This window comes from Rhinichthys klamathensis, unplaced genomic scaffold (genome assembly GCF_029890125.1).
Source record: "Rhinichthys klamathensis goyatoka isolate OS25496 unplaced genomic scaffold, OSU_Roscu_1.1 h1tg000196l_1, whole genome shotgun sequence".
Classification (NCBI taxonomy): domain Eukaryota; kingdom Metazoa; phylum Chordata; class Actinopteri; order Cypriniformes; family Leuciscidae; genus Rhinichthys; species Rhinichthys klamathensis.
The window spans coordinates 5,848,842-5,920,930 of NW_026606722.1; the positions used below are offsets into that span (position 1 = coordinate 5,848,842).

Below are 72,089 nucleotides of genomic sequence, written 5' to 3' on the forward strand. Positions count from 1 at the left end.
TTTGTCCACAAACCTTACACACAATGGCATCAGCTGTACATTATGGAATGTCACCTCATCGGCCATGACTAGATCTGTGCAATTTTACCGCATCCACAATCTGGGCCTGAATCATTCACTTTCCTATCACATCAATTATCTGATTTTGGGTTGGCGGTGAAAGGTAGGGGGCATTTCTGAGCTTTGGCCGTTCCATTAAATATCATTAAACATCTCCTTCTCCTGACCTCCACGACAGGGTGTTTGTCCCCCTGACCTTCCCTGAGCTGTTGCATATCACCTTGATCTTCCCTGAGGTGTTGCATAACAGTGCTTGCATTCTCTGTGTTAATTAGTTTAGGATCTGTCCAACAGTCCGGGCTAATACGTTATTAGATAGAACTGTTATACATAGAAAGTAGATAGTATATGAAAAGTTATTAGCGTATGCCGTGTGGTTGATGTCCAGTGTTGCTAGCTGAGCAGAAATACATAATCATGTTTGGCTTGCGTTGAATTTCCTCCTTAGCATAACATTTGAGAGGTCCATCACTGTTTTCCATGTTCGTAGAGTTTGTGGATTAAATATATAGGCTATATACGAATAGGCTATAAAATATTTTTATTCTATTTTTATACTATATATTTATCTATTAACTGTTGTTGACAGTGTCACCTTCTATCCTTTAGGCTACTAACTAAGTGATTGATGTGATCTTAATTTCGTTGTTTAGAGACATGCGATGACAATAAAACTATCAAATCAAATCAAATAATCTTCCCCATACTCACTATTTGGTTGTAGTACCTCCCAAAATAAAAACTGTAAACAATTTTAATAATTTAAACACTTTGAAATGTTATTTAACAACTGAAACTTGTATACACACATTGTTCATGACTCAAAAATATGCATTACATCAGTTTTGAAAAGATTTTTTTTAAAACACCTTTTTTGAAGCTTTATTTGTCAATGACCCAAACACTCACAAACTCACAGACACAATTTGATTCACGACATGTATGTACTCAACTACATACTCATGACATCATTTACATCCTCACATTATCAGTAAATCAGAGTGAAATAAACTCATAACAGAGAATTAATTAATAAAGGATAACATGAAATGCATTAAATATCTTCAATCGCTTCAGTCTGGTCACATACCGTCTGACCTAAAAACGGCTATAATCATACCATTACTCAAGAAACCAAGCCTTGATCCTCAACCTCTTGCTAATTATAGGCCCATATCCAACCTGACATTTCTTTATAAGGTTTTGTAGAAAGTAGTTGCCAGGCTCCTTTAGGACCACCTCAAACACAACAAGATCTTTGAAAAGTCTTCCTTCTGTCCTGTCCACAGCACGGAAGCCTTAGTGAGAGTTTCAAATGACCTGCTAATGACAGCAAATGCTGGTTCACCATCACTCCTTGTCCTCCTGGACCTTTCTGCAGCGTTCGACACCGTTGACCATGGTATACTTCTTAAACGACTGTATCACTCTATTGGACTTAATAAATCCCTCTTGCACTGGTTTGAGTCATACCTCACAAACAGATCTGAATTTGTGGCCATGGGAAGCTCAAGGTCCCGTTCACATGTGGTTGGTTGCGGTGTACCACAGGGCTCAGTTCTTGGACCTACACAATTAAACATGAAAACTGACACTCATTCATCATCATCATCGTCATTATCAACAACTCTACCTACACTCACTGCCTGTCCAGTAGAGATAAGGGTGTGGATGAATCACAACTTTCTCCAGCTGAACAGCTCAAAGACAGAAGCCATCCTCATTGATTCCCTTCATCAGACCAGATCATCCACCATAACCTGTATTACATTCTCTGGCCAGGACATTCCCCTATCACCATTAGTCACCAATCTCTGCGTCAGGTTTGACCCACACTTAACCTTTGAGGCCCACATTAAATATCTCTGCAAAACATCTTTTCATCACCTCAGGAATATAGCCAGACTTCCTCCCACACTCACTGATGCTGATAAACCTCGAGACTGGACTATTTTAAATGGTAAACGGACTGCATTTATATAGCGCTTTCACAGACCCAATGGCCACCAAATAGCCTTACATATTGCCTCACATTCACCCATTCATACACCGACGGCGGTGTCAGCCATGCAAGGCGACATCCAGCTCGTCGGGAGCAGCTGGGGTTAGATGTCTAGCTCATGGACACCTCGACACTTGGTCAGGTGGTACCGGGGATTGAACCACCAACCTTCCGGTTTGTAGACAACCTACATGAACCACTTAGCCACTGCCACCCCATTTTAAGGCTCGTCTCATTGGAATCCCTGGCAAGCAGTGCCACTAGTCCGGCGTTTTTCCTCTTTGTCGCCATCTCTGTTCGAAATCTGCAATTGCAGTCGTTCGCGGAATTAACAACTTTACGTGAGTTGTACTTCAACACCCTCGACACGGCACAGCGCAGAGGAACACAATGTTTGAGGAGACTGTGAGGCTGTCAATCACCGCGTCGGTGTGGATACTGGCATTCAGTGTCACGAATTGCGTGGAAGCAAAGGCGGTAGTCGGATCTAAATGCAGCAGTAGACTTTAATAATACAGACAAGACACTCGTGGTACGTAAATACATTCATTCAATAACTGACCAAGACAGGGCAGAAACACAGGGCTTAAATAATCAGAGACAAACGAGCAGACAGGATAACAAGGGGGCGTGGATAACAAGAAACACCTGGGATAACTAATGACAAGACACTAATGACACTAAACATGACAGGACACAAGACCCACATTATGACATAACCCCCCCCCCCTTAAGGGCGGCTCCTGACGCCCAACAAAACCAAAAAAAACCCCCAAAAAGTTCAGGAGGGCGGTGAAGCACAGGCGGTCTTGGGGGAGGGATGGAGGGCCAGGCCCATGCAGGGGAACGGGACCAGGACCAAGGCAAGGCGGGCCTGGGCCGCAAAGCGTGGGCGGACCAGACTGGGCCGGTGACCAGGGCGGAGCCGGACGAGGCGAAGGCCAGGGCGGAGCAGGACGAGGCGAAGGCCAGGGCGGAGCAGGACGAGGCGAAGGCCAGGGCGGAGCAGGACGAGGCGAAGGCCAGGGCGGAGCAGGACGAGGCGAAGGCCAGGGTGGTGAAGCCCCTGCAGACGACCATGGCGGCGCAGCCTTCATGGTCTCTTCACCGGACCCTTGGCCCCCCCCCAAAAAATACTTGGGAAAACCTAGGGGGACAACCTCCGGGCTGGCAACAGGCTCTGGGACAGTCTTATGGAGCTTCATAGACATTGGCCGAGCGAAGAGCAGAGACGGGACCGGCAGGGCGAGGCGCAGAGGCGGGGCCGGCAGGGCGAGGCGCAGAGGCGGGGCCGGCAGGGCGAGGCGTCTGGGAACACCCACCAGAGCCTGGCGAACCAAACGAGTCCTCCTTCTCCTCCTGCGACGGCGAGTCACTGGGCTAGATACTCTCACTTGGCTAAATTCAGCACTTGACTCACTTGACTTGGCACTTGACTCACTCGATTCACTTGATTCACTTGACACGGCACTTGATTCACTTGACTCACTTGATTCACTTGATTCGGCACTCGGCTCACTTGACTCGGCACTCGGCTCACTTGACTCACTTGACTCGGGACTTGACTCACTTGACTCGGCACTCGGCTCGCTTGACTCACTTGACTCGGGACTTGACTCACTTGACTCGGGACTTGACTCGGGACTTGACTCACTTGACTCGGGACTTGACTCACTTGACTCGGGACTTGACTCACTTGACTCGGGACTTGACTCACTTGACTCGGGACTTGACTCACTTGACTCGGGACTTGACTCGTGAACCACGGGTTCGGCTGGGCAGACGTCAGTCGCGGGCTCGGAAGACAGAAACTCAGGCATGTCGGTCTCGGCGGGAAGAAGCTCAGGCATGTCGTGAAAAGCAGGCTCGACTTGGCTCCCGTGAAGCGCGGGTTCGGCTGGACAGACGTGAGTTGCAGGCTTGTGGAGCGCGGTGTCGGCAGGGCTGAAGTGAAGCGCGGGTTCGGCTGGACAGACGTGAGTTGCAGACTTGTGGAGCGCGGTGTCGGCAGTGCGGATGCGGCGAACGGGCTTTCTCAGAGCTCGGTTGGAAACTCTCTTACGTGAACTGTGCTTGGAATTACCTGGAATGGTCTTGATGGAATGCCCTGGTTTGGGAACACAGCTGATCTCCTCAGCGAGTCCTACAGTGAGTGACGAACCTCACACCCACAACGCTCGGTCCAGGAACTGCACAAAAGAGAGGTGTTCCGCGTCTAACAGAAGCATTGCGCCGAGCGTGTCGTCCATCCCACTCCAGAAATTATACTTGAGTGTTTCCTCACTCAAATTTGTCTCATGATAAAACTCTAGGTAAGCCCCCACGTACTCCTCAAGCGACCGTCCATTCTGGTAGAATCCGTCCTCCATCATCATACCTCTTGCTTTACGGTCGGTGGTTCCCGGGTACTAACTGCTAGATCCTGGTGGTCAGTTATTCTGTCACGAATTGCGTGGAAGCAAAGGCGGTAGTCGGATCTAAATGCAGCAGTAGACTTTAATAATACAGACAAGACACTCGTGGTACGTAAATACATTCAACTTAATAACTGACCAAGACAGGGCAGAAACACAGGGCTTAAATAATCAGAGACAAACGAGCAGACAGGATAACAAGGGGGCGTGGATAACAAGAAACACCTGGGATAACTAATGACAAGACACTAATGACACTAAACATGACAGGACACAAGACCCACATTATGACATTCAGAATCACAGATTATTCTTTTTGGAAGTATGACCAACATAATAATTTTCACCAGAAAATGTCATCTGAACTAGTAAGAAACATCCACTTTTGTTCTGGTTCTGACATTTCAGTAAATCGTGCTGATTAAATCTAACAATCGCTTATAAGTTATCATATCACGCAAAACCGTGCAAATTATACTTTGTTCTCAAATTGTTAATGTTCAACGTCAGCATTGCGTGACTACATGTAATGTCCTTCTGATATGGATCCTTGTTTTCGCATGGGTCGGTTGCAGTCTCTTTTTTTCTGTAGCCACTCCGAAGTCCGAACGAAGTCTTTTGCATTTTACAACGGGTGAATCTGTTGTCACTGGTGATTGTCGTTTGAACCTTTCTGGATCCACCATCAAATTGATAAGTTTAATTATATCAAGTGCTGTGAGAAAAGGGTATAAATCTCCACCTCCAACATCCTCACACACAATATAGCCTACGTCACTAGATGTGACGTAATGACGCAAAGACATGCTCGAATCTGCCGCGGAAATCCACCAGTACCACTAGAATTAAAAACATTATTACAAGCTTACCGCTGTGAATCGAGCTAAGGCAAGCAGAGAGTTTTGAACACTGGCTGGTTATGTATTTTCTCAAATATGTATTTTGGATCATTTTTAACCCCAAAAAAGCTACGGACTGCAGCTTTAAAGAACTCCTTACTCCACAGATCTCAGCACGTTCTCTCCGCTCCACAAACACTCATCTACTTCATCCCCCTAGGACTAAGACTCGCACCATTGGGGACAGAGCCTTCTGCACCGCCACTCCTCGCCTGTGGAATGCCCTCCCTGAACATCTGAGGGCTCCACAAACGACTGATGGTTTCAAAAAGGGCCTAAAAACGTACATTTTTAAAAAGTTCTTCAATGTTTAAATTTCTTTCAGTGTTTAAATTGTTGTATTAATTTTAGTCGACAGCTGATTTTAACTTAATTTCTTAATTGCTCTAACTGCTTTATTTTATTTGACCTCTTTAAAATGTAAAGTGCTTTATAAATAAAATGTATTATTATTATTATTAAAATAACTCTACATACTCTGTACTTCACTCATCTCAGCATCACCAGCGTGAACGCTAATTGCAGCACGTTTATGCTAACCATGAGCTCAGAACCGACCATTAACATTAATAGGTTACAGTTTACAGACATAACACTCGCATATGCATCCTAAAACAATTAATATAGTGACCAGTCTTTCTTATACCTCGATTAGAACAATTAAGCGCGAACTCTCTACAACGGTACGCAATGATGCTGTGTACAGGAATTGACAGTACTGTCACGCCTGGTTGCACAAATCGTATGATGCAGGAGAATTACTAGAATAAGTCTTTAATCACAATATTCAAGGAATGCAGGAGAACACAGGAAAACTATAAACAACAACCAAGTAAATCTAAGACAACACAGAATAATGAACGGAGGAAACGAATGTCTTAAATACACAAGGAGTGGTAATGAGCTGAACAGAAACAGGTGCGTAATTAAGGTCACCGTGATTTTGCCAAGACAGACATGTTCCTAGATTGACATTTTACAAATCCACAAACAACATTCCTGTATGAAAAATTTGCCCTTACCTTATCCCTACCCCTAAACCTAACCATACCCATAAGTATCCCTAAAATCAAAGGGAAATGATTTATTCAGAGAATAACACTGATGTAGAAGTACCTAACCCTGGCTGTAAGCCTGACATAACTTTGAAACTTGACATTGGAATGTTGTTCCAGGATCAACAAAGATGTTGTTCCAAGAACATGTTGCACTTAGTGGAATCACATTCACTGCGTAATTAATTAGGAACAATATAAACTATTAGGGAACACATACAGGCAGTCAGGCAAACAGGAAAATCAAAACACCATGATAATAAAACAGAGTCAGTGTCTCGTATTAGAGGTACATTGGATGTGTAGTGTTTGTTTTTCCTGGAGATAATTAAAAGTATATTTACTGTGCATTCTGCTCTTTTTGTATTGTTTGCACGCAGATGTTACAATTGGCTTGATTGAGTATTTTCTTATAGTACTATGAAGCAGGAAGACGAGTGGGATTCATTTGAAGGGCTTCAATTACTGTATACATTGTCATGGGACAGGCTATGTGAGTAAATGGAAGAGTTCTGAGCCCCCCTGTTTAAAGCTTGAATTTGGATGCAGCCTATATTGTATTGACACATATTCTTTTTCTGTATAAATGTACATAAAATGTTTTAACAACATATCAAACATTATAGTAACTGCACATTTAGATTACAGTGCACTGAATAGATGTTTACAAGTAATCACCCTGTCCTTACTATGCAGTTTAAAAGTATAGAGCAAAAATGTTCTATTATTCGTTGCACAATTATTATTATTATCCTTCTTTGAAATTATTTTTAGATAAACATGAAAAAATTAGTTCTTATGCTAGGTCACTCAACATAGCCCCTGAAATTATCTTTTACCTGGGAAAAGTTGTACCACTTTTTTATTATTTAATGGGGTCATCATTTGCAAAAATCGTACAAAGATTTCCAATGCCGTTGTTGTGGTAACCTTAAGACTCCTTGAGAAAGATAGCTGGGTGTTAGCAAAGACCACCGAAACCAGTTCGACTCATATTAATTGCTAAAAACCTATGTGTGATAAGCATCATATTTGGGAAACTGTGTTATGACTGTGCTGTTTTTCCGACACAATTTTATTGTGCATTCTTAACTGTCAATGATTTTGAGAATCACACCCATTGTTGAGACGTAATTTCCCTGTCGAATGATGAGGTATGTTATGAGGTTATGTTGGGAGAGAGGTTGGAACTGTTATCATGTTACCCTTATATGTTCAAGAGGGGGAAATCTTAAGAAGATAAGCTGAAATTCTGATGAAAAAATGTGTACAGGAGTTAGAAATGATTGGGCGGTTGTGGTCTTTGATTTGAATCATGGACGTCTCTTTCATAAGTGAGGGTCAGATTATTATTCTGCATTGGTGCAGCTTTTAATAAAGACAGTTATATTAACTGTTTATTAAAGGGATAGTTCACCCAAAATATAATTACCGGTATGTCAACATGTACTCACCCTCATGCTGTTCACACAAACCTGTATGACTTTCTTTTTTTCTGTGCAACATAAAGGTTTTTTTAAGAAGTGTGGTTTTGTCCATACAATGGAAGTATAGGGTAACCAAAACTGTTTGGTAGTCAGCATTGTTTAAAATATCTTAAATATTTACAGGTTTGGAATGACATGAGGGTGAGTACATTTTCATATTTTGGGTGAAATATCCCCATAAAAAGCCACTTTATCTTCTTGCAAGCAATAACACTAACACTTTAAAGTTCTTTAAAAAACTATTTTGAAGCTATTGGGTCATAGCATGGTTTCACAAGACAGGGCTTCGATCAAGCAAGGAGAAGTTAAATTGGACATTTAAGTAGCTTTTATAAATATGCCTTAGAAAAGAACATTACCGATGTGTATCTTGAGACAAAACAATGGCACTGACATATTTTAAGATAAGCCTGTACAAGTTGCTTTCAGTTAAAACAGCTCAAATATACATTTTACTCTGGGACTAGAGTTAAGCCTTGTCTGTGGAACCATAACATAAATTTAAAGGGCCCTGTGGCGAGCAGGACGAGGCCGATGGCCGTGAGAGAGCGGCGCAAGGCCGGTGGCGTGATTACCGATGAGCGACACCTGCGCGACGCACTGGTCTCGGATCTCTCACGGAGGAGCGGAAGCATAAAAGGAGGAGCCACGACAGTGGAGAACGAGAGAGGAACAGGCCTGATTTTATGTTCTGTTTTGTTTCTGTTTTGTGTGCCAGCAGTCGTCCGTGAGGGGCTGCTGGCTTATACTTTCATTTTGTATTTCAACGCATTCTCACCCCAAGGCGTCACTAAAATGACAATTTTGACCATGCTTCAATATTCGACGCTTTAGGCACCCTTTAGCGTCAGTTACATGACGCGATCCTAGGGCGTCATCTTACTGACGCTTTACCTAAGCGTCAGTTAGATGACGCGGGTAGGTTTAGGTCTGGGGTAGGGTTAGGATTAGATAGCGTCATCTAACTGACGTTAAAGGTAAAGCGTCAGTAAGATGACGCCCTAGGATCGCGTCATGTAACTGACGCTAAAGGGTGCCTAAAGCGTCGAATATTGAAGCATGGTCAAAATGATTCCCAAGGCGTCAGTTTCATGACGCCTAGGGATGAGAATGGGCTGTGTATTTGTGTTATTTTATTTATTAAACTTGTTGAATGTTCGCCGGTTCCCGCCTCCTTCTTCCCAACACAATTGAACAAGCCCCTATTATGGATTTTTAAAAATGACCTTTCATGTAGTGTGTAACATAGCTCTAAGTGAACGAAAACATCCTGCAAAGTTTTAAATCTGAAAGTGAACCGTATATAAAATTATTGTCTTTCAAAAGTAAGAGTCGACTATGAGTCAATGAAATGAATAGTTTTTTTAAACTAGTCATAAGCCGTTTCATTGTGACGTCAAGACGAAACATTAGCATATTGCCCGCCCACTTATGAACACATTGGCAGCTGATTCCTGTGGATAGTGGACAGCATGTCGAGAAGACGCTGTGCTCTACAATGTGAAGGTAAAGCCAGTTTTTTTCACTGCCCAAGGACGAGCATGTGAAGAATCAGTGGTTAAAATGCATCTTTACCATGATATCACAGCAGTATAATCCTAAACTTTTGCTGTGTTCCCTTTATTTTACTGACGACAGAGAACAATACAGGATTCGCAAACTGCTTGCTCTTGAAAGATGGTGTTCAAAATACTTAGTTTTGAGTTTTATATTGTGTAGGTCTCCTGCTAACCGGCTAACTCACGTTATCACTGTCTTACTAATTGATGGCCACTATTACCTAAAACTGGGTCTAATAATGCAGATTGTCTGTCGTTCTCACTACTTTGAGGAAAGATTAAGAATGGAGAAAGATTTGTTTTACCAAAATTTATCTTACATCAGTCATTCACGCTAGAGCTCGGCTAATGCATACATTGCATACTGTATATGCACTGTTATTGATACAGTTCCCACGTTTTCACCGCAATATATTAGAAAAATACTCTGTAAATAAATTAGTACAAGAAAATAATCGGTTTGTTGATGGACATGCACTTGTGAGGAATTACAGTTGCAACATCTCATAATGTACCTCAAACTAAGTAGCGTATCACTGAGAAACGCCCTGCTAGAGTCGTCCTTGCGATGGAGGTTCGGGTTGAATGAATAGTTCTCCAATGTTTCATCATCTGATTCGCGCTCGGATTGATATGGTAAAATCGGCTGTGTTTAGTTTACGGTGTAGGAAGCCTCAGGACACGCAGAGCTGACGTTGTTATGGCAATGGGCGTTTTTGTTTTCGATGCACACGCTGTGCACGGTAAACCAATCACAACAGACTGAGCTGTCTGGCCAATCAGAGCCGAGTAGCTCGCGGAAAGAAAGGATTTTGAGAGATTGATTCATCTGACGAGTCGTTTGAGAATCATTGAAAATGTGGTGATGTGCAAATGTTTATTATGAGGAAATTAAACAGTTTTTTTTACCTTTGATGCATGTAAACCTGTTGTAGAAGACTCTAAAAACAACATTAGGAAACTTTAAAGTAGCATAATATGGGCACTTTAATCCCTGCATAGGTGTCTAATTTGCATATATCTAAGTATAAGCATTTTATATAGTCATTCTAATATTCAGTCAGTCTTTATAAACAAATTCCTGTTAATCTACTCCCAGGGATTTTACTGGTTAAATGAAAGCATTTTCCTCTGTGTGGTGATGATGTGGTGAATAGGTGTTCCCATGAGGTTGTGAGGTTAAACATGCATGAAAGCCATAACATTGTTCACCACTTTCAGAGACACAGACACATGATGTGTAAGTATTATATTAGTAGTGTAAGACATGGGGTTTTGTGTGATTGAGGCCTTCAGAAAAGTTCTGCCCTAGAGCTCAGCCCATAGTCCACTCCAGCCCCAGAGCTCAACCCAGAGTCCACTCCAGGCCCAGAGCTCAATCCAGTGTTCCCTCCAGCCCCAGAACTCAACCCAGAGTCCACTCCAGCCCCAGAGCTCAACCCAGAGTCAACTCAAGCCCCAGAGCTCAACCCAGTGTCCGCTCCAGCCTCAGAGCACAACCCAGAGTCCAATCCAGCCCCAGAGCTCAACCCAGAGTCCACTCAAGCCCCAGAGCTCAACCCAGAGTCCACTACAGCCCCAGAGCTCAACCCAGAGTCCACTCAAGCCCCAGAGCACAACCCAGAGTCCACTCCAGCCACAGAACTCAACCCAGAGTCCACTCAAAAGCCCCAGAGCTCAACCCAGTGTCCGCTCTAGCCTCAGAGCACAACCCAGAGTCCACTCCAGCCCCAGAGCTCAACCCAGAGTCCACTCAAGCCCCAGAGCTCAACCCAGTGTCCGCTCCAGCCTCAGAGCACAACCCAGAGTCCACTCCAGCCCCAGAGCTCAACCCAGAGTCCACTCAAGCCCCAGAGCTCAACCCAGAGTCCACTCCAGCCCCAGAGCTCAACCCAGAGTCCACTCAAGCCCCAGAGCACAACCCAGAGTCCACTCCAGCCACAGAACTCAACCCAGAGTCCACTCAAGCCCCAGAGCTCAACCCAGTGTCCGCTCCAGCCTCAGAGCACAACCCAGTGTCCGCTCCAGCCTCAGAGCTCAACCCAGTGTCCGCTCCAGCCTCAGAGCTCAACCCAGTGTCCGCTCCAGCCCCAGAGCTCAACCCAGTGTCCGCTCCAGCCTCAGAGCTCAACCCAGTGTCCGCTCCAGCCCCAAAGCTCAACCCAGAGTCCACTCCACCCCAGAGCACAACCCAGAGTCCGCTTCAGTCCCAGAGCTCAACCCAGAGTCTGCTTCAGCCCCAGAGCTCAACCCAGAGTCTGCTTCAGCCCCAAAGCTCAACCCAGAGTCTGCTCCAGCCCCAGAGCTCAACCCAGAGTCCGCTCCAGCCCCAGAGCTCAACCCAGTGTCCGCTCCAGCCTCAGAGCTCAATCCAGTGTTACCTCCAGCCCAAGAGCTCAAACCAGAGTCCACTCCAGCCCCGGTAGCTCAACCCAGAGTCTGCTCCGGCCCTAGAGCTCAGCCCATAGTAAAATCCAGCCCCAAAACTCAACCCAGAGTCTGCTCCAACCCCAGAGCTCAAACCAGAGTCCGCTCCACCTCCAGAGCTCAAACCAGAGATCGCTCAATTGCAGCCCCAGAGCTCAACCCAGAGTCCGCTCCAGCCCCAGAGCTCAGCCCAGAGTCCGCTCCAGCCCCAGAGCTCAACCCAGTGTCCGCTCCAGCCCCAGAGCTCAATCCAGTGTTACCTCCAGCCCCAGAGCTCAAACCAGAGTCCACTCCAGCCCTGGAGCTCAACCCAGAGTCCGCTCCGGCCCTAGAGCTCAGCCCATAGTAAAATCCAGCCCCAAAACTCAACCCAGAGTCCGCTCCAGCCCCAGAGCTCAACCCAGAGTCCACTCCGGCCTTAGAGCTCAGCCTATAGTAAAATCCAGCCCCAAAACTCAACCCAGAGTCAGGTCCAACCCCAGAGCTCAAACCAGACTCTGCTCAATTGCAGCCCCAGTGCTCAACTCAGACTCCGCTCCAGGCTCAGAGCTCAACCAAGTGTCCACTCCAGCCCCAGAGCTCAGTCCAGAGTCCACTCCAGCCCCAGAGCTCAGTCCAGAGCCCACTCCAGCCCCAGATCTCAACTCAGACTCCGCTCCAGCGCCGGAGCTCAACCCAGAGTCCACTCCAGCCCCGGAGCTCAACCCAGAGTCCGCTCCGGCCCTAGAGCTCAGCCCATAGTAAAATCCAGCCCCAAAACTCAACCCAGAGTCCGCTCCAGCCCCAGAGCTCAACCCAGAGTCCACTCCGGCCCTAGAGCTCAGCCCATAGTAAAATTCAGCCCCAAAACTCAACCCAGAGTCCGCTCCAGCCCCAGAGCTCAAACCAGAGTCCGCTCCAGCTCCAGAGCTCAACCCAGAGACCGCTCAATTGCAGCCCCAGAGCTCATCTCAGACTCCGCTTCAGGCTCAGAGCTCAACCAAGAGTCCACTCCAGCCCCAGAGCTCAGTCCAGAGTCCACTCCAGCCCCAGATCTCAACTCAGACTCCGCTCCAGCCCCGGAGCTCAACCCAGAGTCCGCTCCAGCCCCAGAGCGCAACCCAGAGTCCACTCCAGCCCCAGAGCGCAACCCAGAGTCCACTCCAGCCCCAGAGCTCAACCCAGAGTCCACTCCAGCCCCAGAGCTCAAACCAGTGTCCGCTCCATTGAGCCCCACCCGAGAAAACATTTATTTTGTGATGAGATTTTCCAACCATTTTCAATTGTTTTACTTTCATGAAAGGTTAGATATTAGTTGTTGTTTTACTTATTTTTTTCTTGTTATTATTTGTTTCATTTTTTTGCTTCATTGCTAATATTTACCAAGGGTGCCAATTATTCAGAAAAGGACTGTAAAAAAATTGTTACATACAACTATATAATCTATATATATATATATATATATATATATATAATGATTAAGATGTGAGCACTTAAGGTAGACTAGATGGTTGCTCCACCTGACATTTTTGGAGTTTAAATAAATAAATGGTAACATGTTTTCAAAAACAAATTTAATGAAAAACAGAAATGCATTTCCAAAAACTTGACAAGTGTTTAAAGTAGATTACTAATCTCAGCCCACATTAATTGACAAAAGCTATTTTTGGTCTTGTTTAATTATTTTTTTGTCTATACACCTGTGTCCAGGTCTCCTTTAAGTACACATTAACAAGAAATTGTAAATACTTAAACAACCTTGTTTAACCAACACAGCCTCTTTGGATTGTTCAGTCCCAAAGAGAATTTAGCATGCATTTGTGTCTGAGCAAAGGGACCCCCTTTTCTGCAACGCCTTTGATAATGGCATGAGCAGAAGCTTCTAAAGGCCATCTGTAATATTACTGGGCCAAATCAGCCCTTTTTTGAGGTCAGAACTTATACAATCTTTAGGAACTCTCCAAGAAAAGGTGCATGTTTTAAGTCTGATGTGGTAAATAAATGGCTTCAGTAGGCTGTCATCTATTTTGCACCTTTGGTCACTTTGGAAAAGTTTTTTTTTCTTTCAAATTAAACTAAGAAACTGACCTCCTTCACAAAGGGCCCTTCCACAAGGCCATTAGTGAAATCTACAGACTAGAGTGCATTTTTGCTGTTTATGATGATGTGATGCTGGGTGGTGAGCCCTAGTGATTCATTTGGAAACTTGAGCTAAATTATGTACCACCTTCAGTTGTTCTTGCACACCCAAGGACTTTATTCATGTAATTACTTAGGTGTTTTCAGTTTTGTTATCAAGGTCACACAGAAAGACAGTAGGCTACAGTATACGTTTTATTTGCCATCAGTACATTATAAAAAAATGGATAATGTACTGGCAGAAAATTACCAGGACATATATATATATATATATATATATATATGTCCTGGTAATTTTCTGCCAGTACTTTATCCATTTTTTTACAGAATAATTTTTTACAGTATTATCCATTTATGTTCTAATATTGTCTCTTAGACTTAGTTTGAAGGAGAGTTTGAGAGAGAGTGGATGAACCGTAGGTGATGATTATCCAGTGGTCACTTCCTGTGGTATTTGCATTTTGTGGGTGTGTGTCTGTGTGATCCCTGTACAAAACAGTTGGAGGAGGTGACAGAGTAGGCCTTGTTTCCACTCACCCTCGTAGTAAGTGGAATATTGAGGTGTAATAGATTTACAAGACAAAAACACAAATAGTACTGCATAACACACAGTTGCATTGGCACATACTAAGAGCAACAGTGAGAAATGTACACTTTATCTCGTGAGTAATTGAATGAATGAGTGACAAAAGCAGGTTTTCATTTTCATTTCTCATCAAAGCTTTTTGACCCCTGTAAACACCATACCTAAACACAGGAAGGAAGCATCAGAAATGAAGAAGCACAGAGTGTACTGCCACAGTTATACTTGCACAAAACAAACCCTTAATCTGTATGTGTGGCTCAGCAACACTGCAATGAAGCAAACCAGAGGGTCTTTGCAGAAATGACGAGGAATAAAACCGCAACCCTGCAAAAGTTGCCTTGTGGTCCATTGAGGATATTCAAAAACAGCTGACTAGAAACTCATTTGAGTTATGTTCATCTATGCAATATAATTCTCTGTTCCTAATTTAGTATATAAAAAACTAGCACTGTTAAGTTGCCCATATGTTTATGAAATACCCAATAAATAAATAAAAATGAAGGAACATTATTTAGATTTTTAAAATAAATATAGCTCTGGAAACTTTCAACCAAAAATCAGCATAATTTACTATGACAACCAACCCACTATAACATGGAAATATTAGTGGGAATGGAAACACCCTACCACACAATATTATTTTTCTCAAAAAATGTGTGAGACATCTTCTCTCGGTTCACAATCAGTGTGAAATCAACAGTTTTTAACAGAAAATCAAAAAAATTTTTTTTACACAATTAAAGGTTTTATTATAGGCATTATTGATCTATTACTCAGTCAATATGACCATTGATCACATTAATAAACAATCAGAGTTTAAGGACAATAAATATTTTTATTTAATCTACCTTCTCCTGATACAGAAGCATATTAGTGTTCATTCAATCTGAAACTCTTCTGCACAACTTTCCAAACGTAATGGCCACAGGTAACTGATACATTCAAAATCAATTATGATTTGACAATAGCAAGCGGACAGATTGCGGTAAGGGTCTCAGGGTTGATTATAGTCCAAAGACCGCTGACCTCTTCATCTGAACTCACAACCATGCCCTTCCTAAGCGCCACTTAGATGTCCTCTATGATCATTGGATCTTGAAGAGGCCAAAATAATTGTTGTGGAAATTTTTGCTGAGCAGATGGGGGTGTGAGACATTGACAAACAGCCAGTCGGACTCCTTGAGTTGCTGAAGTGAGCCTAGATGGCTTCCCGTCATCCATGGCTGGTTTCTCCCCGGCGTACAGAAGCCCTCTGTGTGATCTTCCATGATTATGAGGTTATGGCCGTTTCTCTGCCGACTCATTTTGTGAGCATGGAGGTCTGAGGCCTTGCACGTGCGTGAAAGAAACTCCACTCGGGAGTAAACAAAGTACAAACCGCTCTCGTTAACCTGAAGGCCACCGTTGCTGTACTTGATGCCATGTGTGAAGGCCTCGCCGCGTTTCTCTTCCCACTTCAGAGCGCCAGATGATGCGCTCTGGTCTGCACAGCCTGTTTTAGAAAAAAGTTGCAGGTGACATATTGTTTTTTATAAAAATAAAATGGGTAACACTTTATTTTGATAGTCCACTTTAGACATTCTACTAACTATTAGTAACTTTGAAACTAAATGTCAACTAGCAGTCATTAGAGTATTGAGTAGACTGTTTCTGCTAACTTTATTTTGATGGTCTCCAAAAAGACATTCTACTGACTAAGTAGCTTTGCAACTACGTCAACTTATTCTAATAACACAAACCCTAACCTAACATTCTTCTAATACTCTAGTGAGAGTTAGTTAACATGTAGTTACAAATTAATGAGAGTTAGTTGATATGTAGTTGCAAAGTTAGTAGAATGCATAAAGAGGACTATCGAAATAAAGTGTAAAGAGAGGTTTACTATGAGGACAAATGCATCTCGGAATCCAAATCGTACCTATTAAGTGTGCAGCAGTTTTTTGTTTGTTCTTGTTGAGCTCAGCAGGATTCAGGCCTGTTGAACAATAACGAATGTCATTAGGTCATCGTGTTCACCAGATAAGATTTAGCACAGGATGAAGTTCTGATAAATGCCAACTTGGTCATGCAACTCACCAACTTGTCTCTGTGGAGCGACGCTCTGTATTTGTGTGGGCCTTTCCTGCCATTGAAAAAAAATGGGTCACAAACTGCTCAGTAGTGTCACAGATTTGCATTATTGTGCATTCAAAAGTCATTTGGCTCAAATACATATGGCTAAAGTTAATCGACTCTTAGTTATGAGAAAGAGAAGATGGTGTTAGACTGCTAGTTGAAGTAGAGGATATCCTGTAGCCTCTGACCAGTGACCACAAGTTTTTTCTCTCTCTTGTAATTCTGTCCTACTCAGTCGCGTGATCATGGAAAGGAAACTGAAAAATGATACTCCCATGCACATCAAAGAGATTCAAATGACATAACAAACACATAATGGAGCACTTGGCTGCTTTCGAGGTGTGTCAATAATTTAGGTTTGAAATCTTTATCTCAAAAATTGGGTGTTTCAGTATATATGTGAGCTAGTATACAGTGAAGTATTTGGACACTTTAAAAATCGTGTTAAATTAATATTGCAAAATTCGCAGAACTAATTTCCAGGTGTCCTGGAAACCAGGTGTAATTTATAAAATTAACTATGAACATGATCCACTAACATCTGGTAACCAGAAAGTAACCAAAGATACGATTTTTCTATGTTGAACTGTGCATCTATTGTTTTACAAGGTTGCAATTTTTTGTGAAATGTTGAGCTTGTGCTATATTTCTTGAAATTAAATTAAATTTCATGAATCATTATAGGACATTTAATGTAAAAACATTCATTCATTGTGATGCATCAGTCTACATTTTAGGCCACTGTATTTATATAAAAGGTATTTATATAAACAGACGCACAAATATATATATATATATATATATATATATATATATATATATATATATTAGATAATAAGATGCACTGCCCAGTAGTTTTTACCTGTGTCAGGCGCTCCACTTCAGTCTGTAACCTCAGGATCTGATAGGCTCCCAGTCCCAGGGCTGCAAAAACCAGCAGGAGAATCAAAGTCAGTACCCAGGCCATCCCAGCATTCATCCCTCCCCAGCTCTTTCTCTTCATCTCTGCTCGGGCAGGGGGGAACGTCCAGCAGGGAACCATGGGTGGCTCTGTGCGCCTGGGCATCCGCTGGTGGTAGTACTGATGTTGTTTAGGGTCACCTCTGCCAGAATCCACCATGAACACTGGTTGGGATGGGGGACCGAAGTTATTGCTCATGTTTGCTGAGCTCAGAAGAGTGTGTGAAGGTGTGAGCGACAAGAGAGTATGTCTTGAAAAGGTTGTTGCTGAACATCAGTTTTTAAAAAGGTCCTGCAGTGCGGTTTAGACTTCCCACCCACCTACACACACACACACACACACACAAACACACATTCACACACACAAGCGGTCTATCTATCAAATGCACTCTCCGCCTCTGATTCATTCCTTCATTCTGTCATGCACACTTAGGTATAGGACACTCCTGCACACTCATGTATTCACTATTATAACATTTTTAGTCAATGTATCAGCGTTCGCATGCAATTTGTGGTGAACAAATTTGCATATCTGAAAAAGATATGATGGTGACATCACGGACAGGAAACTATTCGTCTCGAGTCTTCTGTGTACTTGCAGGCAATAACTTCTCTCGTAGTTATTAAAAACCTTTGCAGAGCACAATGAAAGATTTACAATTAAAGATTTACAGTTCACCAATGACAATTCTGTTATGTAGCCTATACACATCCAGCCTTATGTCCTTCCAAACTCAAAGGTTTTATTTTTTCTTCTTTCTGTGGAACACAAAAGGTTCATTTTTGTCTTTTCCACTAAATAACAGTTCAAAACTTTAGCTCATTGTCAAAAATGACAAAAAAGCACAATAGTCCTGCATGATTTGACCACAAATTAGATAATTTGTTCACGAATCCAAATTCAACTCACAGACTCAATCTGGTCACAGGGGTTCTCAAATTAAGTTATCAATGTAAAAAAAAAAGTTGCTGCCTTAAATTTTTAAGTACAATCAACTTGGATGTTTAAGTCATTTCAACTTAAACTACATTAAACTGAGTTTTAAAAACGAGTTAAATTTGTTGAAAACAGTTGAAAATTGGGTAACACTTTACAATACGGGTGCACTAATATGCATTAATTCATGTTTAACTAATGCACAGATAGTCATGAGTTAATGTATGACTCATGAAGAACTAAACCATTAATTAATTATTACTGCATCAGCAACTAATAAAGAGTCTATATGATTAATAGATTAAGTAATACATGAATTGCTAATTCAATGTGTCATTGTGTTAATTCCTTAATAACATATTTTTTTAACTAATAGTGTAAATTACTGTGTTAATTACCACAATTAGTCAAAGCTATGCACATCAACTTCCAGTTGTCTGCTTTAATTAATCATTAGCTAATGATTTGCAAATCTATCATTATGTTATGACTTTACTTGTTGAGGCACATGACTATTATAACTAATTGTCAAGTAATATGTAATTTTGGTTTTGACATCCACACTATTGATTTCAATTTCCCGCCTTCTACAACCGGGATTCACTGCTCCAGATGAACCGCCACATCCAACAGTTCATGGCACAGGAGTGTGTCAGGTTAAGCTTGAGCTCTTGGATTTAAAGGAAAAACACTGAGAATATGTGACCGGGCTCTGCTATTTCATAACACTGTGTCTAGACCGGACAAAGAAACTAGAACCCATTATAATCAGTGATACAACACTGATGCGATACAATGCTACACGACACAACAAAACCCCGACAGTAAACTGATGCCTCACTCTATTTCTGACGTACTTGAGCTCTTGCGCTACTTCTGTTATGAAGGACAAATGGACTTGCAATGGTCTGTCATGTCCAGTGTAGACAGCTGTAATGGTCTCGTCCAGTTTAAACACGGTGTAACAGCGTCAGTATTTCAGATTCTGGTGTGCTGATTTTTGTGTGCGGCCCAACTTACCCATCCTTCAAACACTCTCTGACATTACACTCACTGCATGTGCAACTGCCCCACAGACCTTTAGTGGGGATGACAAAACCCATAACCATAATGACATATTACTTTACAATTAGTTAATAGTCCTGTAAGAGTGCATAGCGTTGACTAACTGTGGTAATTAACACACTATTAGTTAATAAAATAGGTTATTAAGGAATTAATACATGATGACACGTTTAATTAACAGCAATTCATTTATTACTTAATCTATTAATCATATAGACTCTTTATTAGTTGCTGATGCAGTAATCATTAATTAATGGTTTAGTTCTTCATGAGTCATACATTAACTCATGATTATCTGTGCATTAGTTAAGTATGAATTAATGCATATTAGTGCACCCGTATTGTTACCAAAATTGCTTAACTTATTTTGTTGAGTTAAAGCAATGTAAAAACATACAGTATGTTGTCATAACTTATGTTAATAATATAATTTTTTAGAGTTTTATGGTGCTTTTTTCATTTTGGAGCCTAACCAGCCATAATTCATTGAATGGTAAAGACCTTTGTGAAATAAATGGTTTGTTCCATATAAGAATTTGTCATTTTTGGGTGAACTACTGTATGCCTTTCCTGAGTAAAAGTTTGGTTTGATCATTCGAAAAAGCCAAAACCGTGAGATAGCGTTGAATATTCAACTTTTAATGTCTTTTTTCATGAATTCATTCATGCATCCATCTATCCATCCATAAGTGCACTGCAACAAATCAAAACTTGCTTTAATGTAGGTCTCAGGCTCTTCCGTAGGTCAGTGTGGCATGTGATCTGCGTAAGAGGCGAAGGATTGCCTGTGACCTAGAAAGAGTTCTTCAGAAGGGCCACAGATCTTTTTAAAGACCACTAGCATCCTGTCTGCCATCCTGTAATGTACAAAGGTTGACTGAGAATAGAAACCCATTTAGCAGCAAGTCTTCACTGTCAAACCCATCCCTCATTCTCATTGAGTTTCTGAGCTACATCTGATGTGTTATGTGCTATAATCCAGGCGCTTTGCTAATCCTGCTGTTATTATGCATATCTGGAATGTTTGTTTATTTAACAATTAATTTGTCCCACTGCTAGACTAAATATTAAAAATTCTATTAGATATCAAAAATGGTAAAACCCTTAATAGAATTGGTGACAAATGGGCATTTTTTTAATATGTATTGTGAAAAGCAGTAAGGACCCCAAAGGGTACATATGTAAAAAAAAAAATTGAACAGCGGGTGGGACGGAAAGCTCGCTGCCGTGCTCCGGGGTCGAGGAGGGGTGGCTGCCGTCCGAGAGGGAGCGGAGGAGTCGCTCCCGTTCACCGTAGCCTGCTGCCGTCCACCATGATGGAGGCGGAGCAGGGAACAGGGGACTCGCTGTCTCGCTCCAGTCGAGGGCAGCCGACAGCGAGTCCCCTGTCGGCTGGCCTCGACTGGAGGAGCCATCGGAGTGTCGAACCGTCCGGATGTCCAAACGGACGCTGGTCCATCGCATGGCACCGCGAGTGAGAGTCTCTCAGCTGGTTGAGGACCGAGCGGCAGTGTTTCCGGGAACTGGACCAAGATTATTTTTTTCCCTCTCTCCCCTCTCTTGCTCCTCGTGCTTCTGTCTCCCATTCTCTCGCCTCGTCTGCCGCCATGACTCGCCCTGGAGGCTCGAGGGTACTCCCGGCCTACAAGGTTTTTTTTTGGCGAGCAGGACGAGGCCGAGGGCCGTGAGAGAGCAGCGCGAAGCCGGTGGATTGATTGCTGATGAGCGACACCTGCGCGACGCACCGGTCTCACGGAGGAGCGGGAGCAAAAAAGGAGAAGCGATGACAGTGAAGGACGAGAGAGGACCAGGCCTGGATTTTACGTTGTGTTTTGTTTATGTTTTATTGTGTGTGTGCCGCCTTTACTTTCGTTTTGTGTTTGTTTGTTTTATTATTAAAGTGTTTGAATGTTCGCCGGTTCCCACCTCCTCCTTCCCATAAAACAAACCTTGCTACAGTGTTGTACCTTTTCTGCTCATTTCCCCCCCAAATTGTTCCCTTTTCCCACTAAGTCCCTGGATATGTACCTTCTCATTGTTTGCATTTGAGGAGCTGCAGCTGCTGCATCAGCGGAAATTTGCATTAACGTCATGAGCGAAAGCAAAAGTGGATCAAGTTCTGATTTAATCAGACGTTTAAATGAAGATGCCTCAAAAAAACATCAAATGGAATTTTGAGATCATGTCGTACACGATGCGAAAGCCAGTAATCAAAAAATGTACCATAAATGTCGGAAAGTTTTGATGTTTACTAATGGACTTTGTTATTGAATTTGGTGAAACATTTTCTACCCATTTTTGCCACAACAGTTATGTTGAGATGTGTTCAAAATTAATGTTAACTACAATGATAGAAACAGAAAAATATATATAAAAAAACGAATTCAAAATATTTATTTCAGTGGTCCACTTTGAAATAAATATTTTGAATTTGTTTTTCTTTTATTGTTTCGTAATGTTTTGTCGTAATGTTGTAATGTTTTATTTCAGTGGTCCACTTTAGTGCGGTTTTCGTCCAGGCCGTGGAACACAGGACCATCTCTATACCCTCTACAGGGTGCTGGAGGGTTCATGGGAGTTTGCCCAACCAATCCACATGTGCTTTGTGGATTTGGAGAAAGCATTCGACTGTGTCCCTCGCGGCGGCCTGTGGAGGGTGCTCCGGGAGTATGGGGTCCGGGGTCCTTTGCTAAGGGCTGTCCGGTCCCTGTATGACCGAAGCAGGAGCTTGGTTCGCTTTGCCGGCAGCCGAGTGTGAAGCGGCTGGGATGAGAATCAGCACCTCCAAATCCGAGGCCATGGTCCTCAGTCGGAAAAGGGTGGCTTGCCCACTTCAGGTTGGTGGAGAGTCTTGCCTCAAGTGGAGGAGTTTAAGTATCTTGGGGTTTTGTTCAAGAGTGAGGGAAGGATGGAACGGGAGATTGACAGACGGATCGGTGCAGCTTCTGCAGTAATGCGGTCGATGTACCGGTCTGTCGTGGTGAAGAAGGAGCTGAGCTGCAAGGCGAAGCTCTCGATCTACGTTTCAACTCTCACCTATTGTCATGAGCTGTGGCTCATGACCGAAAGGACAAGATCCTGGATACAGGCGTCCGAAATGAGCTTTCTCCGCAGGGTGGCTGGGCGATCTCTTAGAGATAGGGTGAGAAACTCGATCACTAGGGAGGAGCTCAGAGTAGAGCCGCTGCTCCTCCACATCGAGAGGGGTCAGCTGAGGTGGCTCGGGCATCTGTTCCGGATGCCTCCTGGACGCCTTCCCGGGAAGGTGTTCCGGGCGCATCCCACTGGGAGGAGACCCCGGGGAAGACCTGGACACGCTGGAGGATCTTTGTCTCCCGGCTGGCCTGGGAACGCCTCGGTGTTCCCCCGGAAGAGCTGGAGGAAGTGTCTAGGGAAAGGGAAGACTGGGCATCTCTGCTTAGACTGCTGCCCCCGCGACCTGGCCCCAGAGAAGCGGAAGAAGATGGATGGATGGATGGATGGATGGATGGATGGAGTGGTCCACTTTAGACATTAACCATAAGAGCTGGACTTCAAGTCAACTTCAAGCAACTTTGTTGCTTGAAGCAACAAAGTAACTTTGCAACTTCAAGTCAACTACCAGTCATTAGAGTATTAGTAGACTGTCTGCTTAATATCTGCTAACACTTTATTCAGACAGATATTCTACTGACCAAGTAACTTTGCAACTACATGTCAACTTATTCTGCTAACCATCTAACAGTTTACTAATATTCTAATGAGAGTTAGTTGAGAAGGAGTTCCAAAGTTACTTAAAGTGGACCATCAAAATATAATGTAACATTACTTTTAAAAGTAACTTTCCCCAACACTGCTTCTAAGAAACTTTGTGTTTACTTTAGAAACTCATGTGCAAAAGTTTTGAGTTCACTAAATATGGTAAAACTATAGGAAAAACTATGTTGCAATGCTTTTGAGAGTGAATGCAAAAAGTTTGCAAGTGAACACAAACTTTCCAGTTTCTCTGGGGAACGCGAAACTAGAGAGAACACAATGATTCTTGGGGGAAGGCAAATGGTTTGCGAGCAAACGCAAATAAAACATTGAAATATAATATTTTCCCCATTACCATTTACACCACGATTAGTGGCTATGTTAGTAATTAAGTTGAATTGAACTGAAAATGTGCCAAACCCTGAACCATTTAGTTTCAACAATCTATGCAAAACATTTAACTGCATCTAGAGTTTCGCTCGAGTGTTTGTAAACAGTGATGCAGCATAAAATGAGTTTCAGTAAACCCATTCTCACAGGAGCTGCCACATGAAACAGCCAGTTAACGCGTATGATTGTGTTCGAGCGCTTTCGATCTTGCAGCATACATCCTCAGGGGTCTGCATGAGAATGGTGATGCTATGACAGTGAGGTGAACAGTGTGGTTGAAACCAAGCGTGGCAGGAAAAGGCTTCACCTTAACCCCTCACCCTGCACCGTACCCTGTTGCAAGTCATCGGCCGCTATGCCTTCCTGGAAAAATCTGCCTTTTCCGTAAGTTGCTTGGCCTCACTCTCATATAGGTTACCCACTTCTCATGCTATTCATGATAAAGAATGTTAACTTTTTTGCTCTTTTCCCCCCAAATTGTTCCCTCTTCCCAAGTCCCTGTATGTGTAACTTGTCATTGACGGTTTTCATTTGAGGAGCTGCATCAGCAGAAATGTGCTTTACCGTCATGAGCAAAAGCAAAAGTGGATCAAGTTTTGATTCAATCAGACACTTGAGTAAAGATGCCGCAAAAAAAAAAACTTCAAATGGAATTTTGTGATCATGTAGCATACATGATGCGAAAGCCAGTAATTCAAAAATGTACCATAAATGTCGGAAAGGTTTGATGTTTACTAGGGAATTTAGTGAAAGATTTTCCATTATTTTCCCACAACAGTTATTGTGATGTAGCCTATATGTACCACTGCAATGTGTTCATAATTGACGTTAACTACAATGATAGAAACAGACAAATATATTAAAATATGAAGGTAACACTTTATTTCAATGGTCCACTTTAGACATTCTACTAACCATAAGCAACTTTGCAACTACAAGTCAACTACCAGTCATTGGAGTATTAGTAGACTGTCTGCTTAATATCTGCTAGCACTTTATTTTATACTTTATTTTCTCCCCAACAGACATTCTACTGACTATAAGTAACTTTGCAACTACTACATGTCAGCTTATTCTACTAACCCTAACATCTAACAGTCTACTAATACTCTACTAACACTCTAATGAGAGTTAGTTGAGATGTAGTTCCAAAATTACTTAGTAGAATTTCTAAAGTGGACCATCAAAATAGTGTAACCTTGATGAAAACTACTAAAATGACACTGTTCAGTAAATTTTATTTTAATGTTCATTGCTATATGGTTTAGATTTATTCATATTTATTAACATTAAGCTAAATGTAAAAGCAACTATATATAATAAATCTTCTGAATTAAATGAGGGTATAATGGTATAAAAACCACATTTAAATTATTCAATATGCAAGTCATGTCCAGTCATTGCAGGAAATGCTAAACTTATACTGCAAGCAAAGCCTTTTCCAAGACATTTTAATGTCACGAGAAGACAGCTAAAAAATAGTTTATCGTAAATTCCATGGAGGAAATATTTGCTTATTTGATAACTGACGTCAGTGGTAGTTGCATCAGTTTCCTTACTTCACCTCACAGGTATGGGAAACCCTGTCTACTATGCAAGCAAATGTAGCCAAAGGTGCTAGTTGTCACACAATGACACTGAATGAGTAAGAGATCACCACTGCTGCTTAGTGACAACGGTTTGCTCTTGCTCAGTTTCCCAGAAGTGATGACTGCTAAGCAATTCTTGTTGCTGATGTATGAGGGGTTTTGGGGTCGAATCGTGGGCCGCAGCGCAGCGCAGCGCAGCGCAGCGCAAAGCCCTAGTTCTGTTACCAAACTGTAGGAAAAATGGCGTATTTTTATGGTGAACGCAGACATCTTTCTCTGTATCTCTCTGACTCAGCATCCCTGGGTTTAATAGTCTCGCAATCGTTTTAATCAGGCCTGCTGTGGTCGGTGCATGCATTATCAAACCTCATGCCAGACTTCAACATATGTCAATCTGAAACTTTGGGGTTTGTAAAACTATGGCAAATGCTCTCACATAAAGGCTGTTTAATGGTTCTGTGCACTTTCAAGTTCAACTTTTCTTCTTGAGTTGACTTCATGGTGCTTTAATGATTAAGCATTACATTCTCAGTTCTTCAGATCAGTGTTTGTTTTCTGCATTCTTCAAAGCAGCAGAACATGATCGATTTGGTAAAGAACGAGAATAAAATGTCCGCCGTGCAACTTAAAAAAAGGGGTTATGTAGTTATGTCCTATGGAATCGAGCTGTACAAAAATCTTGCGGTTGAAATTGAAACCATCTAGACACCGAAGGAGATGTACTCCTTAGATAATCTTCTGTAAAAAGTAAACAACCCCTCATACTTTCTGTTTAAGTAATGGCATTAAGTAATCACAAACTTCCCATTCAGAATTCTACTCTAACCACACCTCAACCATTTCCTTTCTCTTCTTGAGACTCTAACACTGCTTAACACATTCACAGCTGGAATAAACTAGGTTAAGACAAATATAAACACAGGTGATTTACAGCTTTCAGGTTTCATTTGAAAATGCTTTACTTTCAAGTTTCACTTTCAAGCACCAAATCTGGAAATGTTTAAATGACATTATGAATATCAAATGTTAAATGTCGCCATGTTTTTAACAGACGACAAAATAAAATGACAAAAGAAATGATATAAAAACTACGCATGTTTCATCATCAAATGAGCGTGATGAAATTTCACTGAGCTATACTTCCTCGTCAGAGGACGACGAGTAGCAGCCGAGTCCCAGTAAATGCTCGGTTTTTGTCTCAGCATTGGAAGGCCACCGTGTTCCTTCTTTTGCTGCTGCCTGTGCTAGCGGGAGGCTGTGGAGGTTGGGCAGGCCGGAGAGCAGCACTCGTGTCAGTGTGCCGGTGTCCTGCTGCTGCCCGGCGAGAGCCACCCGCGAACCTGCCACTGCCACCGCGAGCCGGGCCCGATCGAAGCACAGCGGGAGGTCCTGGGCCGGGGGATCAAAGGCTTGGGTGGTAACAGGAGCTGACGGGGTGGGAAGCTCTTGCATATTAGTGAGAGATGTGTGGTTTCCTGCTGCTTCGGGGTTGGTGTCCTCATTAACACCCCTTTCTCCTCTGCTCGGGCCCTGGAGGCACGGCTTTTTGGCTAAGAAAAAGAAGACAGAATAATGACTACATTTACATCCAGTTCAAATCTATATTCAGGTTGAGATTTTATTCTGGAGTTTACATGATCCACAGCTACTGGAATATTCCTGTGTAAATATAATCAGCGAATACACTATACACTTTTCTTTTCCTGCCATTGTCTTGTGAAAATATTGGAGATGCTCTTTATTATGATCAATTTTAGTCATTTAATTCACTCTTTATCAGTTTAGTTCTTTCAACAGCACGAAAGATTTTTACAAATAGCAAAATGCAAGTCATTATATTTATTTAAATACCTACTGCTAAAAAACTCACCTTTACCATACTTTTCATAGCTACATTTTTCACAACTGTCTATGACTGTTACCACCCAGAATGCCCTCTGTTTAATTACGTCTGATTAATACAAGCATATGCCAGCTGTCTCATTCAGATTTCTATCAACCATATTAGCTTAATCTGTATGGCAATCAGATGATTGTGTATACATAATCAGAATATTAGCAAGTTCTTGTTCATGTACATGAAGCCAATAATATGAATAAACTCCGTTGACCCTAAATGTAACATTAGTATCAGTTTTCTTGATGCATATTACTTTATTTATCTTGGTGCATTGTTATTTTTGTGCACGTCTTTGTTTGTGCATGCTGATTTATTACACAGAATATGTCAAACTAAAGATAAAATACCCCAAATTAGTAAAATTAATGCTAAAAATGCAGTTTAGACTAAACTTTAGTAAATGTTTATTTTTATAAAAAGAAAATATCTGAGTAGTTCTAAATATCTTAAACAAAATGGTGGCTGCAAAGAAGACTGTTTTTAATGGAATATTACAGTTTCGGTACACACATTAGGCCAAATCCACAATATTTGTGTTGATAAATATATAGATTGATATATTGCTGATTACCACAAAAATCGATTTCTACTAGTTCCTTAAAAAAATGGGGCCAATCCATCTTTCTTCAGCAAGCAGATGCGCAAACTGCCACAAATTAAATTCAACATTCACCGTCACATCCTGAAGGCTGTGTCATTTTCAAATAGCGTGGGAATTAAAGATCAAATTTATATTCGTTTTGTGGAGACAAAAGAGGCCAAGTGTAAATGAAACCGGATGAAATCAGATAGCTATCTGATCAGTAAAAAACCCATTAAGTTTGAATGTTGAAATAAGATAACTGTTTCACAAGACTAGTAATTTGAAAGCATGAACTGACAGGTGTGTTGATGGCTTGGCTCCTGCCTCCTCTTGGTGTATGCTCGAGGTTCCCAAGGCTTGTGTTTGCAGGAAGGGTCTATGGAGCGCAGTTTCTTCAGGTAGCGCTTGTATTCTCTCTCGAGTTCTTCAATATGGAGACGGAACTCGTCTATCTTCCTCTCTGGGTAGTGAGATAACTGCGACTGCTGCAAAATACAAGAGCAAAGATGTTGACTTCCAGGCTTTTCAGATCGCAACTGTTTTTAGTTATCAACAAATCAAGGATCATATTCTTTCTAAACCAAATGTGAAACACTTGTGATCAAACATACCATATCTTTAATCTCTTTGGTTTGTACATGAGTCATGACATTGCAAAGTTTGTGCACCCAGCAAGCAATAGCAATCATTTCAGCATCTTGGTTAACTATAGACACGATATAGTCCGGCTATTAGTAGTAACCCACTTCTAGCCAGAGTAACCTTGAATTTGGTCGTTTTTGCCAAAATAACTTGCAAGATGTATGATATTCCATCATGTAAGCAACGTAAACAGAGATTACAAGGTGTTTTTATCATTTCTTTGACATTTTCTATGGTTAGACATCTATTAGATGTTCACTGACAGCCCAAATTTGATCTTGTTTTAGCCTAGACGTCAGGGCTGTGTTTGGACGGCTATTAGATGTCTTTTAAACGCAAAAATTGCTTCCTGAGCAAGATCAGTATCAAAAACTGAGGTTGTCAGTCCGTCTCCCTCTCATCTTGCACAATGTGAACGCAGGCAGGTCAGTGAGTCAGCCCAGCTCAAATGATATGATTTATATTAACCTTGATAAGAAGTTTATTATCAAAACTCATCAAGCATGTTACATTTTTTTACTGGTACTGCTCAATTACAAATCAATCTATCTAGATCTAGATCAATCAATCTTGAACAGTTTGTTACAGGATGTTTTCTAAAGTGACAGGAAAGAAAAGGGCTCTTATCTCAAAGTGGGCATCTAACCCCCAAGAAGTCATGTTGCCACTGTTGCCTTGGCTTTTGGCTTGCTTAGTGGGGACATTTAATATTCAATAATATTATTGATCTGCCTTACTTACGGTGGACGTTGACACAATTTTCTTTTAGAAACAAACTTTGTTATATTATTTTCATGTTATCACTGTGAAGCTGCTTTGATACAATCTGTATTGTAAAAAGCGCTATATAAATAAAGGTGACTTGACCCCGAGACAGCAAATAAGGAAAAGACACAAGACTAGAAGATGAATATGAGTCCACTGACACTGTCCTGAGACATTAGAGCAGAGGGAAATAGTTGAGCCCTCAGGGAAAGAGGAGAGACCAGGCATAAAGACCAAAGCCCAGAGAAAAGCTGTATCCAAATTCCTTGTGTGTGTACACATACTTACTTGACATTTGGGAATAAATCTAAATCTAATTCTGATAATAGTATCTACAATCAAATTTATATTTCATTAATAATTATTCATGGATAATTGATCATTATTTAATTGTTGTTATTAATGTAAAGCACATTCTGTACACGATGTTACAGTTGTTGAGAGTTGCAATGCTACCTCTGAAATAAAGCTACACAATTTAATTTTATATATATATATATATATATATATATATATATATATATATATATATATATATATATATAAACGACCACTTTATTAGGTACACCTGTTCAATTGCTTTAATGCAAAAATCTAATCAGCCAATCACATGGCAGCAACTCACTGCATTTAGGCATGTAGACATGGTCAAATCAGTGTGATGCAGTAATGAATGTTTCCAGCACCTTGTTGAACCTATGCCATGAAGGCATAGTTCATAGACATAGTTCTATACAATCTGTTGTGTGTTCAGAGATGCTCTTCTGCAGACCTTGGTTGTAACCATTCTCCTCTGACCTCTGGCTTCAACAAGGCATTTTCACCCACAGAACTGCTGCTCACTGGATAGTTTCTCTTTTACGGACCATTCTCTGTAAACCCTAGAGATGGTTGTGTGTGAAAATCCCAGTAGATCAGCAGATTGTGCAATACTCGGACAACCAAGTCACTAAAATCACCTTTCTTTCCCATTCTGATCACCATGACCATAAATGCATTGAGTTTCTGCCATGTGATTGGCTGATGAGACATTTTCGTTAACAAGCAGTTGAACAGAGGAACCTAATAAAGTGGCGTGTGTGTGTGTGTGTGTGTGTGTGTGTGTGTGTGTGTTAGTTAGTGTCCGATATAAGGTATTATTCGCCGATAGATGGTATCATGGTAGTACTATCTTGCTACTTTTCACCATAGACTGTAAAAAAAGCTTTTCACGTGTTGACAGTATGATCAGTACCTGCAGATAGTACTCTATCTCCTTCTTAATGCTCGGCATCCACTTCGTCACTGCTGCCACTGAATTTAACGTTGCCTGCATGACAAAAGGTCCATCAAAAAGGTAAGGTTGTTATTTATGCATTGCTACTCATTGAAATTATAAGAGATGCATTACAACGAAATAAATTTCTCACAAGCTTTGGCCGTGACACGTTGACATCTTTAATGCGACCCTCTGGAAATAAAAACACAGATCTGACAATGTGCTAACGAATGTGAGAACACAGAAGCAACACGAACATTTATAGCGATGGCATTTTCCGTCGTTTCACATTAGGGTGAATTTACATGGTTAAATAAACCATGAACGCGTCTCATACCTTCTCTCTCTTTCTGGAGCCACAGTCGATTCAGTCTTCCAAACTGCTTCTCTTCGTTTCTTGCCATTCCTGCAGCATTTCCGTCAACACGGAGTCACGTGACAAGAGTGGACATACGGTCACATGACTTGTGACCTTGGTTTCAAACTCCGCCAATCCTTTAATCCCACATAATGTAAAAAGTATTATGTTTACATCAGTTGTTGTCGTCACAAGAACCGTTTGAGTAACTGTAAGCTTTTGAGTCAAACGTCCAAATAGACAAACGTGTGTTTTCTCTGAAAGTGGCGTTTGGATGGTCTTTCAACAAAACCATCTTAAAGTTTTGTGGATTCTTTTTTTCTAGGCATTATTAATGGGATTAATGTCATGATTAATGTTCAGTAGCTTTTTGTTGGCAAGATTTTAATCTTTTAATTAGTTACAGAAATTGACTTTGAAAAATAGATATACCCTGAGAAATATACATTAGAGTGAAAAGTGTGACAACTAGCCCATATTTACATAAGCTTTTCCACAGTATTGTGCGTTATACAACCTAAAAAAAATCGCTTTTTTTTACCATATAGTCTACTGTAGGTGTTTTTACATGTGAAGGTTCCCAAATGCATGATTTGAGTGACACCTATTGATGAAACTGTGGATTGCTTTATCATGCAACATTAAAGTCATCATGAAATCAAAATGGACACTTCTTGTTTTTATGGAATTTGCAGTATAAATTAAAAAAAATATTTATCCAAGCACATTATTATTTTTTTAAACGCACTTGCCCTCGTAATCTTTAATCAAAATAACTCCCTCCCTCTTGGATCTCTTCTTTTCTCTGATGACGTGTTTACTGACATGAGAGTGGGACAACCTGTCACTCATATGACATCACAGCAATAGCAAACCACAACCAATCAACTCCCAATAGACAAAATCAAATAAAAATTCTTGTTCTAAATGTAATGTTTGTAAAATTATACAAAATGATTGCAAAAAGAGTGAAAGCTGCTAGCTGGTTGGGGTGACAGTCACTGATTCATAATACAGCTTAGCAAACATTTCTGCCAAACATATTTTATGATGATACAGTTTTCTTCTTCTAATTATTATTATTATTATTTCACAAGGAACATCTTCTTCTTTAGCAGGGTAGTTATGTTCTGGTGAGCCGGTGTGTCCTCTAACACTGCCACCTGCAGGGCCGTTTTCTTCACTTTATTAGTTGCCTGAAGGTTGGCTCGTTCTCCATTTGTCCAGTTTATTAGTCTCTGTACTGTTTCCACATGCCCGTCACGGCAAGCGCAGTGCAGTGGTGTGTCTTTATTGTTATCCAGGGAGTTGATCTTGGCACCGTTCTTCAGCAGAAGGCCCACCAGCGGCTCATGGCCATGTTCTGCCGCTAAATGCAGAGGAGTCCTTCTCCACACGTTCCTATCATCCACGTTCATGCTCTTACCAGATGCGAGAAGAACGCCGGCTGCTCTTTCCTTTCCGCTTCGAGCTGCGTAATGCAGTGGAGAGCAGCCATCCATGTCCTTAGCTCCGACTTTGGCTTTACCGGCCAGCAGCGCCGAAACGGCCTTGGTGTGTCCCTGCATGGCAGCCAGGTGCAGTGGGGTCTTTTTCTCTTTTTCAGAGGCGTTGGGATCGGCCCCAGCAGCGAGCAGTAGCTCTATGACGCCCGCCTCCCCGTGTGCTGCTGCCCAATGCAGGGCTGTTCTCCCCTGTTTGTCTTTGACATAGAGGTCAGCCTTGGCCTCCAGCAGCTGGGCGACCGCTTCAGTGTGACCGCTCTGGCTCGCGAGGTGCAGGGGAGTGAGTCCGTCCTGGGTGATAGAGTTAATCTGAGCCCCCACACGCAACAACAGCGCCATCAACGCTGGCTGGTTATGTGATGCACTTAGATGGAGAGGGGTCTGATCTTTGGGGCCACTGATGTTGGGGTCTGTGCCCTTATCCAACAATATCTGGATTAGAACAGAAGAGTTCAGATTTATTATCAAAATAAATATCTTATAATGTACTTTAGTGACCCAAAGAGCAGCTTTGATTATTGCTGTAGATTATTAAATTTCGGATTTCCAAGTTGTTCCAAACCTTTGAGTTTCTTTTTTCTGTCGAACACAAAAGAAGATTTTTTTTGTTTGTTTTAAAGAATGTTGGTAACCAGACAGTTGATGTTAGCCATTGACCTCCATGTTTTTTTTTCCTACAATGGAAGTCAATGACTACCATCAACTGTCTGGTTACCAACATTCTTTTATGTTCAACAGAAGAAAGAAACTCATACAGGTTTGGAACAACATATGGGTAAGTAAGTGATGACAGCATTTTCATTTTTGGGTGAACTATCCCTTTAAGGACCATTTCATTAGTCAAATTCTCTACTTCAGGGTTTTTCAAATTTTGATGTCCAGGACTCCAGATATAATGGTCCCCTTGCAAGGGACCCAAAAAAGTGTGTGTGTGTAATTGTCTAAAAAAGAAATAAATTATTTATTGATGTATTTATTTAAATACTCAGACTACTTGTTTATGATTTAAAATCGAGGATTTAGAGATGTTATTTAATGATTTAATGATTTATTTCTTCTTTTAAAACTAGGGCTGTCAGTAGAATAAAATGATCATAATTGGTGCTAGATTAGTCAGTGACTGATTCCAAATTACATGACAAAAACAAAGTTAGTAAGGTATAGATTACAAATTTTAGGTCATATATTCGGACTTTTTAGGTTACTTTTGACCCAACTTGTTCATCACATTGATTTGAGTGGACGGTCTACATTTACCGAACACAGAGCGTGCTTTTTAAAACCACAAAACAGTCTCTGAAAAACTTCTTTTTTTTCTATCACATTTTGGTCATAAATTAGGTATCATCAGGATTTAGGGATGTAGAATATGGTCATGCAAAATAAGGCATTATTATGTGCTGCTTAATAAGTACTAATAAACAGCCAATATCCTATGCAAGCTAATAAGCAACAAGTTAATAGTGAGAATTGGACCCTAAACTTAAGCGTTGCCAGTAGCCTACTGGCATTAATGGTCTGTGTGTGCAATTCAAACCTGGAAGACCTTCTGAACGTAGACTATATCAGCTGTAGACTTTTATAGAAAGGCAAATTTAGAATATAACAATGAAGTGGAATCAATGAGTAATTTACTTCCATTGTGAGCATTACATGTAATCAAGTAATCAATTAAAAAGTAACTGTAGTCCAATTACGAGTATTTTAAAATGTAATCTAATCTAATTACAAATACTTAAAGGTGCACTATGCAGGAATTCCGTTTTTGTCAAACAGCGACCCCTAGAGTCGCTGTGGAGTACTTATACTGTCGTAAATAGCACTCACGCAGAGATGGCTCGCACTCACGGCCGGATCCCCTCCCCCTGTACACCGGTACCTGTTCAGTAGGATGGACGCTGTAACGAGTTGAAATAAGGTGTGGCCCCTTTAAGAGCTGCGCGCGCCCTGTTTAACTGTCGGCAGTCTGTATTGTATGTGCGCCTCGAACACCACAGGTATACGGCGCCGGGTTATTTCTGTTTGATGCTTATTTTATCAGATCTTTTTTGCCGTAAAGCAATTCGTTACATCGCGAGACCTGATATCACGCGACACTTCCTGATGCTGCGGCCGGCGGCCCGCCGGCTCAAAGTTGCAAATGTGTTTTTTCCGCTCACATGCGATTAGGGGGGTGCGAAACAACCACCATTCAACCCGAAAAGAGTAATATAACCATTCCAATGACTCCGAAGCTGTTCGGTTGAGGTAAAAAAACCTGCATAGTTCACCTTTAATTGTTTTAATCCATTTACATAATCCAGATCACATGTAAATTACTAGCGCTGATCATAATTAGTTCCTTGATTTCAGTCTTTAAAAAGCAGAATTAAATGACATATAAAATTAATATAAAACATTTAAGATTATCAATATTGCATTCAAATATTTTGTTAATAAGTATTTGACTTTGACAGCTCTAAAAATACGGGGTTTTTTTGTCCTCTCGATGGCATCCCCTTGTGGACTCCAGGTTGAAAACCCCTGATGAAGCTATATATATATATGTGTGTATGTGTATGTATGTGTGTGTGTGTGTATATTTGTTTAATAAAATGAATTAAAATTTTATTTAAAGGCTAAGCCATTTACCTGTGCTATTTGCATACTGCCACTTTGGATGGCCAGGTGAAGAGCAGAGATCTGGTTTGGCAGTCTCTCATCCAGCCTGGCCTTTTTTGACACCAGCACTTTGAAGGCCTCCACATTCCCCAGCTCCGCGGCTAGAAGCACAGGTGTGTATCCAAGCTCATTGAAACTATTGACATCTGCACCATGATCAATGAGCGCAGCCACGACCCCGTCCAAGTTCCTCCGTACCGCTTTAAAAAGAGCCGAGTTCATCTCATTCTGAGACATGGACATCTGGACATACCGCAAAAACAGAGACAACAGAGACTTTCTGTTCAGCTCAAAGGCAGCATCCACGATCACAGAGTCCACTTGGGCTCCGGCCTTTAACAGCACAGCGGCGGCTTTCTCGTTTCCGTGGCGGACGGCGTGATAGAGAGCCGTCTTCCTTTGACCATCTCGGGTATCTACTAAAGCGCCGTTTCTCAGAAGAACCTCTGCCAGTTTTGCCTCATCCTCAATGGCCGCCATGTGCAGAACAGTTGTCTGATTCTTGAGGCTCTTCTTCTCTTCGAGCACTAGAGCTTTGACCGTACTCTCATGTTGATTTTGAGCAGCCAGATGCAAAGGTGTCTTTGACGTGTGGTCGGTAGCATGGAGGTCGGCCCCGGCCTTCACAAGGGCCAGAGCAACATCAGTATGGCCCCGTTCTGAAGCTCTGTGCAGGGCAGTACGGCCCTTCGTGTCCTTTAAGTTCAGTTTCGCCCCCTGTCTGAGCAGAAAGTACACAACGGCCTCCTTGCCATATTCAGCAGCGAGATGTAGCAGGGTGTCAGAGGACGAGCGAGAACTATTGACATCCAAACCTTTGATAAGCTCCTGGAGGAGATGGAGATCACCTGAGGAGATGGCTCTGAGGATGGCATCATGATCTCCTTCCGATTTGGGGATTTGTTTTTGTTCTATTGAAGACGTAGCCTCGTTCCGTATAGACTTCGGCTGGGTTCTTTCAGGGTTAAGTTCCTTGTTTGATTTTGAGTATTTGACGAGACCTTGTTTGTCTTTCTCCAGCAGATATCCAATCAGCTGTCTCCGTGCGTCTTTAATGTCCTCATTAACCCCACCCACGTAAGTTCTCATGTGCTGGTAAAGGTCAGGCTCCGCTCTTTTCAGACAAGGGTAGAAGAAGATTCGGCAGGCACGTTCTCCTCTCGCGATCAAGACGTTTAACATCCTGGAGTTCTTTTCCTCTTGCGCACTGATGCTGGACATCATGGCTCGGCTGTCGGGTTGAAGAACTCCGTTTGCAATGAGGAGATCCAGCAAATCCTCTGTGTTTGAAATGCCACTGACCAGCTCGCTTTTCTTCATGCGAATGACTTCGATCGCATAGGGATTGGTAAAGCTGGTTGAACCCATGTCAGCCTCTTGATGGTTCAGCGCTCTGAAGGAAAGCAGCGAGCTTCTGTAAACTGATATGTGTGGCCATGACAAAGGAGACCTGCGCCTGAAAGAACCTGATTTTCTACGTCTTTATCACTGAGAGAGAAAATCGTCTCTTAGCAACAGTACGAAGTAAACAATAGTAAAAATCAGCATTAGGTTTGGTAACTTTCTGAAATAAAGTGTTAATATAACTATGAAGTAAAAAAAGGCACATTGGTAACCTATTTTGATAACATTGTAACATTTTTGATAAAGTGCACATGGTCTATTTCTCTATTAGGCTACAAGAAACCTGCTGCGTGGATACTGTAACCATGACATGAATTGTCTTTTGTATTTGAGTTTACAACAGTGCCCTTGCAGTTTGATCTTGAATCAGATATTACCCTAAAAAGAAGAGTGCTAATTGTTATTAATGTGCACTTGTAGTGTACTTCAAATTAATGAAATAAAGGCCACTTTACTTAAAGAGAGTACATTTTCACACTTAAAGGGACAGATCACCCAAAAAAGAAAATTCTGTCATCATTTTCTCACCCTGATGTTGTTCCAAACATGTATGAGTTTCTTTCTCCGGTTGAACATAAAATAAGATATTTTGGAGAATGTTGATGGACCCCATTGACTTTCAATTGTATGAGAAAATCAAACTAGGGATCCATCAACTGTTTGGTTACACACATTCTTCAAAATATATTTTAATGTTCAACAGGACAAAGAAACTCATTCAGGTTTGGAACAACATGAGGATGAGAAATTATGACATTTCATTTTTGGGTGAACTATCCCTTTAAGTTCACTGTTTAATTTTTGTTTTAATAATATTTTGTCACATTTTAAAGTAAACTTATTTTGGTTATTCAATATTACATTTGAAGTTCATATTGGTTCATTAACCAAAACTGCAACTTCATCATTAAAATTGTGCAATTACTTTAATGTATGACATACAGGTATCAATAGAAATTATAGTATATTTTATATTTTAGTCCATTAAATGCTTGTCAGTATATTCGGCAGTAGGTACACTCTCCATATTTCAAAGACAATAGAAGTAACTCTGAATTCCATAAAAAGTCGGTCAAGAAAATAACTCTAAACGTTTAGCTAATTGCATTTAATATAAATTGAAACTAAAATACATTTTCATTAATTGTATCTAACGAACGATTAAGTGTCCGAAAATGTTACAATCAGTTTGCAGTTGGGCTAAGTAGCCTATATTCTTTTTCCTATATATTTCTTATTTCCATAACATTTCTGATTAAACTGTCATATTTATAAATGTTATGACACTTTTACTACACATGCTAACGTCAAAAGTTATCGTCAAAAGTTTTTAAAATCAAGCTAAAACTAATTATTATGATGTTGTCATTGACTAATATACTTTTAGGTTTGTTGAACTTCAAATCAGTATGTATTGACCACACAATACTGATTCACATGTTTGTACTGTTAATTACCTACTATAAAAAGGCCACTTTTCAGAGATTCTGCTCATATTTTGTTGATAATAGAATATGTGTTGTGTATTTTAGTAAAGCCCTTGCTTCACTTTGCTTCAATTTGATAATACGCCGGGTTAATGATCAACCCCCTTCTTCCAAAAGAGTGCACTAAAGGTCTGTCACTGTCAGTCTTTGGAGATTTAGTCTGAGGAGTTCCTCTTCCCGTAATACACACCCACTAGTTTAGATGACGTAGATCTTCCGACCGCGCGCTTGCCTTATATGGATAGGTAGGTGCCGGTTTTCCGGTATGATGTCATCGTTTGCCAAGTTTGGGCGGTGAAATAAAGAGGATCTGAAACATGCTAAATATTAATCTGTGTTGGTGACCTGAATACGGAATTAGATTTTATTTATTTATTTTTTGCCTTTTTTTTTGTGTATGGTGACATGGCATGCATAAAAAAATAATTAAAAAAAAATCCCACAAAACAAATATAACGGTGAGATCCATTTGAAGCATTATACCATGTATAGTATAATTATTTAAAGATGTGTGTCTTCTATTGGCGTTTAGTCATGCCGAAGTTAACAGTCTGATCAGACTCCAAGAAACTGGAATCACAAAAGAAACAAGCGGCTGCTTCAGATTGATGAAGTGTAGGCCGAGGGCGCCCTCTGCTGGTGCAAGGAGGTGCGCTGCTGAACACCGCATCATCATGATGGAACAACTTTGGTGATTTCAGACACACAATAACGTGATTAAAGGCATGCATACTTCGTTTGAACGATTTAGTACTGAATTGTTTGAAGATGATTTGTTAATTTCAGCGTTACTGCACCTGACAAACACATTTTAAGTGATCATTGCTGCTTCAATCTTTTAAGTTAAGCCTTTATTGTTTGTAAGAGGTTTTCATTTCACATTTTAATCAGTTCAGAATGCATGCTATAATATTTAATAGGCTACCGTTGAATGACTATTATGGGTGGTTAAATTATTGTAGTTTTTGACAGAACTTTTGGACATCATCAGCTCCATTATTCAATGTGGACATTTCAAAACAGACCAGTCTCTCCCAAAACACGTTTGTTTGTCTTGGTCAACACACACACACACACACACACACACACACACACACGCACACACGAGAAACAGAGACATTGTTTTTCGTTTCACATACTTTATTACAGTTCATAAATATTGATTAGTTTCTGATGTGCTCAGAAAACAAACATAAAAAAATTATATTGTATACTTTACTTACAAATGGTAAACTTAAGTACTCTTGGTTGATCTTATTTACAAATAACAATGAGTGAAACCTCATTAATTAACTTTTTTTCAGAAAAAGAAAAGAAAAGAAACGGCTGAAGTTGGACTAACTCAAAGAAAAAAAGTCAATTCCATTCAGTTTAAGAACAAAAAGTATACAATGTGTAACTCAGAAGTCAGGCAGCTTTTTAGGCAAGAGTTTAGCGGACAGAACTTCTTGCTTGGTGAGCCAGACATGATGAATATCCCTACTCGTGTCCCCTGTTTTACTCCTATAATACTGAGCGCTCCTCGGAAGCGTACAGGTCCATGCACAACCTGCTCGAAGTGAACAAGGATAAGTCTCTTTTCTCGTCAGAAAGTAAAACATGTAACAGAGTGAGTCTCATGCTCTCTGTCGCTGTCTCTGTCGGACCGAGTTGGAGAAGTTTAGCCCTCCTCTAAAGTCCAGTCAGAACATCCTTTTACGGCACGCGGCCGGCCGGACGCTCCCGGTCCCGGTCCCAGCGGGCTAACGCCAGCAGTCGCGCCGGCTCGCAGTTTGTCCCTCGCGTCCATGTAAGTGAACTCAAATGTCCTCCGGTTCTTCTCAGAAGGTCTGCAGCTGCTGCGTCAACATGAGCTGGCAGCCGCTGTTGACGTGGTTCATGACTTTCTGCTTGAGTTGGGCCACTTGATCGCGCAGCATGTTGGCGGTGGACGCGAGCTCGGAGTTCTGCGACTTCAGGTTCTTGACTTTGTCCTCCAGCCGGGAGATCCTCTCCAGTTTCCTCTTCCGGCATTTGGATGCGGCGATTCGGTTCCTCATGCGCTTCCTCTCGGCTTTAATCCGCTCCTGGCTCTCCATGTCAATGGGGGAGAGAGGCGGGGTCTCGCCGGGCATCTCCGGCACCGTCTGGGGCTCCTCTTTCAGCGCCTGGAGCCGCGGGTGCTGGACGGGCAGCGGCGCATTGACGCTGTGCGGCGGCGGCGCGCTCGTGAAGCTCATCGCGGGGTTGGTGGCGGGGTTAAAAGTGTTCAAGTCCGCGTACACCGGCGGATCGGGGCGCATGGACGAGCTGTACACCGCGCCACCTGCTATGGATGCCACGGGTGCCATGCTGTTGTTGATGGTCGTTTGGGGAGCCGAGGTGACGTTGGGCATGTGCTGGTGATGCAGCTCGGCCAGCGCCCTCACGAAGCCCTCCGCGAAGCCCTCCTGCTCGTCGGTCACGTTCTTGGGACACAGAAACTGGGTCGGAGTCGGCGTTGTGGTGATCAGGCCGTTGCTGGACTGGATGATGAGCCTCTCCAACTCCGGCGAGGCCAGTTTGAGCAGCCCCACGTCGGGCGAGGTGAGGATCTCGTTGGCTTTGGCCCTCAGGTGGGGCTTCAGGTTCCCGGCCGGGTCGGTCAGATTCAGCGTCATGTTGTGTTTCAGAGTCTTGTGGTTGTATCCAAAAGCGGCGCTGTCATGCTGAGAGAAAGCGCTGTTTACAGAGTCATCGTAGAAAGTAGTTTCCATCTTGGTAGACATAGAAGAGAAAACGAAACTTTTTCGTTTAAAAACAGTCTGTCAGAAGTTCAGCGAGTGTCCTCGGAGACAAAAGCGAGAAGAGTCGCAAAGTTTAGAGCTCGCTCCGTAAACTCCCCGTCCCGCGAGAAACTTACTGCGTAAAGTTATCGCTCAGTGTCCCGAGCTGTTCTTCTTCTTCGTCTCGCGGATAGAAGCTCTTCCTCCGCCGCGCTGTTCGGGGATGCCGGTGTTTAAACAGCGCGGAGCCCAAAAGTGTTCTTGTTTATGTTAGGTCAAGTGTGTGTTGCCTAGATGTTTCACTGTGGCGAGATCTGTATACTCTGAGCTTCTCCAGCGTGGAGGCAAACCTTATCTGCTACCGCTGCCCCACTAAAAATAGCGATGATGTCATGCGCGCGGTCTCTTATTGGCTGGAGGCGCTTGACTGGGCGGAACGCAGTTTCAGATAAGGCGCGTTGCCTAGACGACCACCCAGAAGATTCTTCTTCTCGCGGTGGCTGATGGGATGAGGTAATGCTATAAGGCGAAGGAGCGGTGCATTGTGGGATTACGTATTGTTTTTGAATATCTGGTTACCCGCTTAGCTGTTTTAGACTGTGGCAGTGGCGGGATACAAAGAAGCCGAGTAATGTATAACGTGTTACTTTTATAACTTCTTCTTAAACTGAGACGTCGTGACGTGAAAGACTAAGAGGCAGTATGAGTGTGTATGTACTGTTTGAGAGTTGGGCAATTTCATTCGTGCGTCTCATAAGACTCCGCCGTCCGTAATAACATGACATGTGAAGTGTTAAACACTGTTCGAGTAAATATGAATTGTTTATATATGTTAGTAAGGTACTCTTTCGTGTGGCGCGAAGAAACAGGGCAACTGTCTGCTGTTTTGTGGCAAAGTGCGTTTGCTCCGTCCGTCAGCCAATGGTTTTGAAAAGGGGCGTGTCTTCTCGTGGAGTGACAGCGTGACAGCGTGCCACAAGGTCCACCGTCCCTAGGGATCCTCTCAAAACTACACACACATGTTAAACGTCACTGTTCAAACCACAACCGCGAAATAATCGAGTTCAACATGACAGTTAAGTACTTTAAGAAGGATTCATGCTAGTCGGGATATTTTAACTCCATTTGCACCAGTCTTACACTTATGTAAAGATGTATTAACACATTTATTTGGATTTAATGTTGAGATGGACGTTTGTAGGTATGCTTCTGTCCAGTTTCCTACCTGTAATTGTTCCCTTAAATAATATGACTCAGATTCTACTGTTTGATGTAGGAATAGCATAAATATAATAAAAAAGTCTGAACAATAGTAGGCCTACATAACATCCATAAGACACGTTTTTCGTGCCCACCAGGACTTGTCGATAGTCTCTGGCACGTTTCACTTTGTTGCGACCATAGACTGTAAAAGGGTTGCGACAGATCAAGTGCTCGTGCACGTAAACATGACATTGCGCGTCACTGATTACAAAATATAGACGTTATACACAGTTAATGCTTTGGCAATACATACAAAGGTTTGTCATGGTAATAAAGCTGTTTGAATTTGAGTTCATACTTGTTCTCTTTAGTTTAACACCATATTTATTTTGTACAATGATCGCTGCAAATTTTCTCAGAATGTATATTGACAAATAAACATCAAACCAGTAAGTTAAGAACCATAAGTTAGTTTTTTAATATATAAATCATTACTTTAGTGAATCTAAGATACACAAATAACATTATTATTACTATTATTAGGTTATTATAATAATAAAAATTATTATTATTACAATACATACATGCATACAAGAATTATCAAATAAAGGCACATTTACTAATTCATACATATCTATTTATTTAATTATTATTTAATATTTTTAAATCCAATATCTCAATTTATACTTCAGTTTTCATTATATGAGTATTTTTTATAGCGAGACAAAATAATTATATAGTCACTTGAGATTTTGGATGGATTATGCAATATTTACTGTCAGTTTAAATGGAATTTCTGTTGGATTTCTATTTCTACAAATCTTTGATAATTTGAAGTGCACAAAGGTCAGACGAGGGCTTTTATTGTAAATTAAAGGTCATGACCAGACTAAAGCATCCTGATCCTCTTTCTGATCACCACAGATGATGCAGGCGGTAGGGGATGTCCAGAGTTACTTACAACAGAGGAACTCATCTGTGTTCTTGAACTTGATAGAAACTTGTTTGGGCAGCACAACCCAGACCAAACATAGAAGATGGCAGCTTGCCAATGAAACCAGTTCCACACACTATGTCTGTTTGCTTCTTTCCTTTTTTAGATTGCCTTGTATTCTCATATCACCTTTCGTACTGGTGTACTTTGTTACTTAAGTGTTACGCAATCCAGGTGTATGTTTCCTTTTTAAATCTCATGTGTCATCTAGAGTTCTAGACTATACTGGCGTTCAGCTTAAAGAGACAGTTTGTCACTATCACCTGCTTCACCTAACATAAACTGTATTCACAGTTATACAATCGCAGTGTAGAGCAGTTATATCTATAGTGTGTGACAGTAACCCTAATATAAATGTTCTTTATGTACATTCTTTATGTATATAAGAGAATGTTTATGCGATTACTAGTTATATCTTTCAGTGTCTGAGCCACCCAGGTAGAGGCTGGTGTGGTATGGACCGTTACCCTTGCACCCATGGAAAAAGCAATTATTTATACATCAGTGTATATACTATAACCTTTAATATGGCTGTTGGGTTAATATCAGGTATCCATGGGCTGTGTTTTCTTTGACACGTGGCCTGTCGTTATTTGCAGTACCTCTGGCCGTCTCAGCAGTGGTCCGTCCGTCTATGAGGAGGGTCTTGTGTAAATATCACCCAGTTACCCGCCTCTGAGACGGGGCCGTATAGTAATTGCCCACCGCCACATGCTGAATTTGTGAAAACCGAACACACTGTACCGGATTCATACAAACATTCACGCATGTTCACTCAGCTGTAATTTGCTGTGTTGTCAAACAGGTTAAAACTTTTTTTATATTATCGTTAAAGGGTGTGTTTGCTTCAGAATCGAAATCAGCCACGTTTTCCATCAACATTAGTAGAACGGGAATGTTTTGTTTTACTATAGAACTTGTAGTTCGTCCTTGTATGACATCCAGTTACGTTCTGTCCTAGGTCACGCCTAGTAAGAAAATAGATCCAAAAGAAGTAGTGTGTATAGTAATTACATGCTTGGTGCATTCTTGAATTCTTTATTTACGCACCTGAAATTCCAGATTTGATATGTATTTTTAGCAATTGTCTTCATTTTGGCGGATCATTTACTTAGAAATATGATGCTCGTAATTATATTTTGATATTTATGCTGTTCATTATTTCAATTAATATTACATGGTGAGTTGGAACACTTGATTGCCATCCAGCATCCAACTATTTTACAACACTTAAGTTATATGATCAACCAGTTATGAAAACATGTTTTTACATTGCTTTAACTCATCAAAATAAGTTAAGCAATTGTCAACCTTTTTTATATTATACAGTTATACAGGATTCAACTCATTTTTAATGTAATTTAAGTTGAAATGACTTAAACATAAAGTTGATTGTACCTAAAAATGTAAGGAAGCCATTTTTTTTTTACAGTGAAGTTGGGAATTTTCTATGAAGCTGTACAATATGAATTGTATGAAAACATTATTGTTTAAAAAAAAAAAAAAAAGCAACCATGAAAGTTCTCCCCTAACCCCATCCTAAACATAAAGTCACTGGGCATAAGCAAATTGTACAAAACTGTACGAATGAAATCGACGAATCATTCATACTAATTGAAATTGTGTACATCACCCGTGCTACTTTTTATGACTCTCTCGTATCACACCGCTTGCTCTGTTTCGGCTCATACCGGGGCCATCTTACATCCCAGTTTTCGACGTTAGTGAAAATGATCTCCGAGAACTTCGGCATAAGCATTAGGTCTACTATAATAGCGTGAGCAGTGTTGCTGCTGTGCATTTGAGTTTGTGAATCATGTTATATCTGAGGCGAGCGGAGCTTGAGGAACAGCTGCCCGGTCATGTCCCCTGCCCTGCTGTACCCTTCTCTGTTTTAATGCCAGTCTGTCCAATCCCTCATAAAAGCCCATTGTGGTCCCAGGCTTGTCACTGTGTGTCTGTAATTAGTGTTCTGTAGTTCATTGCCCTCGAGCCCATGGTTAGAAATCACCAGGGTACTAATGGAGGGCTGGTCAAAGGTCACAGAGTAATCCTGTCGTATCCAAGCCTATTGTCAGGACTCCACAGCCGTCCTAACGGCCGTCTCCTGTCTCCCAGTCAGAGTAAATCAGAGTACTGGCGCTAGCTGGACAGAGAGAAAGAGTACACAGGACAGGTAACCCTGTGGGGGTCATATGTGGAAGAGGCTCTTTTATGGATCACTGCTCAGTAATCACCTCACTACCTAATTTTTAGTGATGCTTGCCTTATTATTGCTCATAATTAGAGTCAGGACTGTGTTATAAATGGAGTTGTGCTACAGACACGAATGATGCGGGGGCCGTTTACATGACACCGTTTTCTACTAAAAAACGGAGAATTTTTAATGCCTTTTGGCCGTTCATTTACACGACAACAGCATTTCGCGAGGCCTGAAAACGCAAACTTTTGAAAACGTGATTCAAAGTGCATTGCCATTATAGTCTCAGTGTAAACAAAAACGCAAATTTGTGAAAACTGTGACGTCATGCGCACGCGTATTATGTGTTCAGTCTATAGGTGCGTAGTGTTTCTTTACAAAGTAACATCGCCAACTACTGGCCTAGCAGCTGTACAGCGTTTTTAATTGTTTCCGTGGATCCCTGTGAACGGAAATCATTTTGACAACATTAGCGTCTGTACATAAAAAAGCAAGGGAAAATCTTTTCCATTTTTAGTACATCATCGTCGTGTAAATATACTCTAAAGTTTGCAGGTTGTTGAATCGAGGTGTTTTATTACTTTAAGACTTGGCAATTTATCACCCATTTTATCATGGTTGAATATCGTATGGAATGGATATACATTTTAGGAGGGACCTGGTGACTTTTATTATAGTTAACTAAAAACTAAATCCATAATTTTTTTTTTAAATTAAATTAATCATTAACAGAAATAAAATAGAATATCAATAACACCCCATTTTTAATCGAATCTAATAGTTCGAGCCAAATCTGAATGCCATTTAAACAAAAAGACTTCACCTTTTTGTTTTTCTTTGTAGAATACTATGTATTTTTAAGTTATAAGAGACTGAGAATCTCAACCAGTTTTGGAAAGCCATTTTTTCACATTGGATTGTTTTGTCGAGCCTCTCCTCCAGTTTTTGTCTTTATCTTACCTCACTCTCATTCAGTTTTTAGTGTTTCATAACACATTCCATTGGGACAAAGGCAGAGATGTTTTGAGATGCTTGTTTGTTCATAACTGAATTTAAACCAACTGAAATATTGATACATCTCATTCATCTATTCATAAACTCCTGTAATTTTGAATTACAGTGCATGAAAGATTGATAAAGAAGGCTGATTGTGAAGGCATGTGGCTTTTCATTCATAACCATTTCCTTAGGAAGAAAAAAATAGAACAAACTGGAACAGGTGGAGAGGGAGATAAGACGAACTCTATACTATACCTCCATGTTCAGTGTTGTTACTTAGGGCTTTAAATGAAGCAACTCCCTGACAACAGAAACCTGCACGCAAAGATGGATCCCTCAGTGGCAAAATAGAAAACATAATCTAATTGATCCATAACATGCATTATGTTTGATGTCACATTTAAATATACTTGCCTTTTTTTTAGTGCTTCTGTTGAGTTTAAGGGTAGCACAGAAAAAATGTAATTTATTGTTCTGCAGGCAGACATGTGGTGGACAGTTGTTGGAAAGTTTGGGATTGATGTACTTGGGGTATTTATTATACTTCTTCACCAGGGGCTGAAAAAATACTCGCGCAGACCCACATCTTAAGTTTACCAGGCATGATCGTGCCCACCACATAGTTGGCAGCAGTGTGAGACACTAATGTGGTTTATGATAACATCTTTCTCTGCCATGTGCGGAAGGCGCTTTTGTGGTTATTTTGTGACGTCCAGATTTCTGTGGTTTCACTGAGGTTGTCTGAGTCCTAAGCTCTGTATTTACACAGTGCCTAATCCAACTTTTATAAAAAAAAAAGTATTTTTTCATGTATTAATGAATATTCATATATTTTATAGTTTTAAAAAAAATATTATATCCTGTGTTCCTTTTCCTTTTAAACAGAGACTGTATATATTTATATATCATATTTTTATAAACTACTTTACAGCATATTAATATTTTAATATTATGTCATGTGGTGCAACCAACATGCAGGGGAAAAAAAACCCATCAGTAAGGCTCTTAAAATATCAGATAATTGAATAATACGATTATATTGTTTTTTCAAAGAAAGGTTAGTTACGGTTGTAAAATGTCATATGATGCAAACCCTCAAAAAGTGAATAATATTAATAATTCATATAATAATTCATTATATCTGTAAAAAAAATCTTTGAAAAAGATATTCCTATTTCCATTTTATTTATGATTAAGGTATGTACTATAAGATGTATTCAAGGTGTAAGGAAATATATTATTACATTTTACATTGTGGTTTCACCAAATGATTAATTCAATTTGATATTTTCTTAATTTTATATATTTTTTTCTTAACAATATAAAACCAACTAACTAAAAATGTGGCACTGTCCTTTAAAATTGATTTCTAAAAGTTTTTCTTTTCTTTTTTGTGGACACTCTTAGTTAACACTTTATTTTAAGGTGACGAAGATACACATTACTACATGTACTTACTGCAGTAATAACAGTAAATTATGCATACTTACAAGTAACTAACCCTAACTGAAACTCTATAGTAAGTACATGTAGTTAATTAATATTACTCAGTACTTATTTGAGTAAGTGCAATGCAACTATGTCACCTTAAAATAAAGTGTAACCCACTCTTATTTGTCATTGACCCTCATATTGGAGAAACGCTTTCTGTTTTTCTCCTCTTGTTCATATTCTTCTCTGCAGCCCAGCTGAACTGAAGTGGGGGTGTGACCCGTGCCATTGTATTTGTGCAGAATATGGACTTTCTTCCTCTTTCTCCTCTTCTTTTTGCCACCTACGCCATCCTGTGTTATTTTTCCTACCAACAGAGACTGTTTATGCTCAGGCTAACTCTGATAAGACAGAATGTTGTGTTTGTCTTTTTAGTCGTTCGGCACTAGCCTTGTATCAATTTCATTATCTGCTCTTGCACACACTCGCGCTCATATACAATCTCTGTATTGCTATCCTTACTACAACTACAGGGCAGGAAATCCGTTGCCTTGAAAACAGTTTTAGTGGAGCTCCATTGTGTTGGTTTGTTCTTTCCAGAAAAGCCAGTGCCCACGTGAGAGGAGTGAACTTCCTGAGTGTTTTCAGTCACACAGCGCGAACGCTCCACCAACTCCCAACAGGTTTTTTGCTCAATAACACAGAACCATCAATGCCAAAAAAGAACATGTATGAGAGAAAACTAGGGCCTAGTCTATGTAGAACCTTTGCCATTGGACCTTTCCATTGGCCAAAAGGTTCTTTATAGTGGAACAGGGTTCTTTAGGTTGAGAAAGTACTTTGTTCACTGAAAGGTTCTTTGGGATGTCCAAAATGGTTCTTCTTTAATGGCATCACTGTGAGATTCATCTTTTGGAACCATTCTTTTTTTAAGTGTGTATGTGTATGTGGTAATCACTTAAGAACTGCCCGGTTTTATATAGAAACAATGACTCTTTTTAGTCAAAGCGAGTAAATTCTCCAGAGAGGGTCTTTGTGGGCCCATGGTCTTGCGCTAAGGGAGATTGCCGCTGGTGTGTGTAGGCTGAGAGGTTGTAGGTTGGAACCTTATGACGCATGGCTCAGTTTCTTTTGCTTGGCCGGGTGTCAGAATGATTACCAATAACACAAAGGCTTTCCCTCCAAGAACTGCTGTTGTTTCAGCTGTTGACGAAGAGGAAAAAAAAAAGGCAGGTTCCTCTACGGGTTGTTTTCTCAACCAGCTGCGTCCTTGTGGACGGTGTGGTTTTTTTCCATTTTTTTTTTCATAGTTTTATCAACAACTCAAAAATAATAACAGGAAAGCAGTTGTAAAAACATCGTACCTGTCTTAATATTCTTTCGCCGTTCCACCTCGTTCGTTTGAATTATGAAATGGTCAGTCGGTGTTATTGGGGAAAGTGACTGCGCTGTGCTTTGCTGAGGTCGTGGCGGGTTTCTTCTTTTCTCTGTAGGTCAGACATAATTAAAGGCACTGCTATGAAGGAGACGGGACAGCTGTTTCTCAGCATGTCTCACAGCACTCCTTTGAGTGCAGAAGGACGTGCCAATCCAGCTCTCTGCTCTCCGCAGCACGTCTCTATCAACAAGTGACAGGAGACGAGGCAGAGACAACATCCTTACGTTTAGACTTCCTTAAATCTGTGACTGTGGTCAAGTTTACTGGCCTGCCAATGTGTGAGCTTGCATTTGTCTACGTATTATTTGACTGAATATTTTGAATGTTTCCTGTGTAAATACTAGGCTGAATCATAAATGCTTTTAGAATCACAAGCGCAATTTTAAACACGGTCACATTTCACAGCATATGAGGGGATGAGGGGATGAGGGGGAGGGGGGTAGAAAGGATATCAAGGATACATATGCATTTTTTTCTCAACTTGGGTCAGAGCTGTAACACACACGTTTTGGTCACTTCTGGGTACAAATTTGTCCACAAAATATAGTAAAGTAGGCACACACACACACACACACACACACGCGCACGCAAGCGCAGACATCGCTACAGGTTCATTAAGCCATGACAAATTGATTGACTTGGGCATAGAGGGCTCAAATGAACAGAAATGAATTAAGCATTAGCACTTCAATTCACCCTCATTCAGTTTGTCAAAGTACTTCCATTGTTTATGCCACATGCGACAAATGTTCCCAGTCGCACAAGGTGACATGTGCCACCTCCACCCAGTTGAAACAAACCTTTGTGCTAACCACGGACGTGACCCTGAACCGATTGTAATGTCCCGGAATGATGGAAAAACCTCGGTTATGCCAAAAGCTGCCCCATTAACAACATAAAGACCAGTATAATAGCATTCCCATTTGAACCCATAGGACTCTTATTTGGCCATTGATTATGTGCTCACATTGTTAGTACTAGATTAGCAATAAATGACTTTTTAATTCGCTCTATATGTTGTTTGCTTTATTTCAGAGTTTGATGATACCCCTGAAGCATAAGCGGCCCTGCCCCGAGTCGTCTGACCCTTTTAAAACAGGCCAATTATAGCGCATTAATGGTGGTGCCATTTTAGAAAGATCTGGAGCAGAATCGCCACATCTAAAGGTCAGTATTACCTCAGTGGAGTGATCCTATTGCTCTGTGAGTTATTTTATCGTGACTTTTTGTGAAGCACTAAAATGAAAATCAAGTGAACCGAGAGTACATTTCTTTTCATAGTTTATAGACCCTGCAGACTTCCCTGCGCTGGTTAAAATATGATCTGACATGCGAAGTGTTTTAAACGCGGCCATGTGTTCCCGATCGTATTTTAGATCTTGAAATGGATTCTTGAGACCTCTACTTTTAATTTTCGACGTCAGTAAGATATTGTAAAAAGCAGATTTAAACGTCAGCTCAGCCTTTTATCTCTGATTCATTGCGGGACATAAAAGGTTGAAATATTATGTCAAATCATTTGGTCATTGGCGTGTGTGTGAATTGCCTGGATGGATGCGCTACAGCTTGTCACCTTCATGTCTCTTTATAGCCACAGACAGGGGTGTTACATTATCAATTTTGTCTGACAGCAGGACTTTTCATCCATCAGCATGCGCCCTTCTCCTTCAGGTCGAAAAAACGCCAATGTGAAACGTCTGCAAGCTGCCGTTCATCTCTGTTTGATGACATGTTGAGAGTTATCTCAGCAGGCTTTTTTAATTAATAAAGCTATAAAACAGACTGTGATTCCCTGAAGTCTCCCCGGAGGCGTGGAGGAGGTGAGCGGGAGTGCGTTTTCGGAGTTTATTAGCGCTGTCGTTAAAACATCTTGATTAATCGAGGCTCAGGTTTACACTGTGGAATTCTGTTTCTCGTTGATTGTTTCGGTTCAGTGACGCCTTCATTGAGCTGTAACTTACGCTGGGAAATGCTTTATGCCCGTCTGAATCTCAAGGAAACGTCAGGGTAATAGACCCGTCACTGTCATACCTGTCAAACACAGCAATTGTTTTCCTAATTAGTATTTTTGTCCTGTAAAAACAATAATTTAATATCCTTAAAGTAAGATTAATTTATTTATTAAAGAAGCAAAAGCTGTAAGATAATCAGATTTATATTTTGAACTAATATTCTGTCATCAATACCCTTATGTCGTTCCAAACCTGTATGACTGACTTTCTTACAAAAGAGGTTTAAAATCTCTATTTCGTCTGTTGGTTTGGACCACATTGACTTTGTGTAGACAAAGGCATTCTTCAAAATATCTTCTTTGGGGAAACACAGTCAAGCAGGTTTGGAACATCACGTTTTAAAGGGTCAGTTCACCCAAAAATTATCGCATAATTTACTCACCCACAAGCCATCCTAGGTGTATTAATATGACTTTCTTCTTTCAGCAAAACACAATCAGAGTTTTATTAAAAAATATCCTGGCTCTTCAAAGCTTTATAATGGGAGTGAATGGTACCTTAGATTTTGAAGCCCAAAAAAGCACATCCATCCATCCATCCATCATAAAAGTAATCCATACGGCTCCAGTGGGTTAATAAAGGCCTCCTGAAGCCATGCGTTTTTGCATAATTCTAACTTTATAAACTGTTATCACTAGCTTACGGTAACAGAAATAATGAAAACTCTTTAAGAATAAACATAATTATTTTCAAAATACTATGCATTTGGGGGTTTTTTCAGCATGGGGATATTCAGTTGATCAAAAGTGACAGTAAAGACTTTTACATTGATGCAAAAAAAAAATCTATTTCAAATAAATGCTGTTCTTTTGAACTTTCAATTCATCAAAGAACTATAAAAAAGTTTCCAAAAAAAAAAAAAAAAGCAGCACAACTGTTTTCAACATTGATAATAATATTAAGCAGGGGCGTAGAATTTAGTAGGGACGCTAGGGACGTGTCCCTACCAATATCCAGTGACAATGATATATCCCTAGCAATAATTTCGATCAAACTTAAAATATATTTATAAATTGATGTCCCCGTCCCCACCAATTTCAAAATCAAACCTACGCCACTGAATTAAGAGATGTTTCTTGAGCATCAAATCAGCATATTAGACTGATTTCTGAAGGATCATGTGACACTGAAGACTGGAGTAATGATGCTGAAAATTCAGCTTTGCATCACAGGAATAAATTACTTTTTAAAATATATTAAAATAGGTTTTATTGTAAAAAAAAAATATATATATATATATATATATTTCACAGTATTTTCAATCAAATAAATACAGCTGTGGTGAGCAGTTGAAAAAAAACATTTCAAAAATCTTACTGACCCCAAACCTTTGAACGCTATAAATAAATAACAGGTTTGCTTGGTGGCCTATATGCCTGTCAGTTACTGCCAAAATAGTGGAAATCTCAGTTTGCATTAGAGGTCTAATCTTTGGATTTCATCATCTTTATTTTTTTATTTTTTATTATTTTTTATGCCATAGATTTATTCCAGAGTGGGTAATGTCTGAGTGTACATGTCTGTATGTTGGTCTGTTATGTGTCTCGCTAATTTCTCTCTCGAAACCGAATGTGTCCACTAGTATTTACGTGAAATCCACCACACCCTTATGTTTGCGGCATGTTAAACTTCAACGGGCCTATTTAAAATGCGCACACACTCAACAGGTTCTTTTGGCCACAATGTGGAGCTTTGTGAGGCTGCCAAACGTTCAAATCCAAATCTGACGACCTCTGCGACTGGCCCCCTTCCAGTTCGTCTGCTTACAGGTGAATGTTCTCTTAACCTGACCTCCTCCCCAGTCCCATTACCTTGTTCTCTTTGGACTAGAGGCCCACTGCGCTGGAAAAGTCCAGCTGAGATCCAGACGCTCATTTGGGCCTAATTCTGACATCTGACAGACTGGCGTCCCCCCTCCTGCCTGTATAATTCAGAGGGCCTGTTTGATTTTTTTTTTTTTAACTGCCAGCCTGTGTCAGAGCCTCTAACAGAGGTGTGTGTGTGTGTGTGTGTGTCTGCTGAAGGAGAATGATCGATAGCTATTAGGCAGCAGCGACTCACTGAGCTCAGATGGGCTGTGCTGTTTGCACAGGTGCCCAACAATGTGTCGCTCTGCGCCAAACCTGTTCCACACCATTTAACCCCGTATGGTGGCAGGCAACTTCGACAGACCCCCACCTCAGAGCGAAAATCTCTCTCTCTCACACTTGTGTGTCTCTGTGTTCGTGTTTCTCAGTTTCGGTGGGAAACATTTACAGGCTTTAAGACGTGAGGGGTAAGTGCATGACCCAAGGAGAGAGTTTCGGTTATATCTCTCTGTGATACAAAAGTGACAATGCACGTCCTCAGTCTGGCGAGCAACCGAGATGGAGAAACCAATAGACATTTGATGAGTAAGAGACTTTCAGGACTGCTTGAAATAGTTTATCATCTACAGTGGGATTTTCCAGAAACCAGTGGCCTAAAAATAGGGTCATTGTTTAGTGTTTTTACTTAAGTCCTCTTTAAAATACCCAACTCTGACCCTTTCACACTTTTTCGATTTCTTGGTTGGTGCACAAGTTCGATTATACGCCCTTCCCCCCTGCCCATCACCCTCATGTTTCTTTTCACATTGTATTTATTTGGCTCCGAATCGTGCTGCGTTTGAGTTTCACCATGGCAGCTGTTTACCACTGTAATGACTCGAGAGGGGAAAGCGCTAGAAATGGAAAGCGTTGTTCACATCATGTTTTTACTCATGTGTTTGTCCCTTTGGTTTTGCTACCAAAACTCACCATGCACAAAACAGCATTTGCCAAAAGATGCAAGTAATGTGAACTAGGCGAAATCCAGCTTGATTGTTTTCACATGAATTGGGAACCAAAATGGAGATCATATAACTGCTTTCTTATCAATTGTGAAATGTATCATATCAACTCCAGAACACCGCTTTCATATTGTTATCGATCTCTTTTTCAAGCAGATCCTCAACCAAGTTTATTAACCCTTAAATGCATGGATGTTTTGCCAATCATTATTACATATTCGGGTCTTTAGCGACCCGGATCTATATCTTAACACGAATGGATCTCTAACTGTCGAGATAATATAAGACTCTCCTGATATTAGAGCAACAATTACAAAAGAATGAAATAAAGCATATTTTGTTACCTTTTAGAACTTGGGAGGGTTCAGTTTGAGCAGATGTTTCATACCATCATCACTGTCCTCGTCAGAGCTCATTTCCAGTATATTCAGCATCTGGCTCATATTCACAATCTCAAACATATACTCTCACAAACAATTCTGACTTTATAACTCACAATTGCTAGTTTTTTTCTCGCAATTCTGACCTTATAAACTCGCAATTGCACGTTATAAAGTCAGAATTGCGAGATATAAACTCGCAATTGCAAGATATATCTCGCAATTCTGACTTTATAACGTGCAATTGCGAGTTTATATCACGCAATTCTGACTTTATATCTCGTAATTCTGAGATAAAATGTCACAATTATCTTTTAAAATGTTTTATTCTGTGGCGGAAACAAGTTTCCATACAAATCTAAACCTAACCGATAGTGTTAATAAAAGCACATGAGAACTCAAACATGCAGCGGGCAAGTTTACTACATTAGAAAAGCCATAATATATGGCCATGAACATAATACAGGCAGAGTCTCTTTGGAACAGCCTGGGTTTAAGTGCCTTCCCCAAGGACACAATGGTGTTAGCTCGTGGATGGTCCCTGATGGGACACACCACCTTTCAGTTACCAGTCATTAGCCTCTAAACGGCAAAAACTGTAGTAATACTCGTCCGCAGTTTGCATTTTTCCCCTCAGACAGCAAGTCTGTGCAAAGCCTTTTTATTTTCATTTAGTTTAATGTTTAGATGTTTCGTTTTGGTGTCTACATTTCCTATGGAAGATAAGTCTTCTTTTTCAACTGCCAAATAATCCATGTTTTTTTAAAGTATAATTTTAAAAGCCTTATTCTTCTTATATTTCTACTACACACTGCTTCTTTTCACAGATGATTATTGGCATTTGAGTGATCAGATATCACAACCATCCACAGTATCCATAACACACACACACACACACACACACACACACACACACACACACACACACACACACACACACACACACACACCGTTTCCCATTTAACGAATCCTGTTGCTTTGTGTCCACTTATGTAATTGATTTTGGTTAGAGGGCTGCTACAAAAGACCACCATCATATCTTACTATGACACTAAGCATTCAATGATTACAGCTAATCATGCCTCTATTCTGTCTAATGTGTACAGCTCTGGTTTGCCTTCGATCTGGTCAAGTACTGATGAATAATTAATGATGTAATTAGCCCAAATGGCTTTGTACAATGTTTGGTCCGTCATCTGCTTTAGATGATGGGTGAATTGACGTGAGTCACATTGAATATAGAGGCAAGATTTAACGGTCTTTTCACCTTTAGCTTTTTACCCTCATTTTTTATTTGCTTTTATTCATGATTACTTTTTAAATATGAAAAGTAGACCTCTATACCAATTCTGGCAATCAGCCAAAGCAGAAAACATGCTTTTAAGAACTTGGGTGAGCATTTGTGGGCACCTCCTGCAATATACCAAGCCGAGTGCATTAAGACACCCTCCACTCCACCCCTCGAGCCACTATCTGATGTTCTCCGGTCTCTGTGGAGCAGAGCTGAGTATTGATCTGTGATCAGATTTCATGCCTGTTTCACTGTATCTGTTTCTAACATACATAAACACGTGCATGCATGGCAACAGAAGAACCTCTCGGATCTACGTTTCTCCCTTTTTATTGTTGTCTCAACCTCTCCATTTCTATTTTTCTTTTTCTTTATTCTTCCCATCTTACTCTTTATAGGTAAAACTAAGCTTATACTAGATATGAGAATCAAATACAGGGTGAATCTTTGCATGTGACAGTTTTAATTATTTATGTTGAAAATTCTACTGGTTGCTCTTTTCCTCCAAAAACGTACCTATAATTCACTGCAGTTTCCAGCTGAAATGAACTCTAGTGGCAGTAAAAAATCAACAACTTTAATTGATTGATAAAGACTTATTTTTACATGGTTCCTTGCACAATATTATGACCTCCAAAACACTTTTACCATATTGTACGTTATGTAAACTAATACATTTTGACATTTGCATAGCATACACTGCAAAAAATGATTTTTGTCTTGTTTCCAGTCCAAATATATATAAATTCTAAAAATCAAAATGCATTTACTAGATGAGTAAAATGCCAGATTTTTCAGGGCAAAAAAAAAATAAAAAATAGGGTGAGTTTTTGCCTAAAACAGGCTAAATGATCTGCCATTGGGGTGAGAAAAATAATCTTGTTTCTGTTTGATTAAGATTGTTTCTTGCCCCATTGGCAGATAACGTTGCTTGTTTTAAGCAAAAACTCACTTCATTTATATTTTTTCCCCCAGATAACAACTTATGGCGTTTACCACTTTAGTAAATGCATCTTGATTTTTGAATTTTTAGATATTTGGACTGGAAAGTAAATATTTTTTTGCAGTGTATCATCATCTCCGTAAGTGTTGCTTTTCAAATAGTAAACTTGCTTGTTAGCTCACCTGGTACAGCATTGTTTTTGTCGACGTGAGTCCCATAAAAACAAGTCACGATAAAAGAAAGCTGAAATGGCACGGTTGCTTCAGAAAATGCATTTTTAACTCGCGTTTGCTTTTGTTAACACTATCGGTTAGGTTTAGGGGTTAATATAGGTGGTATGTTACTTTCAAATGCGAACATTAACCCTTTAACAATCACTGGACATTTAATTTCTCAATTGCTGCAATACTGTACAAAACTCGAGTAATAATACATTTTAAGAATTTCAGATTAATCTGAACGAGTTTCTGCCACTCTTGACATTTCTTTTTGAATGTGTTGTGAAATGTGCAAGAAACAACGTAATATCATTTAGCAGATTTGTCACCACAGGCATGTTTTTCCCCCCAATAAGCCTGAGTTGAATAATCTCCCCCTTCAGTGAGCAGTGAAGCAGTGATCCACTGCAATCAGATCGCTGAGTCAGTGAGTTAAATTCGAGAATCGTATCCGTCTCATTTTTGAACAAATCACATAGAATCATCCAGGGTTTCAACCGATTCGTTAAAAAGATCTGAACAAATAGTTAATAAAGGCTACTTCTCTCATAAATTCGCCAAGATGAACTAGGGCAGATGTCAAGATTTTCAGGGAGTAATACATTTCGATCTGTTCCTCATCCAAAGATATTGTATGACTTCAGAAAATGTTTGAGTATTGCGCACAATTAGTATAGATCACATGATGAAACTGTGTGTTAATTGTCCTTTTTAGTCATTTTTTTTTTTACAAACATGCTCAGCTTTGGCAGGGATATTCTTGCAAAAATGACCTTCTCTGTTCTACAGGGGGAAGAAAGTCACAGCTTTTGGAACAACATCAAGGTGAGTATATGATGTCAGACTTTTATGAGTGAACTGTACCTTTAATTTAGCTTTGTAATATTCTAGCCTGAGATTGTGGTTGATCTTTTCCGTTATTGCAAAGCCATAACAATAATGGTTGACGTGTTGCCCCTGAAGTGATTAGAATGAATTGTATATGATTCAACGGCTTTAGACTCTTTTTCGATGGGTGCGTGTCTGTGCACTGGCCAAAGAGAGAGAGAGAGGGGGGGGGGGGGATTAATAATTGAGTGACGGATGTTTGTTCTGTTCTCTTTACCGTTTCTGGTCACTGGTTTCACCTGAGAGACGTTGTCAATCAACATTTGTCATTGGAGCATGTCATCAGTGAAATCTAAGCAATCGGAAAAAAAAAACCAAGAGAAAAAGAAACAGTGCGAGAAGAGTCCTCCTGACACCTCTCACGTTGTTTGTATGCGGGTAAGAATCTGAGGCAGCAGTTTCAATGTTAAGTCTCATTATCAAACTGCTGGCCTGTGTACTGGTTGCCATGCTGACTGAAACAACAAATATTTTGAGCTATGTAGCACCTTCTAACAAAATTCCAAACTCAAATGATTTGGAAAGTTCCACTGTCTTTCTCTTCAGCCCCTCTTTCTTTCCTCCGCTCCCCCTTCTTTTCTCCTCCTCAGCAGAATAGTGCCTTTGTCTCCTGGAAGTGAACTTGAAAACAGTGTTGAGGTGAGGAGCACACTTTTATTCAACACACAGACACACATACTGGCGGAGGACGTCCCTATAAACACTGAAAGAGTTCTCAGTATTGTACAATGATCTCCTCTCACCTCTTTCTCAGAAGAACAATTCTTTGCTTTGTCTTCCTGTATGTAGGCAACAGGCATAAACAAAAAGATAGACGTATACATTTTTGTATCATGGTAACCACCGCTAAACAAAACACATAGCTACTAGTTGTTTTTACTATTGTACTTTTTTTTTATTAGCCTCTACAGTCTAACACAATTTTATATAAAAATGTATAAAATAAAAGTAATACACTACTGTACAAAAGTCTGTTTTTTTATTTATTTAAATAAAATAATACTTTAATTCAGCAAGGACACATTCAATTGTATATCATTTTACGTTTCTATTGCATATTAATGCTGATCTTTTGAACTTTCTATTCATCAAATAATCCTGTATCATGCTTTCAACATTGATAACAATGATAAATGTTTCTTGAGCATTACGTCATCATATTAGAATGTTTTCTGAAGGATCATGTGACACTGATTGGAGTAATGATGCTGAAAAGTCAGCTTTACCATCACATGAATAAATTGCGTTTGAACATATATTCAAATAGAAAACAAAATAAATGAATAAATTTTCAGAAACCTACTGACATTGTTTGTAGAAGAACCCATATTCATTTTTATAGTGGTGCTTAAACTTTGACTCATAGTTTGTACCATTTCTTTGCCATATTCACATGGCAGATGACATAATTGGAGGGGGAAAAACCAACACAAAACTCTTTTGACTAAGACCAGTAACTAATCTCCCAGAATACATTATCAACATGGCAACCATGCAAAGGATATATGCAGTGCAAAAATAGACCTCCATATGTTAATGAGCATTCAAGGCTGGTCCATGCAGCACAGAAAGACATTAAAAAAAGTGTGCTTATATTCAAACAAACAACTAGATTAACCTTGCAGATTGAAAACTTATTTTGAAGAACAGTGCCTTTAACTGCTGCTACTAAAGCACTATTGCGAGTTGTGAATAATGTAAACATTTTTTTGTGGCTAACTTTCTAGCTATATCATTTAACACATACTAATATTTGACTTCATCAGTGTTGCTATGTGCTGTTGTGTCTTAGAAACCCAGCGGCGACCTGATCTGGATGTGTTCCATCTATTGTGTGTTGCACAGGAGTGATTTTGGCGGGCTTATTGGACATTATGTAACTATTGTCATGCTCAGACATACACAGAAATATGTATACCCACCCTTGCCGTATGAAATTTTGATGTTTAAATATGTCCACATAGTACATTAAACGGAAGCTTACGCTTCACCCAAACCATTTATAGAAACACATTCTAAATATTTATTTGAAAAATGTCTACAGTAAAAGTCAACGGGGTCCAATCCAATATTGGTTTGGACCCCAGTGACTTTCCTTGTTTGGACAGAAAGTTGAAAAATACTTTAAAATATTTTCTTTTGTGTCTCCCAGAAAAAAAACGAGTCATACAGGTTTGGAAGGACGTGAGGGTACGAGTATATGATGACAGAATTGTAATTTTAGGGTGAACTATCCCTTTGAATATATAAGTCTTAAAGCCACAGTACACTGTAAAAAGTGATCGGTTTACTTAATATTTTTAAGGCAATGGGTTTCCTCACTTTTTTAAATTAAGAAAACTTCATGCGTAATTGAAAAAGTTAAGTTATGTGATCACAACCGATCACTTTTTACAGTGTGGCAACAACCGGTTTAATTCTAAGTGTCAGAAAATGGCTGTGGATAAATGAACAACTGTACATGGTCATTATAAGAGTCAATACTAAAACAAACTTGTACACAGTGTATGTGCATGTACAGTATGTGCAGACTGTCCGTCTGCCGTCTGTCTGGTTAATCTGAACACAATAGATAAGGGGCCGAGAGGGACAGGTGTGGCTCTGCAGTGGCCCCTGGCATCACCCTTGGGCATTAAAGGCTTGAGTGTCCATTCAGCTGCAAGACAGGCCGTGTGTTTGGTGATGAACTTGGCATGTGTGTATGTATTTGTTATTCTAAGACTGTATTAAGCGGTGCATTAGTGATGTGATCTGTGCCTCTCTCCGCTCTGATGTCGCTGCGGGCCTCATGCAGCAGGGCTCCACATTAACCACCCTGTCTGCAGCTTGGCACAGCAGTTGGAAATAGAAATTGCCTTGTTGTTGTTGTTGTGTGTGTCTGTATGTGCCTTCAATGTACAGATGATTAAAGACATTTCAGCTTGGACTCTTTCTGGAAGAGAATATGATGTTGAATACAGCATTCAAACTCATGCGGAGGCCCACGTGGAATTAAAGCTTCACATATTTTCTGCATGATTTGAAAATCTTCTATACGTCCTACGTATGTAGATCATTTGATAATGCTTTCGGCATAGGGTTTTGAACTTACAGCTCTGTTTAACACTTTTGATATCTTTTCAGCTGATTTTTGTGTCAAATTGAGTGGGGAAAATGCGTCTGTGGGCTTGCTCATGAGCATATCATTTAATTTATGATCATAGAGCAATGGATCAGAAGTGTTTGTAACAGCCCTTATGAAAAAGTACTTACAATCTTATATACCGGTAGCCTGGTTAAAACCAGACCATTCTCAGTTGTAACTGAGTTATGGTCTGGCAAAGCATCATAGACAAATCATTTCCAGAGAGGCGTCACCAACGGACGTCGCGGATAGACCTAAACCCAATCAGAGCGATGAAGGAGATGACGTATGCAGAGCGGCGGAGAAACATCTCCGAGTGTTGTTCTTTGCTCGGTTTTTAACAAAAAGGAAACGTTCAAATCGCTTAAAACAGACGCGATAGCTGATTCGAACGAGTGATGTTTGACGGCGGCATCCATCTTTGTAATGTAGGCTACAAAATCTGCTTCAAAATCGCAGCGCTGTCGTCATCGTGTAAAGCCCGCCCCAACGTTTCTGATTGGTGCCGCGATTTCGACGGATTGGAAATGGGCTTGAATGAGCTCTTTGCCAGACTAACTTTCAGAGCAAATCTAAATTTGGCGGAAGTTGTCTGGGTCTTCCCAGGCTAATATACCGGTAGATTAGTGCTGTCAAATCGATTAAACGCGATTAATCGCATCTAACATAAAAGTTTGTTTATATAATATGTGTGTGTTTGTGTGTCTGTGTATATATATATATATATATATATATATATATATATATATATATATATAAACTAAACTGCAACCTTATCATTACAAATATGTAATTACAAATATCTGCAAAGTGTCTAATATTGCAAGCACAATAAACCTCACAAGAATAAAAAATGTGCTACTTTCCCATAGGCTGGAGTGAGACCATAGATGTCTCTCAAGCTGTCACTCTTTTTTTGGGTCTCTTAATGTGGCGTGACAGGTCGGATCCCTGTAGTGCCTCAGATCAAGCACGTGCACCAATCATCTCTTCCTCTGCATTAGTTACAACAACACAAAATAAATATGAATGAACATCAGAAGGTATGTTGAAAGACAGTACCACTTACTAAAATCCATATCATGTCATGTAATATAGGCCTGTTACATGTTTCAACAGCGGAAAGACGTCAATAACAATGTTTGTAAACAATGTCACGTAAAGTCACATTTACTGCAGAAAAGCCATTCAATGTAGCCTGGGAAAACCCAGACAACTTCCGGCAAATTTAGATTTGCTCTGAAAGTTAGTCTGGCAAAGAGCTCATTCAAGCTCATTTCCAATCCGTCGAAATCGCGGCACCAATCAGAAAGGTTGGTGCGGGCTTTACACAATGACGACAGCGCTGGGATTTTGAAGCAGATTTTGTAGCCTACATTACAAAGATGGATGCCGCCGTCGAACATCACTCGTTCGAATCAGCTATCGCGTCTGTTTTAAGCGATTTGAACGTTTCCTTTTAGTTAAAAACCGAGCAAAGAACAACACTCGGAGATGTTTCTCCGCCGCTCTGCATACGTCATCTCCTTCATCGCTCTGATTGGTTTTAGGTCTATCCGCGACGTCCGTTGGTGACGCCCCTCTGGAAATGATTTGTCTATGACGCTTTGCCAGACCATAACTTAGTTACAACTGAGAATGGTCTGGTTTTAACCAGGCTACATTCAATGTCCAAAAACCCATTAACTTAGAGAGGAGCATTCTGCTAAATATGTGGACTATATTGCATATTCATTGTGTTTTTACTCAACCTGTTCTTCAAAATTGAATGTATGTTTAAATAAATCCATTTTATGACAGCCACCATTTAAAGGAGTAGTTCACTTTTGAAAAAACTTTTGCTGATAATTTACTCACCCCCATATCATCCAAGATGTCCATGTCTTTCTTTCTTCAGTCGAAAAGAAATTACGGTTTTTGATGAAAACATTCCAGGATTTTTCTCCATATAATGGACTTAAATGGGAACCATACGGTCCAAGGTCCAAAATACAGTTAATAACAGTTTCAGATGCAGCTTAAAATGTCTTTAAACGACACCAGACGATGAATAAGGGTCTTATCATGCGAAACGATCGCTCATTTAAAAAATAAATAACAACGTTTAAGTTTTATAAGCTCACATGCCCGCCTTGCTCTGTTCTGTGTAACTCTCCTGTTCGAACTCATTCATCAAAATGAACAAATCTTTTTCCGAGTCAATGGTTCATTTCGGTCGTTAAATGAATCAAATGACTCGAAAAAAGATTTGTTCATTTTGATGAACGAGTTCGAACAGGAGAGTTACACAGAACAGAGCAAGGCGGGCATGTGAGCTTATAAAACTTAAACTTTGTTATTTATTTTTTAAATGAGCGATCGTTTCGCATGATAAGACCCTTATTCATCGTCTGGTGTCGTTTAAAGACATTTTAAGCTGCATCTGAAACTGTTATTAACTGTATTTTGGACCTTGGACCGTATGGTTCCCATTTAAGTCCATTATATGGAGAAAAATCCTGGAATGTTTTCATCAAAAACCGTAATTTCTTTTCGACTGAGGAAAGAAAGACATGGACATCTTGGATGACATGGGGGTGAGTAAATTATCAGCAAAAGTTTTTTTTAAAGTGTGACATGGGGGTGAGTAAATTATCAGCAAAAGTTTTTTTAAAAGTAAACTAATCCTTTAAATGTTTATATAAACAATGAGAACAAACATAATTTATGTAATTATAAATATATTATAAAAACTTCTTTATGTACTTAAAATGTAAGTAGCCTACAAATTAATTAATATTATAAAGATGTCATGTAGCTGATAGGCCTCAAATTAATCCGTATCGAATTGAAATCGAATCAAATCTCAAGCTTGTGAATCTGTCAGTGCCCAGCTCTAGTGTCAGTGAATGGGTTTTTTTCTGTCAGAGTTCACCAGAATGCTTCGTTTACATGTTTAAATCACAAAATTGTTCTGTTTTAAAGCATATTACTTCTAAAGTACTCTTTTTGTGCTAAAGTGCTTTTCTTTTTCACAAGGGAGGTAACAGGTTTAACTTCTACAATCTAGCCATCTCTCAGTGAACGTTGCCTGGATTTTTCTTTCTCTGGGCTGTTGTTGTGCAGTTTTGCATTGAGTGACTTATGGTTTGCATAACTCTCTGCTCATTAATCTGTGTTCGATGGTGGGCCGCAGGGTTCGAAATGACAGGTGATTGGCTGGAAAGGTTTCTTTGCGAATGAAGAACACATTGCTATTGTTTGAATGGTTTAAACCCTGAGTCTAAATAGCAAATTTGTTTGTTTTTATTGCTGTTCAAAAATACATCATGATTGAATGCAGTATCGTTTGCAAAAACTTTCTCTTCTAGTGTCGTCTTGCATCTTCTGTTTTTGTCGAAGACATTTTAAGGGAGAGGAGATGAACCTCTCATATAGAAGAAATTGTACCGCTCAATATGGCAGACGAAGGAATGGAAGTCCCACCTTTCAGTTAATAAAACCAGCTTTGGTGCTCGTTTACTCCTAAAATGTGCATTCGTAACCTGAAAAAGGCTGTTTTTGAGCTAAAGAAGCAAAATCTATGATAGCATTGCTATACTTAAACTACCATTCAAAAGATTGGGGTCTCAAACTAATATATTTGGCAGTGTAGTGTATTTGCGTACTGGAAAATAGCTGTCAGATGGTGTTTCAAAATATCTATATGAAAATTATACTTCATATAGATAATTCATGATAATAACTAAATTTTTTGAAAGTTTCTGAATTCTCCAAGAATAAGAACATTACAAGACTGATGTTATGGTGGTGCAGGAGTTGCTTTTGTATGTTTTCCTACAAAAAAAATTCCTGGAATGGTTGTGTATGTTTCCCATATGAAAATATCTGTGGAATTTTGTTGACAACTTAAGATTGATTTAACTTTTGATTAATCTCACACCCACACGTGTGTGTGTGTGTGTGTGTGTGTGTGTGTGTGTGTGTGTGTGTGTGTGTGTGTCTGCCTGCCTGCCTACATGTTTTTTGTACTTTAATTTCAACGGCAAACATATGAATGTGTTCTTCCACCCTCAGACAGACTGCATTTCTCTACATATCTGTGAGTGCATGTATCTACTTTATACTGTAGGCCTATTGTCTTTGTTTGCAACAGTCTGTCTCAGGCTATTGAAGCTGCAGCGGTGTTCTGCTGGTGGCGAATGAACGAACAAACAGTTTGTCTGTGTGTGTGTGCTTCAGGTATTCCCTACATTATGCCCCCACAAAGATAGTAATACCACCAGTAGAGTGTGTGTGTGTGTGTGCATGCTCAGGGTGTTCATCGAGGGAATGCATGTCAGGAATGTGTGCCTTGAGTTTATCATTCATCGCTGTTTACACAATGTTACACAAAATGAATCACTGTGTGTGTGTGTGTGTGCTAATTAGGATGGTTTGCATCTCGCTTGTGTGATTTAAGGTGAGTTTCGGTTAAGGTTTTTTTCACCTATTTTCCTTTTCTGCTGAACCAATCAAACTACAGCTTTTCAATCGATCTGCTTTAATTTCACATATGTACAGAAAAAAGAACCAATGAGGTTCATTCTCGTATTTTGCAGCACGTTTGAGCTTCTGTTTATGTTCGCTGATCAATGTTAATATGTGAATAAAAGCCTTTAAATTCTGTTCATCATATAAAGCGATCAAGTCTTTTCAGACTTTAATCAAATTTTGACTAAACCAGTCAATTCATATGGATTAGTTTTACGAAGCATCACAGTTTCAGTTGAGTAGCTGTCAGGAGGGATAGAAACCTCTCAGATTTCATCCAAAATATCTTCATTTGTGTTTCGAAGAGTTTGTGTTTTTTTAGTTTTAGTTAAGAATAACAACACTGGGTATTTGTCTACTGTTTTATAAATGCTACATACTCTTTGACTTACTGCTTTTCAGAAGGATGTATTTATACTTCACACCTGCTGAACTAAAAGTCGTAAAGTAATTTCTTATTGTTTAAATAAAGTTTATATAGTCATACAGGTGTGTTGTATAAATACATTCTCATACGCATACATATAAGAATACAGGAAATTGCAGATGGTATAAGGGGGAGAGAGACGACATGCATTTTATTCGTCAAAAAACGTTGTTTTTTTCTCTGTTTATCTAATCAGCTTTGAGTCTCCATTCATTATCTCGTTCATTACAATGCCCTGTTTGTCCTTACCAACAGTAAGTTTGTCCTTTTTTTGACAGACAGGTTATGATAATTCAACAATAAAATACCTTCGACGCAGTAACACGACACCTCGCTTCTTCTCAAAGCTTTTGTTTCCTATACCTCAGAGCTCATTCCTGTGCTTCTGCTGGCACTGTTTTAACAAGTATGGCTCACACCCTTAATATTTTCCATTTTATTTGCTCTTCGTGAATATGCAAGCCTCTTGTCCATCATTCATAAACTTCATTTGACTTGAACTGAAACTACATTTAGAGTAAAGTTGCACATGTATTTCCCACCTGTGTCTGAAACAACCACCTGTGTGTTACGTTTGCATGTGTGTGTGTGTGTGTGTGTGTGTGTGTTTTCACACCTATGTATAGGTGAAAATGGACTGTGAAATGATCTTTCTGTGTGTGAGAACCAGTCTTACGTTCAACTCTCTGGGTCTGCAGTGGGTTGTAGTGTGGAAAGTCCCCGTCTTGTAGTAAACTATGCCCTTGTACACAGAAAAACATCAAACAGCTCTAAGTAGCCAAAAGTCAGAGAGCTGTTTTATGTCAAAGCCCAGTAAGAAGAATGATCTAATTGTAAGCAGAGGACGTTATCTAAGTATAACATGACCCATTTGAGGTGAGAGCCCGAGAACCTGTAAAAAAAAAGGCCTGCATAGGTCAACCAGTACTTCAGTATACCTGCAGATGCTCCTGTTTACTGATTTCAGTCCCACTGTGGTCTAAAGACCGTCACACCTGGACACAGACAGTTCAGAGACAATGAGGATAACTAACACTTCAAAATGCACGTTTTCGGTATGGTATGGTAATTTACATTGTAGAGCAAAACATCTAAGTATCGTCATGTTTACCACAGGCCTTATTTTACTCATAAATTGAAAACCCCATTGGAAAATCTCGAGGGAGCCAGTGGAGAATTAGTCTTCCGGGTTTTGACGTCACGACTGCAATAGTCTATCACGTTCCCATGAGTTAATATGTCGTGGCCACAACAAAACTAAGTGAACTGAACATGTAAAGTACTTGATTATAACTTGAACTGTAGTGTGTTATTCGATATTACATTTAGTTAAGTTCATATATTTTAAATGTACTAAATTGCAACTTCAACATTACTCCAAATGTGTAAATATATTTATTTTTTAACATGACATACAAGTTTCAATAGAAATGACATTAAAGTATATTTTAGTTTACCATAAATGTTCGTCACATTCAGCAGTGCATTTTAACCACATTTAAAAGACATAGAAGTAATTATGAAACTACATAAAGATACTTAAATCCAACTTAAGTGGGTCAAAAGCGCTAAATTTCAGCTAATAGCACTTAATATAAATATAAACTATCATACATTTTCATTAAATTGTAAATTTAATAGGAAATAAAGTGTCTAAAAAATATTTCATTCTGTTTAGTATGTTCTTTTAAAGTATATTATATCGGTATAACAGTAATATATTTTTAAAGTAAAGTGTACTTCTTTTTCACAAGGGTGTGCTTTACAGAACATAAAATACAGAATACAACAGTGTTTTATCTGAAATGGATAACAAATAAAACTAAATTTTAATATGCAATATAAAACTATACAAATAATCAAATATAGCATTACATTTTTTTTTATAAAAACCGAGCATAAAAACATATATATACGTGCGTTTAAACAGTGTTTTCTTATGCATTTGGTTTATTAAATAACAACAAAAATAAATAAATAAAAATAAAAACAATTTAAACCTCGGGCACTTAAGGCAAGACATTCTCAATCGAGTCACTTTAGCTAAGTCTCAAATTTTGACCTGAATGTACGAACTGCAGCTATAGTTATTACTATAATGAAACTGTGGTAACTTGTGGTAGCCACTGCTCTCATAAAAAAATAAAAATAAAAACATTGTTTGAAGGATCCCATATTGATTTTATTATGATTTTACCGTTATAAAAAATGACAGTAGAAACTTAGCTTACTCTTAGCTACTTTTTTAAAAGAAACGTCTATGAACAACATGTGGCTACATGCTACGCTAACTGAGCTTCGGAGTGAGCTGACTGACTGGTTGATTGATTCACTTGTTGATGAGCTGGTGGTCTTGTGAATGAAAGACTTTTTGTTTTCAAAGTCTTGCGAATGTCAAACTTCGCCAATCGAAATGACAGTCACGGTCTGATGTTAGCGCTGTGATTAGCAATTTATTCCATTGAGGAAATCATTATTGTTTAATTAACCTGAAAGACAGGTGTTTTTTTGCTTAATAGCCCTCGGCGGCTCATTTATTCATCAAGTGTGTTTATGTGAGTACTGACACAAATGACATGATGATAACACAGCTGTGCCTAAACTCTGAGGCATGGTAATAATCATGATAATGCTACTTAATCTCTCTCTCTCTCTCTCTCTCTCTCTCTCTCTCTCTCTCTCTCTCTCTCTCTCTCTCTCTCTCTCTCTCTCTCTCTCTCTCTCTCTCTCTCTCTCTCTCTCTCTCTCTCTCTCTCTCTCTTTCTTTGCGTAGTAGTGCCTACTACATGATTTACAGATTGGAATAAGGGAACATAGTAGGAGGACAGACGTCACATTCAGTCAGAAGTAGGATCCAGGAGATGCGCAGACGCCCACTGACTCTCTGTGTTATCGTCTTCTGCTGTCTGTCTCCATAGGCGTGCGTGGAGGTTTCAGCTGAGCGCCTGTGATGTCACAGCCTGGTGGTGGTGGTGAGGTTTGGCCCTTGTGAAGCATGTAAGAGAGAAGAGAAACTAGTGTGGTTTCAGCTCGCGTCACGGCACTATTTCAGCCCCCAGACAAACACAAACTCCACAAACATTTTCAGATTCAAAACATTCACATGAATTGGCCTTTTTGATTTCTCTTTCTCCTCTCATCTGAATAACCTTCAAGACTAAGTATTTAACTTTGTAGCTTTTAGGCCAGTAATCAAGCACCTTGCAACCACTCAGAACATACTAGCAATGCCCTAGCAGCCGCACAGTGCACTAATAACACCTAAAATGCTCCATGGCAACACCCAGTGGTGGTTGTACACAGATGAATGCCACATTCTTTCTTCAGACAATTCATTTGTGAAGCCTTTAAATACCTTTAAATAAAAAAGCCTTTAAGGGTGTGTTCACACTTGTAGATCGGATCGCTTGGTTGGTTTGGTCCGGACAAAAAAATTTTTTTTTTAAAAATTAGTCCTGGTTTGCTTAGCGTTTACATTAGCATTTTAACGCCGAATCTAAAGGTATAGGGATCGGTCGGCTTTTATTACGTATATTTCGCGACGGAACTTTCCGAACATCCAAATCCAAATGCTGTTTGCTGGGCTAAATGCGCTTGCTGTATGTACAAAGCCTACATATGATGGTATTTTGACCACCTGAGAACTCCTGAAGAGCTTATAATGTGTGTAAAGGAGTCAAAACAGCAGCAGGAATCCCAGAAACATGCCCAGTGTGAACCACCTAAATAACAAAAAATTCAGTAAGTTGAATACATACGAAAAATATTTGCGTTCTCTTGCGAAACTTTTGCGATCCCCGATAAGCTTTGTGTTCATTGGCAAAACATTTAGATTCTCTATTGAGACATCGGATGCCCCTTTTTACAAGATGTAAAACAAGTCTCTGATGCCACCAGTGTGTATGTTAAGTTTTAGTTCAAAATACCCAACAGATAATGTTTTTTTAACATGTTAAAATTGCCACTTTTTTGGGGTGAGGAAAAATGTGCAGTTTGTGCGTGTCCCTTTAAATGCAAATTAGAAAGATTTCAAGAAGAGGGCGGAGCTTCAAGAGCTCATTCTCAGGCAGACCAGCAACAACAAAACAGGACAATCTCACGCACTGAAAATGTCAGAAACTGTACTAGCGGTGTTCAGTTCGAACCGGATTCGGACAATGATGCCTACAGAGCCAGATAATATATGCTGTATGGAGATAGAACAGATATAGTTTAGTTTAATTACGGTTATAATTTATGTTGTCATCTTGCTTTTATCCACCATTGGTACAAGCCTGTTGTAGCGGAACAAGACCGAATGATGGCCATAACTTTTATGAAGTTTATTGGAGCTACCTCACAGAAAAGATGAAGTCTGTTTCACTCCAGAAAATCACTATAAGAGCTGAATAAAGACAGTACAAGAAGTGCGCATAGTCTTATCCATAAACTCTCTCTCTCCCTTGCATTATCATCAACATACAAAGCGAATTACACAAAAACACAACTAACAGCAAACAAATATATACATACTTTATGCCTTTTCAGTGGGTGCTTAATAAACTGGTAAACTTTATATCTGTAAAACAACTCAGATGAACTGTAATAAAGTGCTCTCTCTCCCTTTCTTTACTGCCGTGACCAGTATCGCTCCGGAGACTATACTGGATCACGGACAGTTGGTACTGATCCATCCTTGAGTAACAACTTTTTAGCAAAACCTGTTTTGCATTGTCCCTTTGTACTGAGCCTCGTTCACAAAGCAGGTGTAAAATGATTTGCACAGAATTAATGAATGTAGGCCTAGGTATATTTTGTGGCGCGTTCCCTTTAAAAATAAATCTAATCCACTGCATCTTCAGCGGCTCTGATGTCGGGAGTACATGAAGACGGTTATGTTCACTCTTACATCCAACAACGAGACATTCTTGCCGCTACAGCTGCACTGAACAACTCGCTCGAGGCTATGCTAATACACCGGAGTCCGTCCAAGGTGGTCTTATTCAAATAGCTATTTTTACACTTTTGAATTATTCATAAATATCCTTATGTTTTTAGGAAGTTGCACCAGATGACATTTTACAAGCTGAATGAACCTTTTCTTGACATAAAAATGTCAAATGATCTGATATTTTAAGAAACTTATACAGTCTTCATGAGAGGTCCTCTCTAATTTCATTTTTTCCCCTGTATGTTGGATGGACCACATGACTATGATTTGGTTTACAAAAGTTTTCAAACATTAATACACATTAAATAAGTCCTGTTGAACTGTTTTATTTCTAAGTTTTTTTTAAATTATTTTAATAAGGTTTTTTTTTCTTCTTCATTATGATATCCGGACAGTTGTAACAACTTTTGACTCAATCTTTGACTCAATGCCCCCTAAAAATATTACACTTTTATTCAGAAATTAAAATCATCTCATCGTAAAAGATGTGAATTAAAGTCAATGTATGTATTTTTGAATAAATGGATAGATCCTGACAAATTGTTCATTGACATGTCATTGACCCAAAACAAAAGCCAGTCATGCAGATGTTAAATGACCAGTCAAGCACTATACAAGCCAATTTGCTGACAGGACAGGGGGCATTTTGTTCTGTTTCCTGACAAGGCCTCCGTCTGTCTTAAGCTTTCAAAGTTCCCGTCTTGCCTCAGGAGACACCGAGAGCAAGACGCTGACACGCAGACAGTCTTGAACTCAATCTTTCTGCCTCTCCATCTATCAGTCTTTTTCTCCGTGTGTCTGTTTGACGATCCTGCTGTCTTTCTCAATAACTCTCCATCTCCACATTCCTCTCACAACGCCAGTCTTCAGTGCTTGGTACCGTTTCAATCTGCTGTGTGAACGTGTCAGTGCTGATAAATGAAGTTTTCTCTTTCTGACAGTGGGTATTTTTGGGGCTCTGAGGCAGATGGGCATTAAAAATGGAAACGGACACTGGCAGACTTGCTGTCCTTCTCTGTTTCTCTAGAGTTTGTGACCCTGAAAGGGCATGTGGGTTTAAGCGTTTAAAGGGACAGTTCAACTTAAAATTAAAATTCTGTTATCATTTACTCACTTTCACGTCATTCTAGACAAGCATGACCTTCTTTCATGTTATTTACGTGGTCGTGAACATGTTCTAGTTAGAAATTAGTCATTACAAAACGCCAATGTTTTTGTATGGGTGCCTGTGCGTTGTTTCCCATCACAGGTTGAAGCAGGTGTGTCAGGTGGGCATTGATTCTTATCAGCTGGTAATGAATCAAAGCATCTACACCATAAGACCTACCACACTCTTTTACTGCTCCATTTTATTTATGTTCCAGGAAGTTGAATCTCTTGTACTTTGAAGTTTATTCAGAGAGAGAGAGAGAGAGCATGTTCTCAATGTCTTCTGAAAAGCAACCTTGAAAGCAAAACTTGTTTGTGTGTGTGCATTTGGAAGCACAGAGCAAACTGCAACAATGGAAAATAGCCTGCGGTCTTCATTGAGTGGATATAAACTCATGTGCTCGAGTTCTTGTTCCTTCAAAGACGGGCTTGTGAA

At 40.1% G+C, this 72,089-nt stretch overlaps 4 protein-coding genes across 4 annotated transcripts; all 4 read right to left on the reverse strand.

Moving 5' to 3' along the window:
* Positions 1-15,335: 15,335 nt before the first annotated feature.
* On the reverse strand, positions 15,336-18,005 carry faslg (Fas ligand (TNF superfamily, member 6)). Its single transcript, XM_056262757.1, has 4 exons — positions 17,585-18,005; positions 16,684-16,729; positions 16,526-16,582; positions 15,336-16,099 (listed from the first exon to the last, which is right to left on the reverse strand). The coding sequence occupies exons 1-4, from the start codon at positions 17,879-17,881 to the stop codon at positions 15,693-15,695; spliced, it is 807 nt and encodes a 268-aa protein (XP_056118732.1). The 5' UTR covers positions 17,882-18,005; the 3' UTR covers positions 15,336-15,692.
* An 8,468-nt stretch (positions 18,006-26,473) lies between these two features.
* si:dkey-86e18.1 (uncharacterized protein LOC557342 homolog) lies at positions 26,474-31,027 on the reverse strand. Its single transcript, XM_056262758.1, has 5 exons — positions 30,884-31,027; positions 30,698-30,738; positions 30,523-30,597; positions 28,180-28,366; positions 26,474-26,948 (listed from the first exon to the last, which is right to left on the reverse strand). The coding sequence occupies exons 1-5, from the start codon at positions 30,948-30,950 to the stop codon at positions 26,533-26,535; spliced, it is 786 nt and encodes a 261-aa protein (XP_056118733.1). The 5' UTR covers positions 30,951-31,027; the 3' UTR covers positions 26,474-26,532.
* A 782-nt stretch (positions 31,028-31,809) lies between these two features.
* Positions 31,810-36,481, reverse strand: caiap (CARD- and ANK-containing Inflammasome Adaptor Protein). Its single transcript, XM_056262748.1, has 2 exons — positions 35,041-36,481; positions 31,810-32,841 (listed from the first exon to the last, which is right to left on the reverse strand). Exons 1-2 carry the CDS (start codon positions 36,436-36,438, stop codon positions 31,990-31,992), a joined length of 2,250 nt encoding a protein of 749 aa, XP_056118723.1. The 5' UTR covers positions 36,439-36,481; the 3' UTR covers positions 31,810-31,989.
* A 2,599-nt stretch (positions 36,482-39,080) lies between these two features.
* Positions 39,081-41,055, reverse strand: jun (Jun proto-oncogene, AP-1 transcription factor subunit). The gene has a single exon (XM_056262756.1). It carries the CDS (start codon positions 40,706-40,708, stop codon positions 39,782-39,784), a length of 927 nt encoding a protein of 308 aa, XP_056118731.1. The 5' UTR covers positions 40,709-41,055; the 3' UTR covers positions 39,081-39,781.
* Positions 41,056-72,089: the final 31,034 nt, after the last annotated feature.

Excerpts from the sequence above, each read along its gene's own strand:
- jun (XM_056262756.1), bottom strand. The coding sequence starts at position 40,708 with ATGTCTACCAAGATGGAAACTACTTTCTACGATGACTCTGTAAACAGC.
- caiap (XM_056262748.1), bottom strand. The coding sequence starts at position 36,438 with ATGGGTTCAACCAGCTTTACCAATCCCTATGCGATCGAAGTCATTCGC. Across the intron at positions 32,842-35,040 it reads GCAGTATGCAAATAGCACAG|ATATTGTTGGATAAGGGCAC; the intron begins GTAAATGGCTTA and ends GTTCTAATCCAG.
- faslg (XM_056262757.1), bottom strand. The coding sequence starts at position 17,881 with ATGAGCAATAACTTCGGTCCCCCATCCCAACCAGTGTTCATGGTGGAT. Across the intron at positions 16,730-17,584 it reads AAGTGGAGCGCCTGACACAG|GAAAGGCCCACACAAATACA; the intron begins GTAAAAACTACT and ends TTTCAATGGCAG. Across the intron at positions 16,100-16,525 it reads AACTGCTGCACACTTAATAG|GCTGTGCAGACCAGAGCGCA; the intron begins GTACGATTTGGA and ends TTTCTAAAACAG.
- si:dkey-86e18.1 (XM_056262758.1), bottom strand. The coding sequence starts at position 30,950 with ATGGCAAGAAACGAAGAGAAGCAGTTTGGAAGACTGAATCGACTGTGG. Across the intron at positions 30,598-30,697 it reads ACGTGTCACGGCCAAAGCTT|GCAACGTTAAATTCAGTGGC; the intron begins GTGAGAAATTTA and ends TTTGTCATGCAG. Across the intron at positions 26,949-28,179 it reads GCCAAGCCATCAACACACCT|CCAAAAAGCCGTGCCTCCAG; the intron begins GTCAGTTCATGC and ends TCTTTTTCTTAG.